Source organism: Chenopodium quinoa, unplaced genomic scaffold, assembly GCF_001683475.1.
Source record: "Chenopodium quinoa cultivar QQ74 unplaced genomic scaffold, ASM168347v1, whole genome shotgun sequence".
Lineage (NCBI taxonomy): Eukaryota > Viridiplantae > Streptophyta > Magnoliopsida > Caryophyllales > Amaranthaceae > Chenopodium > Chenopodium quinoa.
Genome location: NW_018745650.1, coordinates 2,494,091 through 2,566,179, shown reverse-complemented (window position 1 = coordinate 2,566,179; position 72,089 = coordinate 2,494,091). Strand labels below are relative to the sequence as shown.

At 34.5% G+C, this 72,089-nt stretch overlaps 4 protein-coding genes across 4 annotated transcripts in view; 3 read left to right on the top strand and 1 right to left on the bottom strand.

Annotated features, from left to right (window-relative positions):
- LOC110716823 (protein trichome birefringence-like 5) overlaps positions 1-10,978 on the top strand; it is a 14,839-nt gene extending 3,861 nt beyond the window's left edge. Inside the window, exons 2-5 of the mRNA XM_021895464.1 lie at positions 8,519-8,711; positions 9,329-9,522; positions 9,852-10,010; positions 10,211-10,978. Coding sequence (XP_021751156.1) covers positions 8,519-8,711; positions 9,329-9,522; positions 9,852-10,010; positions 10,211-10,553 — 889 coding nt within the window. The 3' untranslated portion in view covers positions 10,554-10,978. The remainder of the gene's footprint in view (positions 1-8,518; positions 8,712-9,328; positions 9,523-9,851; positions 10,011-10,210) is intronic.
- Positions 10,979-19,054: 8,076 nt separating this feature from the next.
- Positions 19,055-20,242, top strand: LOC110716907. The gene has a single exon (XM_021895560.1). The coding sequence runs from the start codon at positions 19,055-19,057 to the stop codon at positions 20,240-20,242; it is 1,188 nt and encodes a 395-aa protein (XP_021751252.1).
- A 26,146-nt stretch (positions 20,243-46,388) lies between these two features.
- LOC110716868 lies at positions 46,389-47,978 on the bottom strand. The gene is made up of 6 exons (XM_021895520.1): positions 47,645-47,978; positions 47,387-47,565; positions 47,191-47,295; positions 47,027-47,096; positions 46,840-46,938; positions 46,389-46,734 (listed from the first exon to the last, which is right to left on the bottom strand). Exons 3-6 carry the CDS (start codon positions 47,265-47,267, stop codon positions 46,642-46,644), a joined length of 339 nt encoding a protein of 112 aa, XP_021751212.1. The 5' UTR covers positions 47,268-47,295; positions 47,387-47,565; positions 47,645-47,978; the 3' UTR covers positions 46,389-46,641.
- An 11,641-nt stretch (positions 47,979-59,619) lies between these two features.
- Positions 59,620-67,733, top strand: LOC110716849 (cell number regulator 5-like). The gene is made up of 4 exons (XM_021895495.1): positions 59,620-59,847; positions 60,289-60,536; positions 61,518-61,738; positions 67,325-67,733. Exons 2-4 carry the CDS (start codon positions 60,362-60,364, stop codon positions 67,493-67,495), a joined length of 567 nt encoding a protein of 188 aa, XP_021751187.1. The 5' UTR covers positions 59,620-59,847; positions 60,289-60,361; the 3' UTR covers positions 67,496-67,733.
- Positions 67,734-72,089: the final 4,356 nt, after the last annotated feature.

The window sequence follows — 72,089 nt, the reverse complement described above, 5'->3', positions numbered from 1 at the left end:
TAAGGAATCAAAGCCAGCGTAGTTCTTATATTGTACTTCTTTTGAAATTTGGGGGGGGGGGCTTGGACCTATCTTTAGAAAACTAAAATTTAATTTTGCAATTAAATTGTAATTTTCGAAAAATAAGTTGCCTACGTATCCCGAAAGAATCAAAGCCCACGTAGTTCTTAGCGTACCTGATTTAGACTTTTCTAGCCACCCATGTTTGTTGCATCATCATCCCCGGAAGCTGCATCATCCGTTGACGACTCCAATATCATCACAGGATCATCTTCATCGTCTTCGTCTTCCTTTAAACCTTGAGTTCTTCTTTCAGCTTGATCCCAATCTTTCTTACAAACACAAATTTGAATGCTTTCCGGAGTTAAGCGAGATCTTTTTTCATCTAACACTCTTCTACCTGCACTAAAAGCAGACTCGGAAGCAACAGATGAAGCGGGAACTGCAAGTATATCTTTTGCAATTCTCGCCAATATAGGAAAACTTTTTTTATGTTCTTGCCACCATTTTATAATTTGAAAGTTGTTGTTGGTCTCATGTTGATATGACAAATAATCATTAATAGCAAGTGTTGAAGAAGATGATGATGAGAATGATGTAGATGCTTTGTGTTTTTTTTTTCATAACTTTATCAAGAAAACCAAATCTAGAATCGGAAGTGCTAGTAGTAGTTGGTGTTGCCAAATCAAAACCATAAATAGATGCATAATGATCATAAAGGTCTCCCAAAACAGATTTGCATTTGTTAATATATTCACTAACATCATAATCGATACTTAAACTTGTATAATAAAATTCTAAAAGATTTTCCAAACCTTCAGCTTTGACACCGGGGTCAAGAATAGCAGCAATTCCATAAATGATTGGAAATTCACTAAAATAAGTATGCCACTTACGTTTCATGCTATCAAGAACGGGACGAAGTCCATCAATCTTCATATGCTCTTCGATGGTGTGAACAACTTTAACACACTCAATTATGACTAAATGAACGTTAGGCTCATAAATATAAGAGAAAATATGAGTTGCACTATCAAAAGCATTTAAAACATCACGAACAAAAGAAGCATTAGTCCAATGACTTTCGGTTATTAACTCAGTAGGATCAACACGAGTCTCATTGTAAAGTTGGGTCAAAATATCACGATACTTTATAGCATCACTCAACAACTTGAAAGTAGAATTCCAACGGGTAGGGGTATCAATAGACCATTGTCTTTTCTTAAGACCTCTCTCTTTACACATAGCTATGTACTTTCTTCTAACTGACTGAGTAATCCTAATCCATTTTATAACTGTTCTAATTGGGTTTAGCAATGGTTGCAACTCAGCGAGACCCTCTTGAACAGACAAATTCAAAATATGAGCACAACATCTAACATGCAAGAGACTACCACCCAACAACAAATTCAACTCGGAGTCATTTTTCAAATAGTCAATACACTTTGTGTTTGCAGTTGCATTATCAAGAGACAAAGAAAAAACTTTATTATTCAAGTGAAATTCTTTTAAACAATCCAAAATACGAACTTTGATGTTAAAACCGGTATGCCTTTCTTCCATAGCTTGAAAACATAGTATACGTTTTTGAATAAACCAATCATCATCCACCCAATGAGCAGTAATGCAAAGAAAAGGTTCGCCAAAACTAGAAGTCCATGTATCACTTGTAAAACTAACACGACCATCAAAAGTACGAAATAATTCAATCAAACCACTCCTATACTTATAATAAGAAGTTTGTGTATAACGTCTTAGGGTATTTCGGGGGACACGAGTAAATGCAGGTTGTAATGCAACTTTATTAAAATGCTCAACGTTTGCATTTTCACCGTAACTAAAAGGGTATTCATTAGCAATAACTAAAGTACTCATTTCATCAATCATTCTATCTTTATTATAAATGAAAGGTGTACCTCCGCCGGGTTGGTTCATGTATCCACCCAATTGTGTTTGGACGCCACCCCCCGAAGGACGGGGGCCATTTTCGAACAAGTCGTGTTTATTTTGCAAATGCCGACTCAAGGTTCCGGTTCCATCTCCCGTTTTCCAATTATATGACTTGACATTTGCACCTAGCGCCTTGCAAACTAGGCATGTACACGTGAACCTCTTTGGTTGACCAGGTTGCCATCCCGGGGGTGTGACCTCAACTCGTTCAAAATGTTTCCACACCCAAGAAAAATGTGCTCGACCTCTACTTTCACCGCCACCACCTTTCATAAATCAAATTATTAAAATTAATTTTTAAATGCTATTCATGAAAATAAGCTTTTAAATTTTAAATATTTTAATTATACTTATTTAAACGCATTTTTCATGGTAATTAACTAATTGTAAATCATAGAAAATTGGAAACTAAACTAACTTTATAATCATTAATAATAGTTTTTTTTAAATATTCATAACAATAAAAATTTAATTAGAAATTACCTTGAGATGAAGGTTGAGATGTTGGTTGCGATGGAGGTGGCATAGTTGAACTTGATGATTGGTGGGACTCGTGGGAGAAATGTTGTGGTGGAGACGTTTGAATATTTTGCCTATCTCCTAAACCATAATCTCCATATTCATTGACAAATTGGTTTAAATTTTCCGTATTAATTTCATACGAAAAATTTGCACCACCACTCCTTTGGCTACCACTTCGACCACCACTTTGACTCCTTCCCATTCCTCCTCTTGAGCTCATTTTTTTTTTGTATGATTACTAATTATAATATGGAGAAGAACTTTTTTTTTTTAGAATCTTAAGAATACTAATAATAATATTAAGGAGATTTTTTTTAACAAAAATATAACTCTATATAACACTTGAGAATTTGAGAACAATAAGAATTTTTAAGTAAGAGAGAAAGAAAGCTTGAATTTGTGTGGAAATTTGAGTGAAATGGAATTGGTATTTATAGGAAAAATAGAATGGATGATCATACACTTAAAAAACTAGCCGTTAGATACAAAAAACTAGCCGTTAGATACAAAAAACTAGCCGTTTTTTTTTTTAAAATGGATGTTAGGCCGTGCGGGCCGTGCGGGTCGTGCGAATTGTGCGGGCTGTGCGGGCCGTGCGGGTTGTGCGGGCCGTGCGGGTTGTGCCGGCCGTGCGGGTTGGGTGGGTCATGCGTGCGGGTTGGGTGGGTCATGCGTGCGGGTTAGGTGGGTTGGCTCGTGCGGGTTGGGTGGGTCATTCGTGCGGGTGGGCCGTGCGGGCTGGGTTGTGCCAGGTGGGTCGGGTTAGGTGGGTTCACGGGCTAGGTGTGTCGAATTAAATGAGTCAAAACGGGTTGTGCGATTTGGGTCGAATCAAACGGGTTAAACTGAGTTGGGTTGAAATGGGTTGTGTCGAAAATTTTGGACCCACGACACAACCCGGATTAAATCCGAGCTGTGCCGGGCTGTGCCGGATTGAAACCGGGTCGGACCCACGTGACCCACCAGCCGTGCGAGTTAGGGTGGGCTGGGTCCAACCCGGCCCACTGGCCACCTCTAGGTGTAATAATAAAATAAAATAAAATAAAATAAAAACCTTAAATTTATATATGATATCTTGTTCATTTAAAAAGAAAAGTGATGTAAATCATATATAATGATTTGGAAGGTTAAGGAATATCGAGAAATTAAACAATTAATAAAACTTAAAAGGGTTAATGACATCCTTCGAAGAAAAAAAAAAAAAAAAAAAAAACAAAGGATTAATGCAATTTTAAAAAACAAAAAATTTAGAATATGACATGTGAAGCATAAATTTATCGGTCATGGTTATCAACAATGTAAAATAAAATTTTTGAAACAATGTAAAATGATGAATTTTAGTTTGTTAAAATTGAGATGTGAAACTAATAAACTTAAAATAAAAAGTCTTGATGGTTTTAATATAAAAGGAAATGGCTTAATTTTCCTATAGAAATGATTGTAAGGGGAAGGTAAAGATCATTAAGGGAATGAAATGACATGAAGCCATGAAGGTAAGAATCAAATTAATTATTTTTTTCAAAGCCAAAAAAAAAAAATAAAGGAATATTTATATGATGACACGTGGCAGTTTGTATGACTTGCTAATTTTCTTGTTATTAAATATTAGTATAGATTTGATTTGGGTTTGGTTAATAATGTTGATATTTTAAGCTTAAAGTTAAAATTTGGTGGTAGTTGGATTAGTTGGATGATTATTTTATGAATTAAATAATTTGTATGTATGATGTAGTGATGGCAAAGGCTACCCATACAACTATTGTATGTAAGTCCTACATACAATTTGACATGACACTCTCACGTTGGGCAAAAAAATTAGGCCCCAATTCTCACTCTTATTCACATTTCATTTGAATTTCAAATGAATTTTCAAACACTAAAATTTGAATTTCAAATAGAGTTGTCATTTTCAATGTAAATTTAACGTATCATAATATTTTTTCTAATTTGTAAATTATTTGTCTTTTCTTTCATCTTGTCTTCCATTAATTGTTTGTTGTCTCCATTAAAATTTAATTTGAGTGTGGATTTTTTTTCCGCAGAGTGTTCAAAGATAAAATCTTAATAATTAAATAATCGGATTCATAGGACATAAATAAGACAATAATGGTTGACATTATTATTTATCTTAATAATTACTCCCTCCGTCCCATAATATTTGACTTAGTTCTCATTTTTGTGTCCGTCCCACAATACTTGACACATTATTAAATATGGAATGGGACCATTAATAAAAAAAAAAAAAGTTTTCTCACATATTCACTCTCCTCACTTACCCCAATCCCACCCCACTTGTTTTATTGTACTATAAAAATAGAAAAGAGAATCTTTAATACAATAAACAAATGTTTTAAATAGACCCACTAGTAGTTTTCTTGAACTACGTGTCCACCCCAACGTCTCAAGTATTATGGGATGGAGGGAGTAATGTTAAATTTCGTGACAATATGAAATTGGTTTGGGCAACCCGAACAAGGAGGAGGAGAGCTTGGTCCACAAACAAGACTTAGGAGATTTCATACTAAAACCAATTAACAATAGTAGGAGTAACTCATTTACCTTATAAAGTGGAACCATCTTTTTTCTTTCTCCAATGTGGGACACGCACAAATGGGCTACAATGGGTTGGACACTACCCCTCACTTGTGAGTGTCCTTAGAAATTCGGAGCTAACTGGAAAGGCCATATCAATAATCATCTTAAGGGCTTGACATCCTGTCGAGGTAAATCCTTATCTAGTAGAGATTATTTTTACCCAGTTTAGAAGAGACCCGCAACCCGGGCTCTGATGCCATGTTAAATTTCGTGACAATATGAAATGGGCCTATCAAAAGGAGGAGGAGAGTTTGGTCCACAAACAAGGCTTAGGAGCTTCCATAATCCGTCGGAATAGACCTTTTCGACGGAATATCGCGAAATTCCTACAACGTGTAATGCGATGGTGCTTTCCGACGGAAAATTCCGTCGGAAATGGGCATTTTCGACGGATTTTTTCCGTCGTTGATTGACTGTTTTCTAGTAGTTATATAAAAACCAATTAGAAATAGTAGGAGTAACTCCTCTACCTTATAAAATAGGATCATCTCTTCTCTTTCTCCAATGTGGGACACTCACAAAAGGGCTACAATAGGTTTCAACAATCAAATATAGAAGAAACACTAGAATGTCAAAAATGGCTAAAATAATAGAACATCGAAAGTGGAAGAAAACCTCGAGCGCTCTAATTTCTTAATTGGTAACAAAAACAAATTTTTTAGTAAGTAAAAGATCAATAAACGACGTTGCATTGAACAATAAATAATTATTTTCACAATATGTTAACATGGTGAATATTTTGTAATCTTGGTTACTTGAGTATTGATAAATTACTAATTTGCCAATTTGGTACCGTGTTCAAACTCATTCCCTTCATGCCATATATATTTTTTTTCATTCTCCTTAATATGAAATCTATAATCGTCCACAAAAAATAGTAACCAAAGATGAAAATATAGTAACCGAAATTATATCTCTTTTGTAAAAATTACATTTTTTGGAAACATTTTATGAATCAAGAAAGAAGTCGAAAACATATAGTGATTTGATTGTGTGTAACCCATAGTGATTTTATTATGTATTATTGTTTGAATTAAACCCTCAAATGTATATATTAAACCTTATAACACTTGATTATAACTTAGTAAAGTAATTTTGATTGTTAGTACTTATAGCGATCTTGATTTTGTATTATTGCTTGAAATAATTTGTGGCGAGAGAAATATTGAAGCAATTGTGTTCTAAATGTATACATTGAAAGTCCATCGCTTGTACTATGTAATGTAATCATACAATGACTGACAATTATTACAAAAGTACTCAAAATTATGTTAAAGTAAATTCAATCAAGTAATTAGCAATATAGAGTGTCACAAGAACTTTGTAAATTATTTTGCTTTTTTGGTATGTTTAAAATTTTTTCTTAATATGAAATTTCAAAATATCAAAATATACACATAAATTGGTAATAGAAATTACAAAAACAATCTTATGAAATAATCCATCCTATATTACAACCAAATACATATTCATGAAATTGTACTTTTCTAGTAACAAGATACATATAGGGGGTTAAAGAATAACTAACACTGATGTTAAATACTCTATCTTGTCCTAGAGTATTAAGGGGCTGCCCCTCAAATTACCAGTTTTAGAGATTGATAACCTTGCTAACGTAACAACACAAACAATAAGGAAGGTTTCCCAAACAGTAAGGAAGCATTTCAAACAAACAATAACACTTGATAATTTTATGATTGTATCTAACACCTATTTATTTTTATACGATTACTTTATATGTAATAAAATTATAATCTGTACATTTTTGGTATGTTTGAAATTTTTGTAGTAACCATAACGACTTCATAATAAAAACTAAAGTATGGTAAAAATTGTCCAATTCCAAAAAAATTTCAAAAATATATCGATATGGATGTCTATAGAAAGATCTTTAAAAAATAATTTCATTGGTTTTTTATAATAATTTTTTGATTTGTAGTTTGTAAAATATCGTCTAATGAAGTATTATTTGATTCTTATAGTAAACATCTCTCTTCATTAATGATGCTGACTAGGACGCTAGTATCTCTAGTAACAAATTTGTATTTTTTTGTAACGTAAAACATTTTGTTAGTCACAAGATTGTTATTAGGCGCCAATGAAATTCTTCCCGCCTATTTAGCTAAATGGCGCTTAAAACCAATTTTTTTTTCCCACTCATTTTTCCCTCTCATTTTTTTAACTAATGATGAGTTGTCAATTTTCTATTGGTATTGTATGTGGACCACACATACAACAGTTGTATGTGTATCACCTCCCATGTATTGATGTGTATGTCAAGTAGCTTTAGAATGGTACGTATACCCAAGACATGAGATCAAATCATTGTTAATTCGCCTACATGGCTATCTATAAAGGAAAATAAATTTGAATTTAATGCTACATAGAGCGGAAGAAAAAGTGAACTAAGACATAAGCAAAGTGCTTGAATAGAATCATGGTATTATATTGTTGCAACTAAGATTCAGCTTTTCCTTATTTTTTTAGTTGTTTGAATGATTATGCTAATAAGAACTAAAATACTGTATTTTTGTAACTTTAGTTGGTAATGATTCTAAAATTTTAAGAATGGGAGTGGACAAACCAGGTCAACCATTTTCTAATTGAAGTGATAATTTTTACAGTAATGCTTTGTCTATGACTTAGGAAGAGAATTAGTAGAGAATTGGAGGGCATATGCATTTCTATACTAGATACTCGTACAAGTGATGGTGTGTTAGCTGTGAGACTTCGTTTAGTCAAAAACAAATCACTCGTTTTTAGCAGCATATAAGTAGCAGGCTGAAATGTTGAATGAAGCTAGTTTATTGTTTATACTCGTACAAGTGATTGTGTGTTAGCTGTGAGATTTCGTAATAAAAATGAATCACTCGTTTTTAGCAGCATATACATAGCAGGCTGAAATACTGAATAAAGCTAGTTTATTACATATATGGTTAGGCTTTGTTGTAATTGTAAATTTGTTAAATCGGCCACAAGGGTAGTGATATGGTTGCAGCAATTAGTCTGAGGATTCCTATGATACTAAGATTGAAGCTGGATTTTTTGAATTCATTCAATAATTCTGGTTGGTATAGACATCATCCTTACTGCTCCTCAGACAATAAAAGAAACAGCGAAAGCTGATTGATGATAAATTTTCATCCCTTGGTGTCTTGGGTCGTGTTCTATAAAAATTATACCAATTAATAAAATCACTCTCGTCTTGATGATGGTCAGTATACATCTTCACATGTCCTTGTCTAATCAGTCTGGCACTTTCTACTTTTATCCTGTTTTGGTTTTGTTTGTCATTCAACATTCTGGAGGATGCTAATGGCTGTAATCCAATGATTGCTTGATGCAAAAGAGACTTGGCCTTCTTCTTTTCTGATGTGTTAACACTATTAAAATCTTTATCATAATCTGGACACCGAACCAATTATGCCATTTCCTTTGGTTGAATTTATAGGTTCAATGCAACTGACTTTTTGGTCAGAATTAAGGATAAAAGATTGCTGCTTGTTGGAGATTCTATGAACCGGAACCAGTTTGAATCACTGTTATGTCTGCTTTGTGAGGGACTTCCTGATAAGAGCAAAATGTATGAAGTCCATGGCTATAAAATCACTAAAGGAAGAGGTTTCTACATCTTCAAGTTTATGGTAATTGCAACTTTCTGATATCTCTTTTATACATTCGGGATTTGGATTTGCATGTCAATCATTTTGATTGTTTGGCTTGTAGTGCTATTCTTGTCCATTGGCAATGTAGTTGGACGTTACTACACCTTGGCTTTTAGATTCTTAGAACTAAATTGAAGTGGCTGCAAATTATCTGCTGTTCATATTTATTGTAAAATAGCAGTCGCTCATTGCATATAAGATCAAGGGTCAATTGGAAATAGCTTTTGTGTTTTCACAGGGTTGAGGTTGCATACATTTGACATCCCTTCCAGGCTTTCTCCCACTCCATTTCCCCTCATGGTACAGACAGCAAGACATCTTCATATGCATTGGGGTAATTTGATGTTGTTGGTGCTTGCAATGCTCTATTGCTCTTCTCCCCTTTGATGGTTATCTAACAATTTCTCCATTAGGTTTAAGTTGATTATGTTTGTAGTTTGATGTAAATGGCTAGTTGTAGAGAGATTTAACTCTACGTTCAGTCTAAAACCTATCTGCATCATAAATATCTTAAAATATTGCTGCATGTGATGCATATGCATATCTTCAAAAATTGAGTTCTTCCTGATTCTTTCTAATGTAATTTCTTTATACAGGACTTTAATTGTACTATAGAATATGTGAGGTCTCATTTCCTTGTTAGAGAAGGAACCCGCATCAATGGACAAGGAAACTCAAATCCGACATTATCGATCGATAAAATTGATAAGACAGCTAAACGCTGGAAGCAGGCTGACATTCTTGTTTTCAATACTGGCCACTGGTGGACTCATGGGAAAACTTCGAGAGGGTAGGTATGCAACCATCTTTCTTCAAGATATTTAGTGTGAAATATGGTTATATAGTAATATAGATGGAGTAGGAGAAACTATTTTGTTACATATGACAATCAGTGGAATTGGGAAGCAACTGTATTGTTCTGGAAAACTTTGCACATTGTTTTTAACTAGTTTATTCCTTATGTGTTATTGGTTTCTTGGGACTATCTTCCACCTGATCGTTAATCTCCTGTAAAAGTCTGCTTTTTAATTGATGGATTAGTGGATTCACCATGGCTAAACAATCATTTGTTTTTAGTTCCCTTTCTATCGTCCCTAATCTAGAGCTCTTTTGATGCAGGAAAAATTACTACAAAAAAGGTGACTATGTCTATCCCAAATTTGATGCAGTTGAGGCTTATCGGAAGGCCCTGAAGACATGGGGAGAATGGATAGATAAGAATTTGGACCCTGAAAGGCAATTGGTATTTTATCGTGCATACTCTTCTGCGCATTTCAGGTATTTATCACCTTCTGAAATAAATTCCTCCATATATATATAGTCAGAGAATCCCATTGGCCATTGACGATATATGTTGAGAAGATGTTGGGTTTTTTTCTGATTCTAGTGCTGGAGGGTCTTGCTTGTCATTAAAACATGTTGAACAATTTCAAAGACCTGAGTTATCTAAGTTCGTAATTGTTATGGTACTGAAACAGGGGAGGAGATTGGGACTCAGGAGGCTCATGCAATGGTGAAACAGAGCCCATCTTAAGTGGCACTTTCCTAGATAACTACCCAATAAAAATGAAAATTGTCGAAGAAGTTATCCAACACATGAAGGTTCCTGTGATATTATTAAATGTTACAAGGTTGACGAATTTTCGTAAAGATGGCCACCCATCAGTCTATGGTAAGATGAGAATAAAGGGGATGAAAGTGTCTACTAGAAAACAAGATTGCAGCCACTGGTGTCTACCTGGTGTTCCTGATGCTTGGAATGAGTTGATTTATGCAACTTTAGTTTATCAACAGTCAGCTGCTATGAACCAAGTACACTAGACACACATAATTTTCCTATTTAATTCAATTTTGAGAAGTATAAGACACGTTGATTGTCGATAAAGCATGAGTAAATGTGTCTTTATTCAGTTATAGCTAAAGGAAACCCAAGTTAGTTATAGGCTTTAGCATTGGCAAAGGCACACCGGCAACTCAGCAAGCTAAGTCTGAAGTAAATTGAAATTGTACTGTGTGCGATAATGAGTTCGGTACCTTGGTTGACCATAGGAGAGTTTAAGGGACTGTATTCTTCATGTATACTTCACAAGGTAGAAAAAGTCACTAGTAAAAGTATGACTTAAAGCTTGACATATATACACACTTTAATGTAAATTATGACGACATTGGGTTTGACTTCGAACCTCTGTATTATTTATATATTTGTTTCTTAAATCTAAGAATTAAAAACTTTAGGAAACCTTCCTTTTGGGAAATGTTCCAAATGCATCTGAGTATTATATATATACTAGTTTAGGTTCCGTGACATGCACGGTAATTTTCAATAATTATTTTTTTAATTTACATTATATTTAATAATAAAAATTAAATCTGACTAAGTTAATAATTTGTAAAATGAGTTTATTATGAAAGTTTATTATTAGCAAAATATATATATATATATGTCATAAATTAGGTTAAGGAGTTTATGGTATTAATATATATTTGGAAGGATATATTAAATCTTTTCTAATCTTTTTTTTTTGAATGAAAATCTTTTGCAATATTTTATTTATGTATAATATTTGTTTCCTATATAGATATTAAAAAAAATAAAAATTAAAGGACACACCAGAAAATGACATGTGTCATTGCTGGTGTGTCTTTTAGTGTATATATATATATATATATATATATATATATATATATATATATATATATATATATATATATATATATATATATATATATATATATATACTTGGGATCTGGTGAGAAGTAGATACATAAAAAAATGTGTTGTAGATACATTATTTATATATAATAGATACATTAAAAATACATTATAAATATATCAAAAATACTTCATAGATACTTTGAAAATACAGTATTAATACATTAAAGATACTTAAAAATGTATTATAGATACATTCAAAATTTATTTTATTACCTCCGTTTCATAGTTTTTGTAACTTTAAAATATTTTTATGTCACAAATAATACAGCAAAGTTGCAAAAAATATGAAACGGAGGTAGTAAATACATTGAAAAATCAATGTAAGTTAAATCTAATCATATTTATCTTCTAGTGGTGATGATTACAGGTCATACGAAACAACAATATTCTGAAAGCCTTTGCTCCAATCAATATGCCCAACTTCTCCACTTCACCACTTCAAGATTTCCCTATTCTGGTAAACTAAGTACCCAGTGTCTCAAAATCATAATTAATCAAGCTAACAAAACAGTGCAGTATCTAATGTATCAAGCTATGAATCCTGATCTTTTCATCCTTATTGCAATTGTAAATCATAAATTCATAAGCATCACAATAAATCATACTTACGTTTAAGGGTTGAGATTGCTTCTCACCCTTCTCACCTTAAAGAAGCTTCTTACGTGAACTTAAGTATACGGGGGATTTGGTAAGAACACTAGTTTATAAGTATAAGAATCAATGTAATCCGCAAGATTAGATTGAAATAAACGGTCAATATTAGAACATGAATATTAATGGCATTCCTGTAAATATCAAAACCTTCCACGTTCATATATAATCACAAATCTTTAATTTTTCTCTCTCCTCAAGCACACCAAAACTTCTCACCACTTTCTCTCTCTAAAACCACCATATTCACTCTCCTCAAAACACTAAACTGCTTTAAATCGAACCTACAAATTCAGCACTTTTCTTTAATTTTCGCATAGATTCAAGAATTTTTTCATAAACATGCATTAAACAAGTTCAATTGAACAATTTAACTGCAAAATTTGGCCAAAAAAAAAAAAATCTAGATTTTGAACAACAATTGATTCAAAGTGAAATCTGATTGGAAATTGATGCAACTGCTAACACGAATCAAGCCTAACCTTGTGCACAGGATGGAGACTTGGTCGATTATACCTTAAAACTAGCCAAAACAGAGATAGCAGGGCAGTTTTGGGAGTATAAGATATTAAGGAAAAGACAGACTTTTGAGAGAAAGAGAGTATAAGATTGGAAGGTTTTCATTCATCATTCATGCCTAGTTGAACATTACAGAATGGCTTATATAGCCTTGATTACACCAGCACTACTGATTCATACATAAGACAAATTAAACGGACTAATTAAGAAAAAGCCAAATAAACGGCTACTCTAAAATAGTTATCCTGTACTAATATTCCCTGGAACATCCTCTTGGTTATTCTTCCCTGCACCTTCCTCTGCACCTTCCTTTGACCCTTCTTGTACCAGCTCATCATTCTCCCTTTTTCCAGAATTCTCTGCTAACCCTTCTGCTAACTCACCATTCTTTGCCACCTCAGCCTGCTTACTACTCAATGCAACAATGTGTGCATCAATACTCCCCCCATTAGGAGATATTTGACCCCAAGGATCAAAATATGGAAACTTTTCCAAGTTGCTTCTTCCACTGGCAGCTGATCCCAGTGAATGAGCCACTGAACTACAGCATGATTTCTCTGCTTCACACTTCTTTTATCAAGTACAGCTAGAGGTTTCTAGGGGAGAGAGTGAGGATCAGGAATGATTGGTAATGGTGGGACAGGGTCTTGAATTGGTGGGGTGCCATGGTGCTTCTTAAGATGTGAAACATGGAAGGTTGGGTGAATTTTTGCATTGGGTGGAAGTTGTAAAGTATAAGCCACCTTCCCCACTTTCTTGATGATCAGATAAGGACCATAGGACTTCTAAGACAGCTTCTCATTGTTTCTGCGTGATACATTAGATTGCCTGTAAGGTTGTAATTTGAGATAAACCCAATCACCTTCTTCAAAATTGCTTTCTGTCTTGTGCTTGTCTGCCATTTGTTTCTCATGTTACGAACTTTGAGCAGATTTTCTTTCAGCATTTTCATAGTTGCCTCTCTTTGTTGCAAGCTCCTGTCAACTGCATCAACTGCATATACCTGGTAAGTATGGTCTATGCAATGGTGGTGATTGGTTATACAGCAGTTCATAGGGTGTTTTCTTGCTAGCAGTATGAAAATTGGTGTTGTACCAGAATTCTGCTAGTGACAGCCAATTTACCCACTCTTAGGGTCTTTCAAAGCACATGCACCTCAAGTATGACTCTACACACCTGTTCAAAACCTCTGACTGTCCATTAGTTTGAGGGTGATAGGATGTAGAGAGTTTATGGTTGATCCCTTGCAACTTAACAAATTCTGACCAAAATTGGCTGATAAACACCTTGTCTTTGTCTGATATGATTGACTTAGGAAACCTATGTAGCTTATAGACATTATCTAGGTAGGCTTGAGCTACCTTAAGAGCAGTGTATGGGTGTGGCAGAGGGATAAAATGAGCATATTTGTTCAATTTATCAACCACCGCCATAATGACTTCCTTCCCACCAAAGTGAGGCAACCCCTCGATAAAGTCCATAGTAACCTCTTCCCACATAGATTCAGGCACGGAAATAGGTTGCAGAAGTCCTGGGTAAGGAGCGGGATCGTATTTTCATTTTTGACAAACTGAACATTGCTTGATGTAATCTTTGTTTTCCTTCTTCATTCTCTTCCAGTAAAAGAGTGCCTTGATTCTCTGGTAAGTGGCTTCAACCCCAGAATGGCCCCCTTGAGAAGAATCATGTAGCCAGATTAGCACCCTTTTCTTCAAACTGAGATCATTTCCAAGCACCACCTTCCCCTTTCTTTTTAAGCATATGACATCCCATACATAGAGAGGGTGAGAATTAGGATCTTGTTGTAATTCATTGATCAATTGTTGAGTGTCATTATCATTCTTCCATGCTTCTTTTCACTGCTCAAATAGCTCTGATTGTATGCTTGAGGTTGCCATAGTATTCAAGGATAGTTCTGGTGATCTGGACAAGGCATTAGCTACCTTGTTTTCAATACCTGACTTATATTCTACCACATAGTCCAGACTAGCTAGCTTAGTTAGCATTTTTGCTAAAATGGAGTGGCCAGCTTATGATTTAGTAAATATTTCAAACATTGTTGATCAATTTTGATCACAAAAGGTTGAGATATTAGGTAATGATGCCATTTCTTGACTGCCAGTACTACAACCAATACTTCTCTTTCATATGCAGACAACAACATAATTTTCTCACTCAAAGCTTGCTCAAAAAACTTATTGGATGCTTATCCTGCATCAGAACAACTCTGATACCCTTACCCGAGGCATCAGTTTCTATGGTAAAAGGTTTGCTGAAATCAAGCATAGCCAAAACTGGAGGAGAAGTTATGGCTATCTTGAGTTGAGAGAAAGCTTGATCTGCTTCATCATTCCACCCAAATCTGTCTTTTTGTAGTAAATTGGTAAGTGGTTTTTTTTTTATTTTCCTATAATCCCTGATAAACCTTCTGTAATACCCGGTTAAACCCAGAAACCCTCCAAGTTGCTTGAGAGACTGAGGTCTAGGCCAGTGTAGCATAGCCTGTAGCTTGTCAGGATCAGTAGCAACCCCCTGTTGGGATATAATGTGACCCATGTAATGAATTTTTGTCAGCCCAAAAGAACACTTTTTGAGATTAGCATGAAGCTGATTTTTTTGCATTATCTTAAGTGTGCATCTTAGATCATTTAAATGCTCTTCCCAGCTAGCATTGTAAACTAAGATGTCATAAAAAAAAAAAGATCAACACACATCTTCTACGAAGGGGTTTAAAAAGGTGGTTCATCAAAGACTGAAATGTTGAGGGATCGTTTGTTAACCCAAATGGCATTACTAAGTATTCAAAATGACCAAGATGAGTCTTGAAAGCAGCCTTATGCAAATCTTGAGAATGCATCCTAATTTGGTGTTAACTAGATTTGAGATCAATCTTAGAAAAATACTGAGTACCTTGCAGTTCATCTAACAACTCTTCAATGAGTGATATAGGGAATCTATCTTTAATGGCAGCCTTATTAAGCCCCCTATAATCCACACACATCCTCCATTCTCCATCCTTTTTCTTCACTAATACAATAGGTGAAGCAAAAAGGCTATTGCTTTCCAAAACTAGCTGTAACAGCCTTCACATATTCATCCCAACTAGGCAAGATGTGATTTTGTCTCTACATATAGGTCTGATGCCATAGTAAGGCTTTCTCTTCTAGGAGAATAGCAGCTAACTTCACCTTATCAAGGTCTTTCACATTATCAAGATAAAAAACTGATTACATTTAAAGATCCAAGATTTAAGATCTGTACCATTAAACTTAGGGAATTTTACCTTTGTCAATTTAGCTGAATAGTGGGTGTGTTTAGGGGGTGGTTCAGACTCCTTATCATTGCTAACAAGTTCAAGTTGAAATTTATTAACATTATCTGCTACCAGCTTAGTGATTTGCATTGACAAACCAAGCAACAAATCATTAAGCTCAGAAATAGACTTACATTTCTTGTCTATATTCAGACTGTTGTGTCTATTAGCAACCTCCAACTTCTTGGCTTGCTCCTGCAACAACGTTCTTGTGGTTTGCTCCAGTTTTGGGCATCTGTGATTCCTAGCTCAGCAGAATTAGATGAAGATCTGGTGATAGGCATATTGATGGTCCGAGAAAGGAACAGCTCTGATACCAGTGATGCAACTGCTAACACGAATTAAGCCTGACCTTGTGCACAGGATGGAGACTTGGTCGATTATACCTAAAAATTAGCAAAAACAGATATAGCAGGGCAGTTGTGGGGGTAAAAAAGATTAAGGATAAGGCAGACTTTTGAGAGAAAGAGAGTATAAGATTAGAAGGTTTTTAATTCATCATTCATGCCTAGCTGAACATTTAAAAATGGCTTATATAGCCTTGATTACACAAGTCCTGCTGATTCATACATAAGACATATTAAAAGGACTGATGTATGAGTTTTACACCATGATTTATCTCGGTTTTACAACGTATATTTGCATGGTTTTAGGCTCTTTGGAGCCATTTCTCGCTAACAATCTCTTCTCTAGTGTGTTCGATGTATTTTTGTGAGTTTCATAGGAATGTGGAGTTTCTTGGATGATTCGAACACGTGTTGGATGTTTTTAAAAGAAGTTAGTGCATGAAGAAGAAGGTTTCCCCCATACCCTGTTGACCCTAGCTTGCCCATTCAAACAGGGAAAAGAAGAATGAGTAGAACACGAAGTATTTGCATAAAACCCCATGTGCTCGATCGGGCATGGTCCGCCCGGTGGGACCGGGCACAGAGGAGTAGAAGTCTAGTGTTGAAATAGGAAGGCAACAATCAATTTGGAGAAGCATAGTTGCGCGCCCGATTGGGCAGGGTCCGCCCGGTGGGACCGGGCACGTGGTGGAAGAAGTGCTACGAAGAGGAAGAAGTGCCGTATCCAAGCCACCCGATCGGGCATAGCTCGCCCGGTTGGACCGGGCACGGTTTCGCGGAATCCATTTTACTTAATTTTGAATTTCTATCTTTTTGAGGGTATAAATACCCTTTGTAATCACAATTAGAAAACACTTTTTATGTCCATTAGCATTATTTCTCTCTAAGAACCCTAGTTTACTCTCTTTCATGCAATTTAATTCTTCCATTAGATTTGATTATTGTTCATCAACAAATTGAGTTATTATAATTGAAGCATCATTGGTATTCATATCTTTCTCTTCTCTTTCAATTATTATTGCTTTTTGATTATGTTTTCTCCATTGAATTTCATTATTGATTGTGTTAGCATGTGTGAGTAGATTCATAATCCGGGATCTTGCAAAGCCCAGATATGATTAATGCTTGGATTTAATCTTTAAATTCTCCAATAATATTCCCAATTGACATGCTTAATTGATTGTGTTTATGCCAATGCTAGATTAGGAATAATTAGTATTGTTATCATCCCTTTGTTCTTATTGCAACAGAAGTTGAATATTAACGGGATTTGGGTAATTCAATTAAGGGTTTGAAGGTCATCACGGAAGTAGATGATTGAATGATTAGGAAGTTAAGTATTGTGTTTAATGTCCCTTATTTGCTTGATTCCATGGAAATAGGGTTGATAGTTTATTTGGGAAGCCATTGATAACTCAGAAGAGACCTTTGGTATTTTATAGGGAATACTTTTCCTCTTGTCGATTGAATTGTTATTAGGGGTAGAATTATTTATGCATTGATTATATTCGTGGTAATGCTTGATCTTGGATGCTTTAGTTTATTGATTTATCACATTTCTTAGATTTATTGAGTTCTTTATATATTAGTTCTTAGAATTATTCACCATTGATTGTTACTTGCTTAGTGATAATTTGAGTCTATTTAATTAGGTGAACCTTAGTCTCTTGGGATTCGATCCTTACTTGCCCGTCTACATAGTAGTGGTCTCGTTAGGTTATTTTTGTTAGGTACGCGACACGCCTACCAAATTTTGGCACTGTTGCAGGGGACTAACGGTTTCTTTCTGATTATTTGTGATTCGTTTTTACTAAGCTTTCGATTTTCTGCTTCGGCTATTGCCCCTTGTATTTTTGATCCTCTCTTTTTAGTTCTTTTTTGCATGCAAACTCGATGTTCATGTTTAGATAGCTTAACACCTTTTGACTCTGAAATCGAAGCTACAACAAGGAGACGAAGAGGTAGAAGAAGGAGATATCAAAATACAAGTAAAATGACCGAAAGAATCAAATCTTTACTGGAGTATGGCATTCCTGATACTGCAACCGAGCTCCTATCCAGCATTGTCAGACCACATATTACCACTCAGAGCTTTGAATTAAAACCTCAATTTATACAGTTCATCTCCAATGACTCATTTGCAAGCACACCTCATGAATGCCCTATTAGTCACATAAACGGTTTCTTGGAGAAGTGTGACACCATAAAGCTCAACGGTGTTACTGATAATGCTATCAAACTTCGTTTGTTCCCTTTCTCACTACGGGATAGAGCAAAGGAATGGTTACGAGACGAAGGTATAGTTCCTTTGATACATGGGATAAGCTTGCCAAAGCTTTCTTAGTAAGATTTTTAGGGCAAGAGAAGACTACAAGGTTAAGGAACGATCTACTACCTTTCATCAATCTGATGATGAGTCTTTATATGAGGCATGGAGAAGATTCAAGCGCTTACAGAGACAATGCCCTCATCACGGTATCCCAGAGTGGATGTTGATCCAAACATTCTACAATGGTCTGACCCATGAGTTCCGCATATACATTGATGCTGCATCCAGGGGTTCTCTCATGACTAAGAACCCAACTGAAGCCAAAGAGCTAATTGAGAAGATGGCAGCCAATGATAATTATCATCCAGGAGGTCGACATAGTGTGAAGAAGGGAGGTAATTAGATGATGATGCTCTAACTCTTTTGACTAGCTCTGTGCAGGCATTGACAAGCAAGTTTGACAGACTCCAAGCCGGAACATTTACTAGCTCATCGGAGACCTGTCAGATGTGTAATGTGCAAGGTCACATTGCATCTAATTGCCCCAAAAATTCCAGTGAAATGTCAATTGAGGAGGCCAATGCATTCTACACCTCTAATCCTAAAAGGTCGTATGATCCTCATTCAAACACATACAATGAAGGGTGGAGAAATCATCCGGACTTCTCTTATATGAACACTCAAGCTCAATTGAATTCTCCACCACCACCACCTAGTTTTCAAGCAAGGGCATCTTTTAATCACCAACCCATGAATCAACAACTACCACCGCAAACTTCAAAATACAATCTTGATTCCATTATGGAGACTTTCACTACTTCCCAACTTCGACAGCAAGAGCTTATGACAAAGCAATTTGAGCTACAAGCAAAGCAAAATGAACAATTTGAAAGCTCGATTCAAATGCTTATTGCTCAAAATAAGAGGATAGAAACTCACCTTTCTCAACTTTCACAACAAGTGAGTCATTTATCAACTCTTCATAATCAAGCAAAAGTCCAAAAGGAACAATGCAATGCAGTTTTCTTGAGAAGAGATGAACTATTTTCGAGGAAAATAGATGAGAAAGTGTGCAATGTGGAGTCAAGGAAAGATGAAAAGTGTGAGGATGTAAATAGTCCCAAATATGTTGCTCCACCGGCCTATGAGGAACTGATGCCCTTCCCACAAAGGTTGTCAAAAGCTGTGCTCGATAAACATTTTGGGAAATATTGCGAGACTCTTAAAAAGGTACATGCTTCCATTCCTTTTTTTGATCTTTTAATTCAAATGCCTCAATTTGCAAAATTTGTGAAGGAAATTAAAGATCAACATGATGATAAGGAAGTAGTAAATGAGAAATGCTCTACTCTTTTAAGTGATTGCCTACCACCTAAGCTGCATGATCCTGGTAGTTTTACCATTCCCTGTATGATAAACGAAATATTTTTTGATAGGGTCTTGTGTGATTTAGGTGCTAGCGTAAATTTAATGTCTTATTCATTATATGAAAAATTAGGTTTGCAAAAACTTAAACCTTCCCCTATTTTTCTTCAAATGGCTGATAGGACTGCTAGACTCCCTAAAGGTGTGGTTGAGGATGTATTAGTTAAGGTTGGTGAACTTGTTTTTCCTGTTGATTTTGTTGTTATGGATATGAAAGAAGACCATAAGATCCCGATTATATTTGGTCGCCCATTCCTTGCCACAAGTTAAGCTCTAATAGATGTTCCTAAAAGACAAGTGACCATTAGGGCCCAGGACAAACAAGTAGTGTTTAAGCTCTTTAATGAACATAATTTTATATTTGATGGTGGTACTTGTTTAAAAATTGATGCTACTAACCCTTTGGTTGATAAGTGTGTATGTGATAGAAATCTTGTGAGAAACGAGGACAATATTCCACCAAATGATGTGTTTAGCTACATGAAAGTAAGTTCGGATACAAAGCATGTCAAATATAAAATGAAGGAGTCATTTGGAGGCGGATATTTTTATGGGCAACATCGCTGAGTTTCTTCTTTGTGTGGTGACCTAGGCTGAGCTAATAAAGAAGGTCAAGCTTAAGACCTTAAACAAGCGCTAAATGGGAGGCAACCCATTCCTTTTTATTTTATTTTATTTTTTTAATTTTTTCTTTCCTTTTACATTTTTATTTTCCTGTTTTGTTAGTGTCTAGAAAACAAACAAACAAAAAGGTCATCACCGCCCCGAGGTAATTTTCCAACTCCCACACGTTGCAATGAGGTCATTGCCAAGTGTAGCTTGGGGGAGACTTGTGTATATCTATCTCGGTATGTTCTCTTATTTTCTTTTGCTTTGTTGGTTTGGTTTTTATTGCTTTGGTAGTACAGAAAAAAAATGAAAAATACGAGAATCATGATAATGAACGGTCAATGAACTACTTCCCCGTGCCCCTATCCTTAATGCCAAAAAGGTTTTTGATTTAATCTCGATTGAAAGACTTGCATTGTGGATTAAAAGATCATGATTTGATCTCGAATTGTTTAATCCCTACTAGGAGTCAATGTTGTTAACCATGTATGAGTTTGGAGCTTGACTGTGTTAATCGTGAGGCTTGAGCCTTATTTATTCATTCATGTGTGTTTAGTTCCTGGTGTGATGTTGATCTTAGTTTTGACTCTAGACTTTTAGTAATGTGTCATAATGCATTGCACGTGCACGATGAGAATGACGAAGGCCATGTTCATTAGGTGACCTCCAGACGAATTTAGAAACGTATGTTCCCTTCTTGCTCACCCATGTTGTAGCCTTGACCATATTTTTCATAAAAGTCACAAAATTAACCCCTTTTCCTTAATTTGGCTACTTTTCCCAAGTCTAGCTTGGGGGAGCTTATATCATGGTGTTTGTTTTATTTTGTGATGAAATTTCTAAAAAAAAAAGAGAGAGAGAAAAGAAGGAATCATAAGCATGGAGGTTTTATTCTTGAAAAGTGAAAAAAAGGAACAAAGAAAAAAAATTGATACAAAAGAAAAGGAATTTTGTTCTTGAAAAGAAAAGAAAGAAAAATTGATAGAAAAAAAGAGAAGAAAAAAAAAAGAAAGGAATTGGAAATTTGAAGAATATAAAGGTAGTAATGGATGTTCTTGATGTAATTGGGTTATGTGCTCTTGTTAATGAGAACGATGGATCGAGGATGTTTATTGATTGCATTTGATAGCTCCCCGGTTAGACTATGATCGCCTACATTCCCAAAATTTATTTTCTACCCACTTCTACCCGGCCTACATTACAAGCTTGAAAAAGTCCTTCCGATCTTTGTGCATGGTATTGTGTTCATGTGAAACGAGTCTTTTGTCAAAATGCTGGAGTATATCTCACATTTCGAGTCGACATTTGACTAGGTTGAGCGATAATATAACCCCTTAAACACGCGAGTGTTGTGAGATGGGGGGTTTGCATTATTGGTGGGGATGGTGAGAGATCGAGCTCACTTTTAGCTTGCCACATAAATAGTGTGTTGAGTGACCACCAAGGTGAGATATTCTAGTCATCGATTTTTGAGTTGTCCGTGGTTGATTTCGCTTGACGACTATTTAGGTTGATCGATGGTTTGAGTGATTTGATTGGTTGGCTAAGATGCATGCTTGTTTGATTTCGATTTTGAGTCCTTTGTTTAAAATTGCATTACGGGGTGAAGTACGTTTACTTGGTTGTTTGTTATTTTTGATTGCCTTGCTTGAGGACAAGCAAGAGGTTAGCTTGGGGGAATTTGATGTATGAGTTTCACACCATGATTTATCTCGGTTTTACAACGTATATTTGCACGGTTTTAGGCTCTTTGGAGCCATTTCTCACTAACAATCTCTTCACTAGTGTGTTCGATGTATTTTTGTCAGTTTCATAGGAATGTGGAGTTTCTTGGATGAATCGAACACGTGTTGGATATTTTTAGAAGAAGTTAGTGCATGAAGAAGAAGGTTTCCCCCATACCCTGTTGACCCTAGCTTGCGCGGTCAAACAGGGAAAAGAAGGATGAGTAGAACACGAAGTATTTGCATAAAACCCCATGTGCCCGATCAGGCATGGTCCGCCCGGCGGGACCGGGCACAGAGGAGTAGAAGTCTAGCGTTGAAACAGGAAAGTAGCAATCTATTTAGAGAAGCATAGTTGCGCGCCTGATCGGGCAGAGTCCGCCCGGTGGGACCGGGCACATGGTGGAAGAAGTGCTACGAAGAGGAAGAAGTGTCGTATATCCAAGCAGCCCGATCGGGCATAGTTCGCCTGATTGGACCGGGCACTGTTTCGCGTAATCCGTTTTACTTAATTTCGAATTTCTATCTTTTTGAGGGTATAAATACCCTTTGTAATCACAATTAGAAAACACTTTTTATGTCCATTAGCATTATTTCTCTCTAAGAACCCTAGTTTACTCTCTTTCATGCAATTTAATTCTTCCATTAGATTTGATTATTGTTCATCAACAAATTGAGTTATTTCAATTGAAGCATCATTGGTATTCATCTCCTTCTCTTCTCTTTCAATTATTATTGCTTTTTTTATTATGTTTTCTCCATTGAATTTCATTATTGATTGTGTTAGCATGTGTGAGTAGATTCATAATTCGGGATCTTGCAAAGCCTGGATATGATTAATGCTTGGATTTAATCTTTAAATTCTCCAATAATATTCACAATTGACATGCTTAATTGATTGTGTTTATGCCAATGCTAGATTAGGAATAAATAGTATTGTTATCATCCCTTTTTTCTTATTGCAACGGAAGTTGAATATTAACGGGATTTGGGTATTTCAATTAAGGGTTTGAAGTCATCATGGAAGTAGATGATTGAATGATTAGGAAGTTAAGTATTGTGTTAATGTCCATTATTTGCTTGATTCCATGGAAATAAGCTTGATAGTTGATTGGGAAGCCATTGATAACTCGGAAGAGACCTTTGGTATTTTATAGGGAATACTTTTCCTCTTATCGATTGAATTGTTATTGGGGGTAGAATTATTTATGCATTGATTATATTCGTGGTAATGCTTGATCTTGGATGCTTTAGTTGATTGATTTATCACATTTCTTAGATTTATTGAGTTCTTTATATATTAGTTCTTAGAATTATTCACCATTGATCGTTACTTGCTTAGTGATAATTTGAGCCTATTTAATTAGGTGAACCTTAGTCTCTTGGGATTCGATCCTTACTTGCCCGTCTACATAGTAGTGGTCTCGTTAGGTTATTTTTGTTAGGTACGCGACATGCCTACCAAGGACTAATTAAGAAAAAGCCAAATAAATTGGCTACTCTAAAATAGTTGTCTTGTACTAATATTTCCTGGAACATTCTCTTAATTATTTTTCCCTGCACCTTCCTTTGACCCTTCTTGTACCAACTCATCATTCTCCCTTTTTCAGAATTCTCTACTGACCCTTGCGCTGACTCACCATTCTTTGCCACCTCAGCCTGCTTACTACTCAATGCATCAGTGTGTACATTAGAAATTGGCGAAAAATAGCATATCGAAACGCAAAGGTAAGTAATATTCAGTTCATTTTTGAAAAAATTCAGTTATTAATTTGCCTTTTTCGGTTGAATATTGCTATTTTTTTGGTAATTTGAAACTGCAATAACATGCAAGGTCGAATGGAAGAAAATCCGGAAGTTACTCTAACCAATCTGACTACTACTATAATTTCAGAAGGTATATTGTACTACAATTGTATCTATGGCTTAGAAATTTATAATTAATGCTTAATGTGCTCTAAAATTTAAATATAAAGTTGAATAACATGTTTAGATATGATACTATATGCTTCTAGTGATTTAAGTTTTGTGAGAGAAGGACGATTATGTTGTTAAAGTAAGTGTACTATTTTTATGTTCTAAAAGTAGGTGTAGTATGTTATTAATTATTATACCTTTTTTTAGGGATATTAATTATTATTATACCTAGTATGGTTGTTATGTGCTAAAACTATAATCTAAAATTACAAATCATAATTTTGATTAAATTTCTAGTCACCTACAATTATGTTCTAAACAATACGGAGTATCATTTTATGTTCTAAAGTCTTTCTACGATGTTCTAAAATTATAAATATTATGTTTTTATGTTCTAAATTATATAATCTCTATATGTTTGAAATTTAGAACATATGTAGAAAATTTTAGAACATATGCAACAAATATTTAGATTTTAGAACATAGGAAAATTTAGAAGTTAAAGCATAGGAAAGAAGTTAGAACATAGGAAAATTTAGAACATAAGGAAAAATTTAGAACCTATCATTAGAACAAGCAAAAAAATATAAAACATACGTTGAAAATATTTTGAAACATAGGCAAAACTTTAGAACATAGGGAAAAAAATTAGAATATAGGGAAAAAGATTTAGAACTTAGGGAAAAAAGATTTAGAACATAGGATAAAAATTTAGAACATAGACTAAAAAATTTAGAACTAAGGGAAAAAATTTAGAACATAAGAAAAAAATTTAGAACATAGGGAAAAACTTTAGAACATAGAAAAAAGTTTAGAACATGGAAGAAAGTTAATTAGAACATAGGATAAGAATTTAGAACATAAACAGAAAAAATTTAGAACATAGAGAAAAAAAATTTAGAACAATTTTCTTTTTATAACATAGAGTAAAAAGTACAGGATATAAGAAAAAAAAAGTTAGAACATAGGTTTACAACTTATGAAAAAAAAAAAGTTAGGACATAGTTTTAGAACATATGAAAAAAAAAAAAAGTTAAAACATAAGAAATTTTTTTTTACTTAGAACTCATGTTTAAAACATAGAAAAAAAAAATAGATAATACGTTTAGAACATAGGAAAAAAATTTAGAACATATGTGTAGATTATAGGGAAAAAAAATTAGAAAATGGTCGTAAAATTTTAAAATATAGGCAGAAAAAGTTTATAACATACGAAAAAAATAGATTATACACAGAAAGTTATTGTAATGGTTAACTTTCCAGTTTATTTACACTATTTAAGTGCTTAGTATGCCAAAACCTATTAGCTCAAGTGGTTGAGCATTATGCAAAAGCATAGAGGATGTAGGTTTGATTCCTGCATATGTTACCTCAAAAAATAACTAAATAAAGTAAATTGAATTAGTGCTAATTAAGTTTTACAAACAAAAAATTGGCTTGAGATGATTTATGATTTTGTAATCTTTGTTTCAATTAAACTCTACAAATTCTCGTCTCAACACTACACAAATTATTTTGTGGAGGCTGGGGAAGCATTGGGTCTAAGACACGCTATATGCATCTCAATTGAAGTAAGCCTTCGTAAATGTGTTAGAAATCGATAACATGATGCTTTACAAAATTAAAACCATTTGAGCAAGCATATCCTTTCTCTGACTGATATTGGAACATCTTTAGGGATAGTCATGGTTTAGCTAAGTTCTGCAGTTGTATTTCTTTTGCTTTTGTTAAGAGAAGTGAAACCAGGTTGCTCTCAAGTTAGCAAACTTGAGTATGAATTCTAGTGAGCTGCCTTAGAGTTTGGTTAGATCAGAGGATTTTCTGGATGAACTGCATGATTGTCTTCTTGCGGCTGATGTAATGCTTTAAGCATTTAAATAATGTTTCAGGTGTGTTTTGTGTTAATATATATATATATATATATATGAAAAAAAAAATCATTTACTGAAAAATTTAAAGGTATGCAATTGATTTTATCCTTTGCATTTTGCATCTTTGTGTTTCTTGCAAAAATGCCAATAATTTTGATTGATAATGGCTTTGATTGATTGATTGATTGACAAATTCAGTGATTCATAGTTTCCAAAAATATTTAAACTTTGAAAAGATATTGCGTGAGACCAAACTCAAAGTGAGTATATGATATTAAAACTTTAACATCTGATACCTTATATTAATATTTGATATCAACAAATTAATATCTACTACTCCCTCTGTCCCTATATTTTTACCCCATTTGACTGTGCAAGGTCTCCAAGACATATATTAAAACGTCTATATCTTTATTTCCATACACGTAAAAATTATAAAAACATGAAATTAATAAAATATATATATAATGAGACGAATCTAACAAGACCACTCATGACTAAATTATCTTTTATAAATAGTGGTAATTTATGGTCAATGTTTTCAAAGTTTGACCCCTGACAATGGGGGCAAAAATAAAGGGACGGAGGGAGTATAAAATTTCAATATTGGATATCAAAAGTTGTATTTTATTTGATATAAAAAAATAAGTTGATATAAAATTTTAATATCTCATATAAAATTTTAATATCTAATATAAAGGAGCGATTTCCACAAATAATGCTATATTGTAAACTAATTCCGCATATACGTTGGTTTAAAAAATATTTCCCCCCGTACCGTCCACGTAAGCTCAGTTACTAGATTCGTTTTTTTTAATCCTAGCTATTATTAAACCGCTAATATAGATTGCGGTTCTATTTTAAATAGTTACGCTCGTTAATGGTATTAGATGTTCTTCAAATAGAACCTCTAATGGTATTAGCGGTTCTATGTGAAGAACCTCTAATACCATTAGCGGTTCTATGTGAAGAACCTCTAATACATTAGCGGTTCTATATGAAGAACCTCTAAAGGTATTAGCGGTTCCATTAGATAGAACCAAAGGTACTTTTTTTTAAGTTTTGCCTGCACCGAAATGTTTAAACTTAACCCATACTTTTTAACCTGTTCTCCTTGTACCTGCTGTAGCTTTTAATTTTACATCATAATTAAGAAAATACATTGTAATGTTCGATAAAATTCATCAAAACTAATACCAAACCACCATTTGCTTAAAATATAGTCAAAAAGCCTAAGTACATATAATTATGTTCATAAGTCAAAACTATGAATATTTACAAATGCAAAATAAGCTCGTATTCAACTATAATCCACGCTTCATTTTCTGATGTGCTGAAGATTGCACCCCAGATTCATCTACCTCCGTAATAGTGTCTAACAAGGGAAAATCAGAAGATGTCGTGGTGGATTTGCGTCTGCAATAAATACGAGGTAGCGGGGAGATAATAATGATGAAGTAAGATTGAAAGAGGAAGGTGACATGGGTGAAGAAACTGATGACATAGGTGAAGAAAGTGATGACATAGGAAAATGATGAGGTGGAAGAGGTGGTGGAGGAGTAAGCAAACTAGGAGATATGGGTTGTGTGAGGAACAAGATGATCTGAAATACCTTGTCTTTGGGTAACAAACTGTCTTATGCATGCCATAAATGTAGGGATCGAAAGAGGTCACTACGACACTCACAGAATCACCAACTCAAGACAACCAACCAAATATCCAAACCAATCAACCCAAAATATCAAACAACAAGAATATGAAATATGGACAGAAATATTTCACTCACAAAGAATCAATAATAAGCGGAATAAAATACAAGCAGCACACACGAATTATACGTGGAAAACCCCTTCGATGTGAAGGATAAAAACCACGGGACCTCTTGAGGAGTCCACCCTATATATTCTATTATTGATCATAAAATTGAAGGTAAAATGAACCCAATATACTTCACAACAATTCACAACCCAGCAACAACAATAAACAATAAGAGATCGAAAGTTAGAGAGCAAAAGAGTAGAATTCACCCAAAAACAGCAGTTCTGTCCAGAGACGACTGAGACCAAACCAGATCTCAAAACAACGATCTAACCGTCCAAAATAAAGATCTTGATGTTAGAAACAAGCTCCTAAAATTTGAGCACGATCCAACGGTGAAAACTCCGGCAACAGCCAGTTTTGTAAGGTTGCCTAGAAAAACTCTGAAGTTGAAAGCTCTTGTAAAGAACTCTAACTCTCTCTCTATTTTTGTGTGTGTATACTCAGCTACTAGCTGCCTCACCTGGTCACTTGTTTACCACAAGATTTTCCATCTAAAGCTTCCAAGAGAAGCCACAAAAGGCATCTCAAAAACTTCTAGAAGAAGCCACAACTTAAGTCCCTAAATTGGACTTAATTCAAGCTAGTAAAATGTAATAAAAATGGACCAAGTAAATAGACCAAAACAAGATAAATTTTACTTCAATTGGGCTGGACCCATAACAATCTCCCCCTCCAGCCCAAAACAGGGAAGACGAACACACTTCAACTATCACTTGAAGCTCATTCCCGCAAGCTTACTACAAACTTCAAGCTTGCTTCCGGGAACCATCTTAGTCAACATATCTAAACCATTCTTGTCGGTGTGGACTTTCTTTAGTTTCATTTTTTGATCTTCGATCACATCCCACAACCAATGATATCTAACATCAATATGCTTGGTGCGGGCATGGTACATAGCATTCTTGCTCAAATCCATAGCACTTTGACTATCACAAAGTACTACATACTCACCTTACTTCAAACCCAACTCTTGAAGAAACCTTTTCAACCAAAGCATTTCCTTACTTACTTCCACAGCTGCTATATATTCTGCCTCAGTAGTCGACAAAGCCACACACTTTTGTAACTTGGATTGACATGATCTGGCTCCCCCTGAAAATGTGAACACATAACTTGAGGTAGACTTTCTACTATCGAGATCACCAGCCATGTCTGCATCTGTATACCCCTCAAGAACAGGTTTTCCACCTACATAACACAAACAAAGTTTAGAGGTGCCACGCAAGAACCCGTTCAATATACTTTTCCTGTGATAACCACAACTTTCTAGACTTCCTATTACGAGCAATCTTCATGCCTAAGATTTGCTTTGTTGGACCCAAGTCTTTCATGTCAAATAAACTGGACAGATTTTTCTTCAAATTGCTAATCATATTTGAATCTTGCCCAACTATCAGCATATCATCTACACACAAAAGAAGGATAATGAATTTGTCACCAGGGAACCTCTTAAAGTACACACAAGGATCTGCAGAAGTCCTCTTATAACCATTACTTGTCATAAACGAATGAAATTTTCAGTACCATTGCCTTAGTGCCTGTTTAAGCCCATAAAGACTCTTCTTCAACTTGCAAACAAGATTTTCTTTCCCCTTTTCTTCAAAACCCTAAGGTTGCTCCATGTAGATTTCTTCATGCAAGTCACCATGTAAAAAAGCAGTTTTAACATCAAGCTGCTCCAACTCAAGATCAAGACTTGCAGCTAATCCTAGCACAGTTTTGATAGAAGTCATTTTGACAACAAGAGAGAAGATCTCATCAAAGTCAATGCCCTTTTTCTGGTTGTATCCCTTTACCACCAATCTGGCTTTGCGCTTCACTATCTTCTCACCATCTTTCTTGTTCTTGAAAACCCACCTGTTTTTTAAGACTTTCTTACCCTTGGGAGGCTTCACTAACTCATAAGTTTCATTCTTCTGTAAAGACTCCATTTCTTCCTTCATTGCATTGAGCCACATATCATTCTCTTCAAGAGACAACACTTCTTGATAATTTTCTGGCTCTCCATCCTCGGTGAGTAGAATGAACTCTGAGCTTGGATACTTAGTTGAAGGCCTACGTTCTCTAGTTGACCTTCTAACCTGTGTATCCTCAACATGAAGAGTAGGTTGCTCCCCCTGCTCATGTACTTCTTCCTCATCTAATGAAGACTCATCACGATCAACACCATCATCCTCATGAACGTCATCATCATCATGAACTAGTACATCACCATTAGGTTGTACCTCACCAACATCTTCATGATTCTCCTCAACATTCTCATTTGCTTGCTGATTTACATGTGCAGGAAAAGAAACATCATCAGTAGTATCAAAAGACAATTCTGAAGTAGAAGTATTCCTTGTACTCAGATGATCTGCACCCTTCTCATGCTCAAAGAATACTACATCTCTGCTTCTCACAACCTTCTTTTTTTCAGGATCATATAGTCTGAAACCATACTCTTCATCACCATAGCCAACAAAAACACATGGGTTAGTCTTGGAATCAAGCTTTAATCTCTGATCTTTCGGCACATGCATGAATGCCTTGCATCCAAAGACTGTCAAGTGTGAATATGAAGGATCACACCCCTTCCATGCTCTATCAGGAATGTCAAGACCAAGAGGAACTGATGGAGAACGGTTAATCAAATACACAGCACAATGAACTGCTTCAACCCAGAATGTCTTAGGAAGATCAGACATTCTAAGCATACATCTCACTTTCTCCACAATGGTTCTATTCATCCTTTCTGCAACTCCATTGTGTTATGGTGTACCGGCTCTGTCTTCTCATGTCTTATGCCATGATGTGAGCAATAATACTTGAACTCTTTTGAAGTATACTCACCACCATTATCAGTTCGAAGACGCTTCACCTTTCTTTCTGTCTCCTTTTCTACCATGGAATGAAATTTCTGGAAGACCTCGAACACTTGGCTTTTTGTCTTCAACATATACACCCAAGTTCTTCGAGTAGCATCATCGATGAAAGTGACAAAATATCTATTGCCACCAAGAGATTCAACTTCAATGGGACCACAAACATCGGAGTGTACTAACTCCAACTTGGCTTGCTTTCTAGTAGACTTCCTAGAGAAGGAAGCTCTATGCTGCTTTCCTGCCATACAATGATCACTAGGGTCAAGAGAAACAGTTTTATCAACAGGAATCAATGTTTTACTTGCTAAAAGTTTTAATCCCTTGTCACTCATATGTCCCAATATTCGATGCCACAAATTAGGAGAGTTCTTCTTTTCCACTGCATTAAGCTCACCAAAACATACACTCAAATATGTCTTGTACAAAGAGCAATACAACTCCCCCCGTACAACTGTCATAGACACTTTGGACAATTTCCACTTACCATCTCCAAAGGTGTGTTGAGAGCCTTCTTGATCAAGGACATTAGAAGACAACAAATTAAGGCGTAGATCAGGAATATGGCGCACACCCTTCAATGTAAGCGTGCATCCAACACTTGTCTTCACATGAATATCACCTAACCCAACAATGCTTGCCGAGCTCTGGTTACCCATCTTAACACTACCAAAATCACCATCTTGGTAGTTCATGAAGTACTCCCTTCGAGGAACGCAATGGTATGAAGCCCCTGTATCTACTAACCACTTTGTGTCTGAACCATCAACATGATAACACTCACTAGTTGCACATATCAAAGTGACCTTATCATCACTTTTAGAAGCGATTGCTGCAGTATTTTTATCATCTCCCTTCTTTTGTGAATTGTCATTCTTTTGTCTTTGTTCCCTTTTGATGCGGAAACAATACTTCTTGATATGACCAGGTTTCTTGCAATAGTTGCATGTAGTCACATTTCTCCCATCACTGGATTTGGACCTATTCCTTGAGTTATTATGACCTTTAGGACCCTTACTCTTGCTTCTTCCTCTGTTCTCAACAACAAGAGCATGTGAATTATCAACTCCCATCTCCTTTCTTCTGATTTCTTCATTAAACATGCTATCTTTGATCACATCCAAAGATAACACACCATCCGAAGCAGAGTTACTAATAGTCACAACCAAGGTCTCCCAACTATCTGACAAAGAACTCAACAAGAACAAAGCTTGCAACTCATCATCAAGAACAACTTTCATAGTGGTCAACTTGTTAATAATATCCTAAAAGTAATTAAGATTCTTAGAAACAGACTTTCCACTTTTCAATTTCAAATTAACAAGTCTTTTAATCAATGAAGCTTTATTATGAGCGGTCTTCCTTTCATAAAGACCTTTCAACTTCTTCCACAATTCATAAGGGTCGGACTCTTGTGACACATGGTTGAATATGCTAATATCAACCCATTGCCTAATAGTCCCCAAAGTCTTCCTTTTCAACTTTTCCCAATCTTTAACTTTCATTTTATCCGGTTTAGACGGTTTGGAAACACTACCATCTGGATTAGTGACAGATTCAATTGGGTCAAACAAGTCCTTGCAATATAACAAGTCTTCCATCATAGGTCTCCAAATTTAATAATTAGTTGATGTCAATTTAACCATCGAGCTACTACTACTCGACTCCATAATGTGATTATATTAACCACGGCTCTGATACCAAGTTGTAGGGATCGAAAGAGGTGACTACGACACTCACAGAATCACCAACTCAAGACAACCAACCAAATATCCAAACCAATCAACCCAAAATATCACACAACAAGAATATGAAATATGGACAGAAATATTTCACTCACAAAGCATCAATAATAAGCGGAATAAAATACAAGCAGCACACACGAATTATACGTAAAAACCACGAGACCTCTTGAGGAGTCCACCCTTAATGTTCTCTTATTGATCATAAAATTAAGGTTAAAATGAACCAAATATAGTTCATAACAATTCACAACCCACCAACAACAATAAACAATAAGAGATTGAAAATTTGAGAGCAAAAGAGTAGAATCCACCCAAAAACAGCAGTTCTGTCCAGAGACAACTGAGACCAAACCGTCCAAAATGAAGCCCTTGATGTCAGGAACAAACTTCTAAAATTTGAGCATGATCCAACGGTGAAAACTCCAGAAACAGCCAGTTTTGTAAGGTTGTCTAGAAAAACTCCGAAATTGAAAGCTCTTGTAAAGAACTCTAACTCTCTCTCTATTTTTGTGTGTGTATACTCAGCTACTAGCTACCTCACCTGGTCACTTGTTTAGCACAAGATTTTTCATCTAAAGCTTCCAAGAGAAGCCACAAAAGGCATCCCAAAAACTTCTAGAAGAAGCCACAACTTAAGTCTCTAAATTGGACTTAATTCAAGCTCGTAAAATGTAATAAAAATGGACCAAGTAAATGGACCAAAACAAGATACATTTTACTTCAATTGGGCTGGACCCATAACAATAAACCACTCCCATAAGCCTCACTAGTATCTCCTTCAACAACAACAATAAATTTGCATCTGTAGCCATAGCAATGAGAAGTGTTTATAAGAAATACTTAAGAAATTTAATGCGGAAATAAACCTTAAGCCTAAAATCAATTGATACATTACATACCATTAGATGAGCTTGAAGCCATGATTGTACCTTTGGTTGGATGAGCCTTGATGGTGAAGAAGAACAATACCAAACCCTTCTCCTCTCTTGCTAATTTCAATACTGGATGTTTTTATTTTGTGTCCTTAGTGATGGAATGAAATTAGTCTCATAAAAGAAGACATAACCCTTTTATATATATATATATAATCTTTATTTTATATGTAGTCCAGTTGTCCTTAATAGAGGAGAGCAGAGAGCCTGGTTTTAGTCAGATAAAACTAACTATCTTTTGTATCAATAACTGTTATCTTTTATTATTTATTTATAAATAAATAATTAATCGGCTAAGTAATCCAATCCATCAAAGGACACTTATCTTTTATACAGTATTGATTTGATATGAGCATTTCTGTAATTGGATATTTGTATTAACTTAAATAGTGGGATTTAATTAATTAAAACAATAGATTAGCGGGTCACCCACTTGACACGTAATGTGGAAATTACATTCTCCCACTTGGCCCGCTAAATCGATTATCAAAAAACTTACATTATATATAAATATAAAATATATGTAATATATAAAGACATATTTCAAAAATATCTTTAACACGTGATCACGATTACAATAATACATATCCAATATGCTAAAAAATAATATAATTACCATAATATTGAAGTTAGCACAAACGATTAGCACAAGTCATGGCGGTTACACAGTAACAAAAAACGCCACGCTTCCTTCCATGTACTACATACTAATAATCCATACTAATTCAACCTTTAATACTATAATGGCCCCTGTAATTTGTCTTGTCAGGACAATTCTTGTTTTTACAGAACATAATGTATACATTAACAAGAATAAGCAAAAACAAACTTCAATTGCGCAAAATGTCAATTAGTACCACTATCTATATACATTTATGGATTTCCCAAAAGGTCCATCCTTATAACATGCTCTAAGTATGCCTTTGGTGATAATCCTTTAGTGAGTGGATCGGCTATCATAAATGTGGTACTTATATTTTCAATTGACACTTGTTGTTTTTGGACTCTTTCTCTAACAACCAAGTACTTTAAATCCATGGCCTTCGACCCACTCGAAAATTTACCATTCTTCGAGAAGAATACAGCTGCGATGTTATCACAAAATATTTTCAGCGGCTTGGAAATAGAGTCGACAACACCAAGCCCTGAAATAAAATTCCGCAACCATAATGCATGATTTGAGGCTTCAAAACAAGCAATAAATTCGCATTGCATCGTGGAAGAAGCAATAATGGACTGCTTCTTACTTTGCCATGAGATTGCCCCATTTGCTAGCATAAAAACAAACCCAAATGTTGATTTCATGCTATCGGAACAACCACAATAATCGGAATCCGAATAACCAACAACCTTTAATGCTTGTGACCTTTTATATGTGAGCATGTAATCCTTAGTTCCTTGAAGATACCTCATAACTTTCTTTGCAACTTTCCAGTGTTCAAATCCTGGATCACTTTGGTATCTTCCTAACATCCCAACAGCAAAACTAATGTCAGGTCTAGTGCATGTTTGAGCAAACATCAAACTCCCAACTGCCGATGCGTAAGGAATTTTTCTCATTTGTTCCCTTTCCATTTCATTCTTCGGGCACATCAATTTACTTAATTTGTCACCTTTAACAATAGGTGCAATACCTTTTGAACAATACTGCATGTCATATCTTTCTAAAACTCGGTCAATATATCCTTTCTGAGACAAACCTAGCAATCCTCGAGATCAATCCCTAAATATCTCGATACCAATAACATACTAGCTAGCAAAATATCATCCACATATAGTATCAAAAATATAAACTTGCTCCCATTAATCTTAAGGTATATACATTGGTCAACAATGTTTTCCTTAAATCCAAAATATGTAATGGTATCGTTAAACTTAATATACCATTGTCGGGAGGCTTGTTTAAGACCATAAACGGATTTCTTTAATTTGTAAACTAGATGTGCACTGTCCTTACTTGTGAACCCTTCAGGTTGTATCATATAGATATCCTCATCCAAATTCCCATTTAAAAAAGCAGTTTTCACATCCATTTGATGTAGCTCCAAATCAAAATGAGCTACAAGTGCCATGATGATTCTAAGTGAATCCTTCTTGGAAACAGGGGAAAAAGTATCGTTGTAATTGATACCTTCCTTTTGAGTGAAACCTTTGGCCACAAGTCTAGCCTTAAATCGTTCGATATTGCCTTTAGCGTCACGTTTGGTCTTTGAAGACCCACTTACAACCGACGAGTTTACATTTACAAGGCAATTCAACGAGATCCCAAACATCATTATGGGCCATAGATTTCAAATCATCTTTCATAGCTTCCAACCATTTATCAGAATCAGTATTTTCCATGGCTTGTGAAAACGAAACCGGATCCTTTCTTATCCCAATATCAAAGTCAGATTCTTGTAGATACACCACATAATCATCTGAAATGGCAGATTTTCTTTCCGTTTGAGATCTCCTCAAAGCTGCCGGTTGTGGTGGTTCTACATCATTTTCAATGGCAATATTTTCTGGTGGTAATGAACTATCTCCATCATGTTGCTCATGATCCTCAAAGAAAACATAAGGTTGAGGAGCAACAATTTCCATAGGTAGAAAGGGTGGTGGGATATCCACTCCTATCTCCTCAATTTCAACTTTTCTTAGTTCATTACTCCCACTATTCTCGCCATTGTCTAAGAATCTAGCATTTTCGGTTTCAATAATTGTCGTACTATGGTTAGGACAATAAAATCTGTAACCTTTCGATTTATCTGGATAACCAATGAAATATGTAGATACCGTTCTCGAATCAAGTTTCTTTTCATGAGGGTTATATATTCTAGCCTCCGCTGGACAACCCCATATATGCATATGTCTTAAACTTGGTTTCCTACCAGTTCATAACTCAAAAGGAGTCTTTGGAACAGCTTTACTAGGAACTCGATTTAAGATATACATTGCGGTCTTTAAGGCTTCACCCCATAAAGAAACAAGTACAATAGAGTAACTCATCATACTCCTAACCATTTCCATTAATGTACGATTACGCCTTTCAGCAACACCATTCTGCTGAGGCGTTCCTAGCATTGTATACTGTGCACAAATGCCATGCTTTTCAAGGAATTTGGCAAAAGGCCCAGGATTTTGTCCCGATTCATCATATCTACCATAGTATTCACCACCTCGATCTGATTTCACAATTTTAATCTTTTTATCTAATTGTCTTTCGACCTCCGTAATGAACATCTCAAAGATGTCAATGGCCTGAGACTTTTCATGTATTAGATAAACATAATCATAACGAGATAGATCATCTATAAAGATGATAAAATACTTTTCTCCTGTAAAACATGATACAGAGAGCGGTCCACAAATATCAATGTGGATTATCTCAAGAAGCTCAGTACTTCTTGTGGCACCCTTCTTTGTATGTTTAGTTTGCTTTCCTATAATGCAATCTACACATACAAGAAAGTCACTAAAATTGAGATTTTGTAAAATTCCATCCTTTACTAATCTCTCAATTCTTTCCCTAGAGATATGCCCTAGTCTTTTATGCCACAAAAAAGAAGAATTTTCATCAATCATACTACGCTTAGAACCAACAACACAATGCAGGGAATTTAAAGCTTGTGCAAATTCTTGGTACAAAGTCATTTTATACAAACCATCATATAATATTGCAGAACCAACCATTACAGAATTTAACAACAAGTCCATACGTCCAGAACCGATTACAATATTATAACCAACATAATCTAATCGAGACAATGAAACTAAATTCCTGGAAATCGAAGGTACATAAAAATTGTTTAAAAGATCCATCACATGACCAGTCTCTAGCAATAAACGATAAGTTCCAACAGCATGCACTTCAACTTTAAGACGGTTTGCCATAAGGAGGAACTTTTCACTTTCCTTCGGTTTCCGAGTGGAAAGGAATCCCTACATCAAGTTAGTTACATGAGTAGTAGCTCCAGAATCAATCCACCAAGTATTTGAAGGAACATCAGCAAGATTTGATTCATGACATACAAAAGAAAGATTTATACCTTTCTTTTCGAACCAAGCCTTACGCTTGCTACATTCCTTCTTCACATGTCCCTTCTTGCCACAAAAGTAGCATTTGACAGTGAATTTTCTCTCATGACTCTGGTTACTTTCCCCGGGTCTATTTTTCTTTGGTGAGATTTTCTTATCATTCCGAAACTTTCTTTTCCTTTTCATGCTTACTTAAGATACATTAAGAGCAAGGCATTTTCCTTCTTGTCTTAACCTCACTTCCTCCTGAACACATTTACTTGACAACTCATTCAAATTCCACTTTTCACTGTTAGCATTATAGTGAATTTTGAATGGTTCAAATTGCGATGGAAGTGAGTTAAGAATAAAATGTACTAAGAAGGACTCATCAATGCCTATGCCCAATGCTTTAAATTTTGCAGCATTTTCAGACATGTTCAAAATATGTTGCTGAACACTTTTATGACCATCATATTTCATGGTGGTCAACTCAGCCATTAATGTGCCCGCAAGGGACTTATCAGCGCTTTTAAAACGCTCCTCGATATTCTTCAGAAATTTTGAGGCAGACTCAGTAGCCGAAAGAGAGATCTTAATATTGCTGGCAATAGTCATTCTCATAAACATCATACTGAGTCTATTAGACCTTGTCCATGCTTTATAATTTTCAACCTGTGCTGGAGTACTTTCATTCCCGCAGGTTTTTCTGCAATTAAAGCCATGTCAAGATCTAATACTCCCAGTGAGAATTGAAGCCTTTCTTGCCATTCCGCAAAATTAGACCCGTCAAACACAATCATTCCAGATGCCATGTTATGCAATGAAGTGGGAACTGTTCAAATAAAACATAATGCTCACAATTAAACCTCATATCAAAATATTAGGATGAACCATTGATATCACAAAAAAATTTCCTTTGGGCAAATTTAAGCATATATATTGTTCACTCCATGGAAGCTTAAATATTCAATTACTTGTGCTATTTACATGTAACCTTTGGGTTTCCATTATACCTACATAAATAACACAAATAATTAGCTTTCATATTGTGGTTAGGAAATCAATACTCTCCTTTGGGCTAGTATCAATCCCTAATCACAAACACACTTTATCCTTAATAAGTCTTCCTTAATCTTTTAGTTAAATTAATAAGTGCATACTTCACTTCTTTAGGCCACTTTGGTGACAATCTAAATTAGTGATTCATACACCCATTAATTTTACGTACGACATACTCTTAGAAGAGTTAGTTCTTGATTTACCATAATATAAATTTTTAAGCTTAAATTCAAATTAGTGGACAATCCAACATTTAAGCATTCCATAATGTCTAAATAAAATTTTCATAAATCCAAAATAATTATTTAATACATAAATATGATAAAATCCCCAATTTTATTTCATTTTATTAAGGTTATTTATTTAATTCACCATTACCGAAAATAAGAACTAAATTAGCCCAGAAAATCTACTTCAAGAAAAAATGATTTGAAGTTACATGTAGATATATAATCATGTAACAATCAAAAGCCCCAAAAAAATTTGTAAAAATCACACACAAATTTCACCCAATGTGAGAGATCTTCAACCGAAAAAAATAGGGTTCTTCGTTCTTCATGCAAAATCAATTCATAATTCATCAAGGAAGCATGTTAAAATGCAAATAAAATTATTTATATTAACTATAATATGAGTCTATCATTTCCCCTCAATCAATTTTGCAATATATCATCAATTTCATGTCCGAAAAAATCCAACTTGGGCTACATACGAAAATGCTATTTTCGAACCCTAAATTGCGAAAAACTCTTTGTGCATGCAACCAAAAAGCAATTAAATTTCACCATATATCAATAACAACATGACAAACATAATCCATGCATCAATTTGGCCAAAAAAAAAAAACCGATTTCAAGAATGACCCAATTCATTATTTTGGGCGAAAAAATGAGAAAAAGAAGCATGCAAAAAATACATATCATGTAGATGATGAAAAATCAATTAATTCATACCATACAATTACATCAACATGGTGAACAAAAGCGTTAAGTTAATTAAGCATAATATTAACTTTAAGGAATCTGAAATAAAGGCATGGATGAACGATTTTCGGCAAGCTCATGAACAAGCTCAAATCAACAAATTCGTTAATGCATGTATCAAAACAGGCTCTGATACCATATTAAGAAATACTTAAGAAATTTAATGCGGAAATAAACTTAAGCCTAGAATCAATTGATACATTACATACCATTAGATGAGCTTGAAGCCATGATTGTACCTTTGGTTGGATGAACATTGATGGGGAAGAAGAACAATACCAAACCCTTCTCCTCTCTCTCTAACTTTGATACTGGATGTTTTTATTTTGTGTCCTTAGTGATGGAATGAAAATTAGTCTCATAAAAGAAGACATAACCCTTTTATATATATATATATATATAGATATAGATATATATAATATGAGCATTTCTGTAATTGGATATTTGTACTAACATAAATAGTGGGATTTAATTAATTAAAACAATAGATTAGCGGGTCAACCACTTGACACGTAATGTGGAAATTACAATGTTCCTTTATACTTTCCATAAAGAAAGAGTGTCATCAATGGTGATAAGAGGTCGGCAATGATGAAAGCCGTCAATGGACGGCTTAAACGCCCAAAATACTCTCTTAAACACGTGAACTGAAGGATCTAATGCATGTTTGTATCGTGCATCAATGAACAATGGTTCCTTTGTTTGCCTCTTGAAGTGCTTGCATATACTTCGGCAACTCTTCATATGATTGCTCCCAATCGCCAAAAATGCTAGCAATTGCTACCCTAACCAAGCCCTCTTATATGTTATGGAATAGTAAAAGCGATCCTTGATGACTTGCACTATAGCATGTACTTTAAAAGAGGGATAGGCTCGTATGAGACTACATATAAAATCAAAAGTGATAAGAGGGTGGTCAACTTTGTTGATGTCAGATACACAATTAGATGCATGAGGTCCCCCATGTTTGACAACTGTAAAGGTAGGAAGGGCTTGTTTTTTTATTGCTTGATGCCTCCAAGGACAATTGCATTCCTTCTTTCTTTTGCACTCAACAACATATTTGTCTGACTCCACCACCTTCACTTTGTATGTCTAATTTTTTTAATTATGGAGTAGAATTTCAATGCATCTTTCAGTTGTTGTAAAGAATCAAACTCCTGGCCAACAACAAACTCGCCATTAACAGCATATGTGTTGTTCCCTGACCAAGTTCTCCAAGCATCAATTAACATTTGGTCTAACTCGGGAACATTGTTGAATTCCTGTGAAGGTGCACTTGCTTTGATAGCAACTTCGTTAGCCTCTCTTACATCGTCATCTTCACCATCGTCAGTATCTACCCCAACATCATCAATGCCTTGCACATCAATCTCGGATTGTGTCGAGTCATAATCACCCAAAAAAGTAGTTTCAATGTATTGTGAGGGATGTGGAGATCCAAAATCTGACAAGTGCTCACCAATATTGACCGTCTGTGAGGAGTCTTGTGAATGATCCCACAACTGCACTTGAATTTGTCAAGTTCATGGTCATGGTCATATCTGAACATGAATCCGTGGTAGGAAAAGAACTCAAGTTAGTCACCATACTTGGTATTCTGGGAACCTGTTCCAAATACAACTGCATATTGGACATTGTATTCTGTCTCACAGTATCCCGCATAGATGCTAATGAATTATCATCGTTTAACTGAAAAACTACATGAGACCTATGAATCGGATACCTCATCCTAATTTTCAACTCCACATGCCTTGGATCACAACCCTCAACTTCATATATTTTATCTAAAACTTCCACAAATTTCAAAGCAGAACTTATAAATGCAAACTTAGTCTCTCCTCCTACGTATGAAATATCCACCTCCTTTTTCAACAAGGTCCCCACCCATATAACATAGAAGAGGGAAATTTGAGAACTCCATAATCTAAAAAACACGACTTCAATATAAGTGGGTAGTAAGTCATATGAATAATACTTCGTATATGATATATGAAATACATTCAACATGATAAAATAAAATTTACCAAAACACTACCTATTAGTACAAACTTTAGTGCATTAGAAACTATTTTATATCTGCAAACTAAGTGCACTGATCGTGATCAAAGTAGACAAAATATCAAATCACTGAAATCAACAATAGCTTAGTTATTCAATGTTCTGGAGACAATCTAAACAACCTTACCCGTAGTCATTATACTTCATCCACACTCCTAACCCAACAACACATACTAGCTCTAGTCATATCAAATTGCCCATTTATTTAAAACCAAAAAAAGTCTTATAAGCTACCCATTTAGCAGAATACTAGTGTGATTTCATAGGATTTAATATTATAAGTAAATAATTAGAATTGTATACTCGAAATTATTGTAAATATAAATAAATCAAAATTAGGGCTAACCTTTCAATCAAGAGAAAGAGTGGTGAATTGAATTCCCGCACATGGAGGCTCGGTCGACGGTAGGAGTGTAAATAATCCGAGCAGAACCGAGTGCTACCTTGTTCATGTTCAAATTCATTTAACTTAAGTGAATTCGAGCACAATCCCTAGCTTTCAAGCGAGCTCAAAAATATGTTCAAACTCGGATCATTTAGTACATTATATGTTCAAAATGAGTTGATAAACGACCGTTTCATGAACGAGCTTTATAATAAACGAGCTTCTCTAATAAACGAGCTATGTATTTTTGACATTTGAAAATCTCAAAATTAGCATAATAATTAAAATTATAAACTTAAGAATTAAAATTAACAATAATTGGGAATAAATTAATAATTCATGAACATAAATAAACGAGTAGCTCGTGAAAATAATTAAACGAGTTGTTCGTGAACTTATCTGAACGAGCATATCTATATTTGTGTTTAAGCTCATTTATTAAACGAGCTTCAAAATTTGTTCAACCTCAGCTCATTTATTAAATAAACGAACATAAACAACTTCAACTGAGCTCGAACCCGAGTTGTTTATTGATCGGCTCAGTTCATTTACACCCCTAGTCGACGGCGGCGACAATAGTAGGTGGTAGGTAGCCGGTGATTAATCCTCCAGCGGCAATTTGGAGTAGTAGGTAGAGCTTTTTTTATCACTAGTAGGTGGTATGGGGTTGTAATTTTATCACTGAAGAAATATAGGAGTGTCGTGCTTTTTTTTGCTTTGGAGGAAGATGAAGACTTCATATAATACAATTCTCCAAGTTGTTAGTGTATATTTTAATTGAAAACCGCTACTAACCTATTTTAATAAATAAACTGCTAATTTCAGTAGCAGTTCTTTTATTAAAAATCCGCTATTATTATCAGCGGCTTTTAGCTTCGGATAACTGGAAAAAAAATACAAATCTCCACTAATCCTACATGTGCGATATTACGGGAAATAGTTTTAAAATTGACATATATACGGAATTAATTTTCAATTTAGCATTATCTATAGAAATCGCTCAATATAAAGTTTTCAATATCTGATATCAAAAGTTTATTACTCCGTGCTTGTATATGATATTAGAGGTTTATTATCTGATAGTAACTTTTTTAAAATTGATGTTAAAGCCCACATTACCTAACATCATACTACGTCATCATCCTAAAGACCAAATATTCTCTAGTAAGATCAAACCCATTATTTTCCTTCAAAATCAGTCTGCCAAACCCAGACTCTTAGATGCTTCTTCAAAATCATACTACATTTGGGTAATAAATCGGAGAATAGCATTAACGTCAAACTAGGTTATGAATTTACATTGGCACCGCCTCTTCTTCAAGGGTCATTTCGAAATCCTCGTTGTCCTTGTTTAATTCATCTCCATCGATCGTTTTCGCTGTCGCGGTTCATGTGGACGGACTCACGGTGAGTAAGTTCTACTCAATACTTTATCTAAAATTTTATGGAAAAATGATAATTTAATAATCCAACATTTGCTCCATCTTCCATAAACAATCCTACCTTTTGAAATTCCAGGAACAATCCCACCTTTTACCCTAATCTTCCTTTAACAATCCCTTTTACCTATAACTAGTTAAACCGGTCAAATATTTTTATTTTTTATTTTTTTTTATTGAATTCATCTCCTCCCACCTCCTTCCATGTCACCACAGTACCACTGAAGTGTCACCCCACCAAATCAAGACAAGTGGTAAAGTCCATAATCAAACACAATTTATTAATGGACACAATAAACAAAAATTAGCAAAAGTGTAGAAACTATGTCATGGCAAGTCACCTAGCAATTAACCACATATAAACAATTTTAATCTCAATACAGTCACCAAGATGAGTTGAACTACCCTATTAGTTAGTTTCAAATTCTAAATCAAACTCCAAATTGCAAGACAAAACATATATAATAATAAACCTTGCATAAAAGGGCATATACATACGCAACATATTATGTAAAGTTATAATTTAACGATAACAAAATAATTGAGATGGAACTTCCCCAACATCGAGGACATGTCCGATCGCCCTTTGTCATATTTATAGTGGATCTCCTTGAATATCGAACAATTAATGGTCACGATAATTTTGATTTCAAATACTTTCTCGGCTTCAATCAAACTAGCGTACGCCACACAGATTCTTGATGTAAATATTGAGTTAATTAGTTTACCTAATTTGATTGTTACTTCACACAGCACGAACGCACGATTCTTTAATCATATAATAATTATAAAGCTATGGTGCTAATAATGTGTTATAAAATAGAGAGAATTGAGAGAATATAATCGATCAATTATTCCATAGAGTAGGGTATACATATATTTAAGGTTTGATGATACAAGGATTATAATGGGCATCAACACAATATTTCATGACTGGAAAGAAGTAAAAGAAGAAAAAGAGAAGAAAAATGAAAAGAAAAGAAAGAAATACTTACAATAAACCTGATATTTGGTCTTGTGTGGCAAATTTTTGGGATGTAGAGAGGTATTTATAGAATAGAGAATGAAGAGTAAGGTTGAGCTTAATAAATAAGTGGGCTTAAGTTATGAAATATTTGACCCACAAGGGTTCAAATTATGAAATTGGGCCTATTTAAATGAAATAGGGTAAGTCCAATATGAGTATGTAGGAATAGTTTACATACAATTAATTAACAAATCAAAATAAATTATAAACGTTTAATCCAAAATAAAATTTACTTTTATAAAACTTTATAATTAAAACACTTTAACCCTTTAAAATATTTAATTAAAATACTTGAGCCTTTAAAAATTTGTTTAATAGATAACTAAATAATTTATAAAATACATGAATATACGGGTATTATATTTTATGTACTATACTATGTTTTTTGAATCAATCTATGTACTATAGTAAGATTACAGTCTATTACGGAGTAATATTAATATAGATTTTGTTTATATAGCACCCGTTTATAGCACCTATATAATATTTCTATGATATATTTTAGTAAACAATCATACTAATTTTATATGATTATAGGAATCTTTGGATTAACGTTAAAAACATTTATTGCATTTCTTTTTTTCGTTTTTTTTTTTTGTAAGGAATTTAATATTTGTGATTTTTTTTTATGTACAATTTAATTGACATTACAATGTTGAATTTTATTACTATTTACAAGTAAATATGACACATGCCCTTTTTGAAAAAAATAAAAAAATAAAAAAATTACACTATATGAAATTATATTGTCAAACCACATTATTTTTTATAAACCGAGATCTTAGGCAGGATATAAATCATCACCAATAATATAATTTGCATATCTTGACTGTATTTTCCATAATAGTATGGATTGAAATTTACAGTCATATCGGTAAATATCCACTAACGTATTAATTCAATATGATTTTTTTAGGATTGCATTAATTTTATTATTGCGGAAGATCAGATTGATTTTATGTATTATGATTTTTTTATACCAGCAAGCTAAAATACTTTTTTGTTATATTAAGTGTATAATTGATGTAAACATTAATTGTTAGATAATTCCTATTTTTTGTATACGTATAGTGGTAACTGGTAAGTCTACACACGTGCTTTTACATCCATTGTTTAAGTATGTATTTGATGTAAATGTTTGTTGTCAAATATATAGGAAATTGTATTAAACAATAATCGATCACAAAATCAATAGATGTATTAATTACTATATTAAAAATAAAAGTGCATAGTTATATCGTAGTAATGTTTTGTATTACACTTTAATAATTATTATTTTATTTAAATTTTTCTGTTGTTTAGAGAGTCGCAATGATATGTGATGAAAATCGATCTTATAATCCTCTGGAAATAGGAAGGTAACTTTAACTAACTGAGCTATTTTTTTAATGGTACTAATAACTATCATTTTTGTGTTAATGTGATTTTTTTTTTTTTTGGTATAAAAAATTGAAAGGTTTCGAAAAATATATTAAGTTCAATTTAAAAGTTATGATTAAGATACATGTTTGATCAAATAAGGAGGTGATGAGGCATGTATTATAAGTGGATGTAAATACCATGAAAATAAAGTGAAGGCACTAGTAGAGAAATGCTCATTTGCGTCGCACTTTTAGAGTGTATTTGCGTCGGTTCTAGTGCGAAGCAAGTGTTCGCGTCATTGGTGCGACGCAAATAACTCTTATTTGCATCGAACTTTTATAAAAGTGCGAAGCAAATGATAATTATTTGTGTTGCTTATTTACAAAAAACGAGTGTTATTTGCGTCTTTTTTTAATAAAAACGCGACGCAAATAGTGTTAAATGGTGAAGCGAATTCTAGTTATTTGCATCGCTTTTTTACAATATTGTGACGCAAATGAATCTTGTTTGACAAATTCAAAAGCGAATTATTTGCGTTGCTTGCTTGTTTAATGATCAGCGATGCAAATGATATATAAATATATTATATGATACAAAATAAAAAGTAAGAAGCAATAATAAAGAATTCAAATATAAATTTTGGCAGAGTTTCCTTTGTAATTTGGCCTACCCATAAAATTGGGAATGACGGCAGCATATCAAAAACCTGTCCAATAAATTTACAACTCAATTCCATTGACATTATAGTCATCATTCAACACAACCACCAAAACCAACCCAAATTGTTGGTAAACAAAATATATACATTCATGTCAATCCTAACAAATAGAACAAGAGTCTAACAAGTAAATGGAGTTTTGTAAGTGTAGATCTAAAGTTCAACATTGCATACAAAATAGTCTGCCCAAATATCTCGAACCTCGTTTATCTCCTCATTTGTGTACGGTGTAGATCTTGAAAAATCCTATTAGCAGAACACAAACAAAAGATCAGTGCAAAAGTTTAATCCAAGTGTAAGTACTTCAAATTGTATTTATTAAGTAAAAATGAAATATTTGACACCTCATACCGTAATAAGGTCCTCACTATTATGATGATATTGCATTATTTCGAACATATAACGCGTGACGTAATAGCCACATTCACGTCCACCTAATTGTTGAGGACACTACATACATTATAACAATTAGTTCAATTTAATTGCTATACATAACATTATTAAGAAAGTATATTTTGGGTAAGGAATTAAGTTAAACCTGTCCCAAATGCCATGTCAATTTACTTCCCTTAGATTGTCCACCTAGTGTCTTGTAATTTCGAAAAGCACTACACATTTGAAATAAATAACATATTTGTGCAAATTATATAAAAGCATTAACCTTAAATTAATTCACATGACTCTATAAACAAACAAACTTACTTTGTCATTGGAAACTTAATTGCCAAATTTCGCTTTTGCCTCATAGAATCAAAGATGTAGACTTCACGCTTAGTCATGCATAATACCAGAAGAACCCAATGATTCCTACATAAATTAGACATAAATTTGTAAATAATTAAGTATTACCAACATTTTTTTGCAATGTTTAAATAGAAAAAAAGTTCTAATTTTATACTTTTCATAGTATGGGCATAAGATGAAGTGCTTTTTTTTTTTTGTTTTTCCATTGCATTTCTCATGTATAGTAGGACACGATCAGCATCACAACGCAAATAGGTGTCTGAAATCATCTCTGGACACATGAATCCAGTGGGAAACACATCGGCCGTATCGAGAGAATAATCACTCAAAGCCCTACATATATATCATGTAATAATATTAGAAATGGTAATAAACTAAAGTTTTTAGGAGGGTTGAAATTTGAATATCTTACATCATAAAAACTTGCAAAATTGAAATATTAAGCCACGCTCCCGTGAGAAGTTGATCGACATCTTCTCGTTTGATAATGATGTCCCTTTCAATTTCATAACTAAAGGTTCTTACATCACCGATCATCTTCATCACATTTTCATCTTCGGGTAATGAATATAAGAAATCATTCAAACACCTACACTTTTGAGTCAAGTTTTCCAACACAAAATCCACAAGAAAGGTTTTTTTGGATTGGTGTTGGATTCTTTTATTTCGTGACCACTATCAACCTCTTTTCTTTTGACTTGCACATTTTCTTTGGTCATTTCTCTATTCCCATCACTCTTGTTTGGGATGATTTCCTAATTAACAGTTAAGCAAGGGTGGTCTTCAGGAAGATGTCTATGATTATCAATGTATACGTGCTTGCCACAATTGTCTAGGCGCAATGCCTCCAAATCATCTTCACAAATGGGGCAAGGTTTTGTTCCCTTCACGGTGTACCCTAACAAATTCCCATAAGCTGGGAAATCATTTATTGTACAAAAAATCATGGCACGTAAAGTGAAATTGGTTTTACTATATGCATCATACATCGAGACACCTTCATTCCACAACAATTTCAAATCTTCAATGAGAGGCGCTAGATACACATCAATGTCATTCCCAGGTTGTTTAGGCCCAGATATTAAAAGGGACAACATAATGTATCTAGACTTCATGCATAACCAAGGAGGCAAATTGTAGATAGTTAGAAGAACCGGCCAAGTGCTATATTGGGTACTAAGTGTCCCAAATGGGTTCATTCCATCTGTACAAAGCCCAAGCCTCAGATTTTGATCTTCTTGACCAAAGACCTTGAACTTTCGATCAATGTTCCTCCATTGTGGAGAATCAGCTGGATGTCTCATTAACCCATCTTTCTTCCTCCCATCAGCATGCCATCTCAATAATTTTGCATTTTTTTCATCTGAGAAAAGTCGCCTAAATCTCGATATAATTGGAAGATACCACAATGCCTTAGCCGGAGTTCGTTTCTTACACAACTCACCATTATCATTCATCTTATAACAAGAAACTCCACACCTTGGACACTCATGCAAATCAACATGCTCATTTCGATACAACACACAATCATTAGGACATGCATGTATTTTTCACGTACCCCATACCAAGAGGGCACATAAGTTTCTTAGCCTGATATGTGGAGTTTGGAAGTTCATTCCCTTCTGGTAACATTTCTACTAAGGCTTCTAAAATCTGAGTTTGGAAGTTCATTCCCTTCTGGTAACTTTTCATGTTTTAGTTGTCCTAGCCTCAAATAAGTTTTAGTTGTTCTCTCTTCACTTTCTTGGATGTTAGTACAGAAGGCCAGAAGTGAATCAACATTCACCTTCAATACTTAAAAATCTAAATTGAGCATTCTCTTTTAAGTGCTAAATTTGCTCACGTGAGCAACTTTTCATAATAAGTCTACTGAAGATTGGTGACCTTTTGTCCTTTTAATGGCCAGGGCACAACATATAAAAGCAGCACCTTGTGTTATCCCATGCGAAGATAAAATCAGCAAGACACAAGAATATAATGTTCTAAACAAATATGTGGCATGCGAGAGAATTTTGGACATGGTATGCTTGCTTAATTGTTTGTTTGTATATGCTCAACTGGTTTGCTCTACCTTGAGGGGATAAAAATCATGTTTGCTCAGGAATATTTGTTTCTTCCTGTTATAGCTGAAAGACGGAATGGGCATTGAGGAATTGGAGATGCTAAGAGAGCTGCTAATCTTAGAGGGAATTATGTACCGCCCGAGTTCAATGGAAGACTTGATATCAGAATGTGAAACTGTTGGGTCAACTCTTATGTATAGAAGACCCTCCCTTTGTCAAACACTATTTGCCCACTCCATAATCTCTGACAGGAAAACATTGTTCAACAAAGACAAAACAATACCCAATTTCAATTCTCCCCAGTTCCAGGCTAATTAAATTTGGCCCCAAAAAAACCTAAATTCTGAAGCAAAGATTGAACAAAACAAAAATAATAATCAATTAAAAACGGAAAATTTGCTCGAATTCAATCAAAAAAACGGAAAATAACAATAAAAAAAAACCTAAATTCACGAAGCAAAGATTGAACAAAACAAAAATAACAATCAATTAAAAACGGAAAATTTGCTCGAATTCAATCAAAAAAACGGAAAATTACAATAAAAAAAAAAGCCTAAATTCACGAATTCGGTGCACAAGTTTAGGGATCGTTACCTGTGCGTTTATGCTCGAAAATTTGCTCGAAATTGTTGCTCGAAAATTCTTCTTATGCTGCTGCTGGGAACGAATGAAGGAGGTAGCTTAATTACCTTCGAATTTTTGCTCTAATTCGTGCCTTATGCTGCTGCTGGGAACGAAGGAAGGAGGTACTTAGAAAAGTTTTGGGAAAACGAAGAAAGTTAGAAAGGTTTTTTATTTTTGTTTTCAGTTTTGGAATTACACTATAGAAACGAAAATTATTCACAAAATCATTTGCGTCACTTGTTCCTAAAAGAGAGACGCAAATGACATTATTATTTGCGTCGCTCTTTTAGTAATAAGTGACGCAAATAACCTATATCAGTGTTCTGCGTTGCACTTTTAATAAATAAGCGACGCAAATAACTTAAACTGAACTTAAATTATATCATTTGCTTCGTTTGTTTCTACAAGCGACGCAAATGAGGCGACGCAAATGAGCATTTCTCTACTAGTGAGGCCAGGGTAAGGATTGTATAAGTGATGGGCGGGAGATCGAGTATTAACTAGGTGTGGATATCTTGGTGAATGAGGACTAAAAATATTATACCGGATTTTGTATTCGTTTGTATGGGAAATAGAATGAAATTATTTGTACTTTTCTATTGTAAATTAATTATTCTTCTAATGGGCACAACTTAGAAATTTGAAAAATCATGGGTACACCTTAGAAACTCGACTATCTTAGGGGCATAGCTTAGAAAAACCCTAAAATCAAATAATGCTTATAATAATTGACATCATGCAAACAATTAAGTTAGAGATAATGAGTCTAACAATCCTTCTAAAGCAACATTCCACTTTTCTATTTGGAAAATAAATTTAGGTATGTAGCCATAATGTAGGATAGGTTATCGGATGAGTAATTATAAGGTACGGTGGGTCTTGAAGCGGGTATTAGGTGATATTAAACAAAGTGGTGAGACAAGAGTTTAGATCTTAGCTTGTATCCTTTATAAGTGATAGACAAATATGAGAATTATGCATCATACGTTTATAATATTATGACATTGAATGAGTTTGATGACTTATTCATTCTATTTAGAAGATATGATGAAGAACCCTCATAGTGTAAAATAAATTATTTTTTTTAATGGATGGGATGCAAAATAAAGATGTTAAGTTTAAGTTGTTGTATGTAATTTGGATCATTTAAAAATAAGAGTAAAAAATTGTTTTAATAAGTACTTCGGCTATACATCATTTAATTATATCCTTTCAAGAGGTTCGTATCTAGAATATTTTAAGATTAACATTGAAAAGAATTTATGATGATTAATGTACTAATTTAAGGAAATTAAGTATTATTCTTATATTCAATTAATTTAAGATTTTACACGAAATAAAAATGAAGATTATTAGTAAACCGTGCATCGCACGGGTGCTATACTATTTCCTACTATTTCCGACAACTATTCAACTAACTTCAACACTTCTTCTTCACCGCCCAATGCTTTCGTGATTGCATTACGTCTTCGCATTGATTAGAATCAAAAAATAAAAGGTGGTGGTGGTGGTGGCCGGGGTCTTACTCTTGGTGGTAGTTTAGGTGATGTCGTGTGGTGGTCTGAATTTGTGGCTTAAAGGTGAGCATGGATGGGGAAGTAATAACAATTAAAATTAAGGGTAAGATGATCATTTACAATGTCAACCTAAGTAATATTTTGTCGTTAAATAGAAATTCAAATAAAACATTTGAAAAAGTAAAAAAGAGAAATATAAATAGGGGACCATTAGGTATAATGTGAGAGGGAGAAATATTATAAAATGTTAGTGGGGTTAAAAGAAAGAAAGAGAAATAATATACAACGTGAGTGGGGTTTCCAAATTTGGAAATTGGGCACTTAAATAAAAATGGTCGTTTTTGAAAAATGGGGCACTTCAGAAAACGGAGGGAATACTAATTCCAACGACTCCAAACCAAATACGGAGTAATATTTAACGAGAATTGAGTAACCTTATACGAAGTATACTACACTTTAAGATGCGGGCGTCGTTTAACTTTTCCTTTATAATCTCTCCGTATTTTTTCACTAGCTCCATTTATCCTAGGCACGTTTGCCGATGCCAACCTTTGATCAGAAATATTTTTTCTTATGTATAGATCATAAACATTTGTCAAAATAGGTCAAATCATAGTAGTTAATAGTAATAAAATCCGGAGGGAGTATCAGTATAATAGAGATACTCCCTCCGTACTTTATTACTTGCTCCATTTGTCTACGTGCGGAGTTTTTACGAGGAATAGTGAAAGTAATAAAATACTACTATGTAAAAATGGGGTTGGTTAAAGAATAAAAAATCTAAAAAGCAAAAGTCAGTGTAAGTGAAGAATAGAGAGAATATGAAGAATATTAAAATATGATGTGTGCAGATCACTAGTGGGAAGAAAATAGTAATATATTATTAAAAATTTCCAAATAAAGAAATGGAGCAAATAATAAACTACGGCCGTAAAAAGAAAGTGGAGTAAGTAATAAAATACTCGCGTATAGGGGTGTTAATCAAGCAAGTCGATCACGAGCAGAAGGTTACTCAACTCGTGCTTGTTAAGTTTCGAGTCAATCACGAGCTGCTCGATTAGAGGTGAAGGTCTCTTGAATTTCAAAAATTTGTTGATTATATTTTCTTTTTAGAAAAATTGTCAGAAAAAACCTTTTAAAGCAACTTTTTTTTGTTAGGAAAAACTTTATAAATTTTTTTTTGCAGCTTAAAACCTAATTGTAAATTATTTTTTTTGTTGAAAACAACCTAAAACCTCTAATCCATTCAATTAACCTCTAATTTTCCATTATTTATTCTAATTAACCATAACTTCTCACTTAACCATTTTATAACTAAATTAATTTATAAATTAAAAAATAAAACAGTAACCACCACCCCCACCACCAGCAAGCCACCCTCTCCCTGTCCCCTCCCGTGGCAGCAGCCCCCCCTCCCAGCCGCCGCCTAGATTCCCCCACCCCCGGCGACCCACCTCCACCGCCGATTAAATCCTCCTACCTTTCCCCTTTACCCTCGCCGCAACCATCCTCTTAAACCCTAACTCGAAAAACCCAGTACCCAATAGCACGGCTGTGAGGTTGTGGCTGCGACGGGAGTTGGTGCGGCAAGACTTGGGCGATGGCCAACGCTGATTGGTGAGTCGAATTTGTGACAGTTTGAAGGTGGGCTAGGCGGTTTTGTGATTTAAATTGTGATTGCTAATATTTGGCGAAGGATAGTTGTTGCGGCGAGACTTGGGTTGTGTGTTGTGTTGTTGAGGAGGGATGGTCAAAGCAGGGGAGCTCGGGTAGCAGCCAAGGCCACGAACGCGGCGGTGGAAGTTGGTCTCTGAGAGTGGGGGGGTTCTAGGCGGCAGCTCGGATGGAGGAGGGGGAAGGGGAGGGGGTGGCTGGTTGTTGGTGGATGGGGTGGTGGTGGTTTTTGTTTGTTTTTTCTTAAAAAAAATTTGTAAATTAATTTAATTATTCAATAGTTAAGTGAGAGTTAGAGGGTAATTAGGAAAAAAAAAAGAGAAATTAGAGATTAATTAAGTGAATTAGGGGTCTTGGTTGTCTTAAACAAAATAAATTTACAATTGTTATGAAATAAAGGGGATAGGAGAAATTAGGGGAGAGAATAGATGGATATTCTTCTTAATCAATGATGTAGGAGTACATATATATATATATACATGTGATACAATTAGGGTTTCCTTGTACAATAATAAATATAGTATATCTAGAATTTCCTAGAATTATCATAAGGGTATAATGGACATCCACTAAATACATATATTATATAGCACTCCCCCTTAGATGATCCTTATCAAATAGTGTGCCTCATTAAAACCTTACTAGGAAAAACCCGATGGGATAAAAACCTAGCGAAGGAAAAAGAGTGCAACACTTTCATAATATGCCTTGACATGCTGCCTCGTTAAAAACCTTACTAGGAAAACCCAATGTGGGAAAAAACCATGGTTAAGGGAAAAAGAGTGCAGCGCGTATTCCCCCCCCCCCCCTGATGAATGCATAACTTGAGATCTTCCGATGTAATGATCCAATGCCTTAGTAACTTCACACTTGTAGCTAACTATCATTACTTGATAGTTGATCTTCCCTGATCAAACTTGAATCTTCACTGTAAAGCATCTTCGTTTATCCATACTTGTGAGAACAATACCTATGTTGCGTTTAACCACTATCTTATATGACATTTTTGTTTCAAGTTGTCTTACCATCAAAATTATGTCTACTTCTAGAGGTCGTAAAAGTAGCTATTGATAATCAAATATTGATAATAATTTATGGCAACCCGTGATACCTTGATATCATTATCTAAGTTTATATGAATTAGTTTTATATAAAATAAGTAATTATTATATACTTTACTCATGGTTCTTCTGGACCATAAGAAGATGATTCTTACTATAATATATCTCATTACTATTCTTCTTTAGACATTTTGGATTTTATACGAGAGTTCTCCAATGTGTACAAAATCGATTAACTCTCACATGGTTAAACTTCAGGTTGATATCTCAATAACTTAGTCGCCAATACTCTCCATGAGTTTGATAACAATATCAACATTGTCATTTTTAGAATATAGAATTTGAAGGGCTAGATATTTGAATATGTTGTATGTAAGTTCTTCGGAAACTTTTCATGCATGCATGATACATAACATGTAATTGGATCGTCATCATATAAACTTTCATCACAATTATAAGCCCATCAGAGTATAAGTTTCTTCTTGTAAGTCTTCATCATAATTATAAACTCGTCATACCAAAAACATTCACATATAACACAATTGTTGTTGTATACAACTATTACTAATGCATGTAATATGAGATGTAGAATTCATGATAACACATTAAACAAAATATATATGTAATGAGTAATGCATCAAACTACATCCTATTCATACAATGAGTGATGCATAAATCTAAAACTCAAACATGCACATAAATTAAAGACTCAAAATGCAAACATTGTACAGTGTGGATTTCAGAAATCCATTTTCTAATTGGACTACTAGTCCATGATAAAGTTTTGATCATTAGCATTCATATTTCATTGGACTTCTTGTCCATGATAAGCTTTTGATTTATTATCTTAGTTTCATGTCGAAATCAAAATGGACATATGTTTCTATCCCTTATGCACAAGTCCATTCCTTCTGCATATGCATATTATATATCGGTTCCATCATATTCCGGTATCATATAATTCCTCAAGGTACAATTTTAATTTGCATGCTATTTTACCAATGATATCTGAATACGTTTCTCATTGGTACCATCATAACTTTTCTTACATAATAGACCATCTATTGTAATAATTCAAATATTTATACCACTTTTGGGGTATTTCATACTCTATGGTATTTATATACTATTACAATATTAAAAGAGTTAACTGCACTATCGTGCCACATATCATATCTTTATTTTGGAACCGATCATACAACTCACACTTCATGTGTAGTGATTCAAGTATAATTGGCAAGATTTTATCTCAATGTATACACATAATATGACCAAAATGTATCTTCAACGCTATGCAACATAAGTCATAACTGAATACAAATCAAATCATAAATGTGTAACATATCTTGATAATATATAGACAAAAATTGGCATATAACTTTTCAAACTACCATTATAGGGATCATCAAATTCTTTTCGATTTCCAACTTTTTCCGATTCTTTTCCCCCTAAGTTGGTAAAGTATCTCATTTATAGGGGCGTCTAATTCTATACCAACTTAGTATATAAATTTGCATTAAAATTCATTTCATTGCGAGGATCACAATCAAAATTTATCTCTTAGAAGATTTGTATTAAACAACATTTATCTCTTCTGGAGAAGAATTTCAATGAAGAATCATTTCTTCATTAACTTTACATTGCATGTGTATTTATTATTACAATTTCCATAATATGTTCTCTTCTGGAGATCAATGTCAATGGGGAGACATGTGTTGTGCAGTTGTACATTTTCCTTCTTCTCCTCTTTCTAATGTGCTGACATATAATAGCCCCAATAAAAAGAATTGGTATACAAGCGTAAATCACTTGCTTGTAATTCTACTAGGTGGTGATCTTCTAGATCTTTGAAGACTTAAATAGTGTATTTGGTGAGCTTCTGGTCACCTAATACTTGAAAATAATACATAAGTTATTTTGGTAAACTCCTGGTCACCTACTACTCTTTCGTATATATAAAAATCAAAACCTATTAACTCTTGAAATTTTCATCAACACAAAATTATTATAGCTCAATCTCAATGTTATGTCTTGCCATTTAATTCATTTCATATATCTAACACTGAGAGAGTGTCAGCACATTATCAAATGAAATTTTAGGTTTTCATAACGGGTATTTATTGAACCCGGATGGCCTAATTTAATCATCACATCCAATCGTTTATCTAAATTTAAATTCTGGTCATTTTTCCAACACTAGTGATCACTTAAATTTACTTTATGCATGGCCATGACTATGATGTGATATTAGAACACCAACATGTGTTTCTTTATATAATTGGCAAGACAAGCAACTAATATAATACTTGATCCAATATGAACTTATACTCTGTTAGAGCTTTGACTATAATCTTGATACATGCTAAGCTTGTTGGACATTCTATACTCTTCTGGAGTATTCTATATAATCATGGTATATATCCATTTTACTAAACATAATCTCTTCAAGAGATCTATCAGAATGCATCACTTCCTCAAATTTGCGATTGTCAATAATTGCTCTTTTCTGTTTAAAGATTCTTATCTCTGGAACCTATTGAGCTTGGCTACCACGCTTCAAGCGTGCTTTAGGTTCATCAGCAACTAATATTGTCCTTTTGGGACATCAAATTTAATTGGGGCATTTACAGTTGGTATATAACCAATATCATCTATTCATATCCATCTTCGATCTAGATGGTGTCGTTCTAAATATTAAATAATGTTGTGGTCACCCCTATTAAATAAAACATTGATACTTAAGCTAATATATGTACCAAACTGACCATCAATGTATCTTATTATTATTCATGTGCAAGGATTACATAAAATAATGAAATAATTACTATCTCCCCCTAATCCTTGTATATGGGTTTATGGACTTAATCCAACAACCTTTAAAATCCCTTGCACCGTTTAAGTCATAAATTCTTTTGGCAATAACATGTATCAAGAAAAGTAAAATTATTCTTATATAAAACTCTTACTTGTTCCTCAGCTCTAGCCAAATTATATTAATCTTTATCACAAATTCTTAAAACTATGAACATAAATAATACATTACTCAAGTAAGTTACTCACAATGTCATGTTTATTATCTTGAACTCATAACACTTATTCTTGCTCATATAGATATTCTTATGAACTCTTCCATATATAATATATAATTAAGGAAATATCACGTAAGCATATATGTTATTCTTCAACTACACAAATTCTTATTCATTCAATTCTCACCATGAGTTCTATATCTAGATAGAATACTATTCAAAACTTTTGTATATTCTCTCATGACATGGTATGAGTAGTATTAGAAATCTCATCATTCATAAGGTTAATTAAAACAATGTTATATATCATCAAATGACCAAACAATACTCATGAAATTTAGTTTTTGATAATGACGTAAAATATCTTTAAATAAATATTCATATGGTCAATAAAAATATGGCGCCATTCAAGTGTAAGTAATATCACTCATAAAAGTAAAAATAATATTACAATCATCGTTAAAGACTCCAATGCATCACCATAACAAAAAATCGACTATAAAATTTAATCTACACTCAACACAATCACTTAATTCAATCAAAGTTAGGCTCCTCATGAAGCTAGATATATATAACCCAATATGTGTACTACATACATAACAAATTAAATCAAAATTAGTTTGACTTTCGTTAGCAATGCACTTAGCCACATAATAATTTAATATACAAAACCAATGCCACCTAAAATACAGAGCATAAGATATAAACATATATACCATGAGCAATAAATATTATATATACATTATCATGATTAACTGATAATCTTAGATTATTAATAGTAAACTTAACACATACACATAGCAAAATAATGTGATAAAACTAATCAAGTGTGATAGTCTCAAAATTTAGCAGGCGAAATCATGAAATTATAATGGCATAACTCGTTCACTACACCAAATAAAGAGTAAACACTAAAAACAACAAAACATATCCAATATAAAACTAGGATTTTTCTCAAAGTCAATCAAAACCAAGGAAACAATTTATCCAACTAGATGCAGTGAGTTAAGGAAATAATTTCCAAGCAAATAATGCTTGGTTAGGCGATGAATAACGTATGTATAAACAAAACTTTCAAGCAAGTTTAGGGGTTTTTGGTTCTTGAATATAATATTTTAGGTTTACAAATTATGTAAAAGTAGTCATGAATTTACCAATACTCTTAACAATCTATGCGTACAATTAGAATATTCAAGCAAATAGGGGTTTTTGGGGCTACCCCAATACAATACTTGAATAGTTCAAATGAAATCGGCATAGTTATCGTAAAGATTATCATTTAAGGAAAAGAGAGAAGATGAGCAAATCATCATGTCGACATAATATTAGGTGAATAAATTAAACAAGCCCCCAAAACAAAAATTAATTAAACCCACTATAATCAGTATTAAACATGAAAACAAAAATTTCCAGGCTTGGATATCCAAGAAATCCCATAACAAACAATCTGCTTATCTAAATAAGATTAATACAAAGTAATAGTAATTTAATTCTTCCAACACAATAGTTAATAAAATGATTAACGTAGGAAAAATTAAGATCAAAAGGGAAAGACTCTTGGTATAAGGATACGTAGTTTTGACAAATTTAATAATTTGCGGAAACTCCAAACATCATTGTCGAATCACACACATATTTTAATTCTGGATTTTAATAATTACAAGTGTAAACTTACCTCTTGATGCGTGCTTGAATACTTATTCAATCAAGAACGATGTTAGATTTCAATAGTAATTCCTCCGTAGACTAATCTTTTGAGGTATGGTTTCAATCAATCGTAAATAGCTTTTGCATCATATTCTAACAGAAAATTCATACAAATTGATGGGATATGGTCTTGCTCAGTCGGCTAGAGGTGGTGCTGATAACGTGTTACGAAATAAAGGGGATAGGAGAAAGTAGGGGAGAGAATAGATGGATTTTCTTCTTAATCAATGATGTAGGAGAGTATATATATATATATATATATATATATATATATATATATATATATATATATATATATATATATATATATATATATATATATATATATATATATATATATATATGATACAATTAGAGTTTCCTTGTAAAATAATAAATATAGTATATCTAGAATATCCTAAAATAATCATAAGGGTATAATGGACATCCACTAAATACATATATTATATAACAACAATTAGGTTTTAAGTTACCAAAAATATTTTATTATGTTTTTCTTGACAAAACAGTTGCTTTAAAGGTTTTTCTGACAAAATTTCGTAAATTTTTCCTACTCAACTATATTAATTTAAATTTATTAATTTTCAAGATAAATTTTTGTTTTTAAATATAAAAGAGCATAAAAATATTGAATTTCTTGTACACTTATTGATTTTTGAGCTGATTCAAACGAACTCAAGCGAACTTGAGTCGAGTTTTTGACCGAGTTGAGTTTGAGGCTTCGAGCTATTCACGAGCGGCTGTGCTCAATTAGCACCCCTACTCAGTTACCCGCACTATCCAATTTCCCTCAAACCCAAAAATAAAATTTGTAAAAGAAAATCCCCAAATTTGAGGAACAAATAAGAAGACCGACAGGAAATACAAAATTTATCCGACCAGATTGGAATCTCGACATTTTTCTGAATACGTATTGGAGAAGATTCGCAAACTCTCGTAGGTAAAAATGTTTTTCTTTTTTTCAATAATTTCTTAGGTAACTTACAATCCAAAAAAATAAATCAGATTTGAAGGTTCAATTGTTCATAAAACCCTTCAAACCAGTTCTTGGGTTTTGCTGTTTTTCATTTTTGTATTCAACAGGAAAATTCTGGGTTGTTATTCTATTGATTTGTTGATTAGTTTTGGATTTCTTGAATTTGATATTGTCCTTTTTGAATAATTTATGGGTGTTATTTCAGTCAAATTTTTGGTTTGTGATGTTTTTCATTTTTGTAATGCACGGCAAAATTCTGGGTTTTTATTTTATTTTATACTTCACACGGAGTATTATTTAACTTTACTGTTGTTTCAATTTTCTTGGATAATTGAATTTTATATTTTGTTTTTGAATAATTCCTGGGTTTTGCAATTGATTTATTTTTTGGGAAATCTTTATCAGAAAAAAGTTTGCAGCTGATTGAAGAGAGGATTTGGGCAGTGTTGTTATTTTTTTTCAGTTCTGAATAACGAATATGAAAGGAAATGGGAGCTATGTGCCACCTCCTTATATACCCCTGGGGCAGTCTGAGGAAGATTATGAAGCTTTAACTGCAGGGAACAATGAAGCTTCTGCTTCGATTTCGATTAGTGATGGCACTGTGCAATGGTCCTCTGGAATCTGTGCTTGTTGCGACGATACACCGAGCTGTATGCTACTATCTGACTTGTGACACTTGATTAAAACACAAGGATGGGTTTGTCAAAGGTGCAATTTGAGCATATTAAAAAAAAATACTGAAATATGTAGTTGTAGGTGATATCTATCTTGATTTTTTCATTATAAAGAATTAATGACTTAGTTAGATTTCTCGCATTGTGCCTTTGAAGTGAATATAAACTATAAAGAATTATACACATGATGGATTTCGAAGAGATTGGTTAGGTGTTTCTTTTTTTACACTGGTTTATAGACACATTATTATGGTGCATGTTAATTTTGTTTAGGTGAATTGAAGGGAATGTTCTTACGAGTGCCTAAAGTACAAAGTTGGGATCATCATGTAATACCACATGTGGTCAATATACTTCATATATTTTTATTGATATAATTGTTACTCGAAATCCTTCACAAAACTCTTACTTCGTATTTGATACTGCCTCTGATTCGATTTAAGCTCAGCTAATGGTTTTATGCATGTAGGTTTACACTTTGGATTATACATTTACCACCAGATTAGTTTTTGAGTTTTCCATCAAAATAATTGGTCCTACCACATGGTCTTCGACAATATTTGATGTTCTAAGAATTGCATTATGTCATCGAGTCTCTTCTTATGTGTCTTGATCTTGCTTATCTTGGAGTAATAATCCTATCAATAAATTTTCATTTTGGTGCCTAGTCCCAGTGTACACCATTGTTTTACTCTCTCTCTCTCTCTCTCTTTTCTTTCTTTAAAAAAAAAAAATAAACTCTGAACAATGTCAGTATTTTAGTTGAGAGTTGTACATGCTACTTAGGTTGGATCATTGAATTGGGAATACTGCAAATCAGAGATAACTGAGAGGGATTTTTATATCTTGGATACCCAAACAGAAAATTTTCATTAATATTACCCATAGTATTATGTTACTTGTGCATTTAATACATCGTATCTGGATACCTTACTTTGTCCTATTCACTCAATGCAGGTTGTATAGGTACCTTTTGCCCTTGCTATCTCTTTGCTAAGAATGCCGAGTTTTTGGGTTCTGGAACTCTGGCAGGACCTTGTGTGGTTCATTGTATGCTTTGGACCCTAGCCAGCAGTGGTTGTTTCTTGTATTGTATACTTTTGGGGTTGCCTGGATGCCTTCTTTCGTCTTATTCTTGCAACTATCGAAGGACTCTTCGAACCAAGTACAATCTGCCGGTATGTCATCTATGTTATATTTATTTTCTTGGCTTTATATTTCCCATACATAGGAGATGTAATTCCATATACCTGAAGCATGCTTCTGAATTTCATCCTCACTTCTTGTAGTTGTGTAGTGTAAGATTATTGGAGGTTTATGAATTGCTGTTTATTGCTGTTTGCTTTTTAGACGGTCACTAAATTATTCTTTTTATGATTAGTTTCTTATATAGAAGACATAACTTTAGGGATCGTTTGCTTTAGAGAGGATTTAGGAAAAGATATGAGGAAAAGGAGAGATAAGGAAAGGTATTAAAAACCCCAAATTTCCTTGTGTGTTTGGGTTGACAAGTAAATTGGGAATCAAAGCCTACTGCAACCACCTCTCTCCGTTCCGTTATATTTTCTTCCACCATCATGCCCACTCTCAATCCTCATAGATCATCTTCCACCACCGACCCACTCTCTCTCCTCACTCTATCTTCTTAATTTTTCCACAATCTTCTAGATCTTCACCAACACCATACTCCACCACATATGGTACTTAAATACGGTTTTGGTCATAATTGCAATAATGTTCAGTGTTATGTGAACAGAAATGATGCGTTGATCCTGGGCTGTTTTGTGGTTATCGCGTGATTCAAATATGATTATAAAGTCTCTTAGGACTATATATTAATTGTGTGCTATTAGAGTAGTTAAAGTAGATTATTAGAGGCTAAGAGCTAATATATGGGAGACATGGGGGATTTTTTTACAGTCTTTGAATAGCAAGTAACTTTTGAGTGAAACACAGGATGTAATGTTCAATTGAGGAATGGAACAAGTGGTTCAGTTGAGAATATGAGATCACTGGTTTGTGAAATGCCTCTTACTCAACTGGACAAATCCTTTACAATATGGCCAAATGGAAATGTTACAACTGTATTTTTGTACTGTGCCACCACTGTTGCTCACTTGCCAGATGCTGCCATCTCCACTACCGCATTGCACAATTGAGAGTTTTAGGTTAAAATCTGACCTTAATCTTCCAAAAGTTGAGCATTTATGGTCAAATTCGAGCATCAATTTTATTTATTTATTACTATTATTTTTATTGTGGTCAGTCTTTCTAAATCTCTCCCTTTCTCTTATTTGCCTTTTCTCTTTGTTTGTGGTTGTGGTTGACCTTTTTTTTTATTGTTTTTTTTTTTTTGACAAGTAAAGTTTTTATTGCCAAAAGGGAAAGTTACAAACAAACCAAAAGTCTACAACCACCAAAACACAAACCAACACTTAACTTCTATCTTCTATGAAGGGTGGAAGCAGAGCATCACTAAAAGCCTACACAATAAGTCAGCATCTATCTCTATCAGTCTTCATTAAGCCTACAAGCAACATTAAAAGTTATCTCCGTAAAAACCTGATCAGCAGACTTCATGTTCTTGCCAAAAATTTTGCCATTCCTTTGCCTCTAAATACAATACACATCCTCAGCATATAAGATTCAATACAACCTGCTACCTATATGTTTCTTCTTTGCCATTATGATAGCACTGGCCACCTCCTCTGCCATATATCCGGCATTTCTGTTACAGTGTAGGGTGTAGAACTCTATCCTATGTTGAAAAAGAGTATCTGCAAGTAAAAAACAAGTTTTGAACTATTTCCCCTTGTTGTCGATGTAAAACACACTCCTGGTTAACTTGAATCCTCCTAGAAAGAAGCACGTCTTTTGTACTTAGCCTATTTTGAATAGCTAACCTAAAACAAACAAACTTCTCGGACTAGCTTTATTGCAATGAATTACTCTTCTCCAATCCATTTGTTTCAAAATCACCCATTAAATGCTAGTAAAGGTTTTTTATCGAAAAAGTCATTAGCCAGAAATTACGCCATTCACCAGTTGTACCAGCATACCTCCTACACTCAAAGATCTTTCTCACCAATCAAAGATGCAGCTTTAGGACTCTCCATGGGTAAGATGTTCCTGGATTTAATGTAATAGGCATGAATCCACTTCAACCTGAGTTTGTCGTTTTAGAGCCATAGCAACTTGGATAAAGCAACATTAGGCTTACAAGCAGTAGGAGTCTTTTCAGAGCCTGAAATATCACCACTCTAAAGATAAGCTCTACAGAGAAGTTCAGTAGCACTAATGCCTTTCTTAGAGAGTAAGAAAGTCTGGCTTCAATAAGGTGCAGATGGATGTCAATTGGAGTCTTCCAGCATTAGAAAGCTTCTTAACCACACAAGATTTCACCCTACTAATATATTTATCAGCTGGTGGTTTTCACTTTTATAGAGAGCGTACTACTTGATAAAGGAATACCCAGATATTTAAAGGGTGAACTTTCTTTAACCATTCCAAGTTCAGAGATAAATGATTTAAACCTCTGAATGAATGCCACAGAAAAAATTTCGCTTTGTCACCTCTAGAGAATAAGGGCCTTTTGATTTGAACTTATTTTTTCTGATCTAATTTGATATTATTTGATTTGATTTGATTTGATTGTGTAATTTGACTAAACTTTGACCTAATATATACGCTAATCTATAAGAAAAGAAAATATCAAGTGTGGGTGTTGTTAGATTCATAATAATGTGTATTTTATTAATATGTAATTTTCATTATTGTTTTTTATTACGAATTTAAAGATATTTAGCGATAAAAAATCACGCATAAAACAATAAAATATGTTAATACTTTATTGTTATTCTGATTTGAATTTATTTTTTTCGGATTAGTCCTAAATAAGTAAAAATAAGGTGAAAAATAACATGGCCTAAAAGTAAATCATCGCAAGCAACAAATGAGTGATTTAAGCTTTTCACACCTAGGATGACTATTGAAATCAAGATTATCATTGAGAGAAGCAAAACATCTACCAAATACTTCTTGTGGGATGAGGTTGCTCTTGAGTTAGGGGTGCTAATCGAGTTGAGCAAGGTCATCGCCTGTCAAAACTCGACTCGACTCGTAACTTTAACGAGCACGAGTAGATCAAGATATAACTCGGCTCGATAAGCTTGTGAGCAGTTTGATAATTTTTTTAATAATTATGTAAATAAAAAATTTGGTATCTTTTTAGAGAGAAGTTAGTACTTATGTCTATGTCACCCCATTTTAAGTTTAAAGGGGACTTAATTAAATTATAATTAAGGACTATTGTACAAGTAGGCAATATTGATAAAGATTGAACAAATGAAACAATGTAATGGGAAGAGGACAGAGAAAGAAAGAAGTGGGTAGTGGGTGAGAAAGAGCTAGCATAAAGTAGTCTTGTTGAGCAAAGAGATTATAAAAATAAAAACTTAAATCATGATTTGTTAAGGCCTCGTTTGGTTGATGTAGGAAATAAATTCCCATAGGAAATTCTAATTCATGGGAAATCACTTCCTTTATAAAAATTCCTAGGAATTAAACAAATGTGTTTGGTTCATATTGGAATTTGTGAATTCTAGGGATTGTGAATGACCAAGAGTGGGGTGGGTAAATTAATTCCCATATTTTGTGGGAAGTAGAAATTCCCATGAATTATGGCTTCCTCTATTTTTATTTTATAATGTCAACCAAACAATATGGCCAAAAGAATATTCATGGAAAATGTGAGTGCCTATGGAAATTAAAGGCAACCAAATAACACCTAAGTATCACATAAAAAAAAAAATAAAGAGTATCAACAAAGAGAGGTTATAAAAAGAAGAGCTTTAAGTCCCTTTTGTAAAAATAAGAATAACTTAGGTTCTTGTTGAGCCTTGGGTTATTTAAATGTTGGTTCTACCTTTGGGCCCAAGTTTGTTTCGGGCTTGAACTCAACTTTAGCTGGACTATTTGACTTGAGCTTGGACTCTTGGAATAGTAAACATTTTGAGTTCCGAGCTCAATCGAGTTTTTGGAAGAAATTTTAACAAGCACAAGTCGAGCAAATGAGTGCTGATTTTAGCGAGTTTCAAGCACGAATCGAGCACAAATGAAAAGTTTTCGGGTTGAGTCGAGCACCTCTCGTCGATTAGCACCCCTGCTCTTGTGGATTATCATTGAGCAAGACATCTACTCTAATACTTACAGTCCAGTATTTATCATTGAGGATCATCATTGTAAATGACTTTCTCTGGAGTGAAAATGTTGGTTGTGCGGTGGGGTTAGGTTATTGGAAAAGATGGATGGGTTTCCCTGGGGGTTAATTGATTTTGTGGTGTTTGGGCAGGTTTCCTGGTGGTTGGGTAGTGGGTTTGAAGTTTGGTAATGGCTGGTGAGGCCAGGTGGTGATGTGGTGGTCAACGTGGGTCAAGGTTGTGCAAGGAATTAATATTTGGGGGAAAGGTATGTTAGTCATAGTCTATTAGTAATAACTTGGGGAATAAGTTACAGGTTTGTTAGGAGGGATTTTCTATAAATAGGCCTCATTAGGAAGAATAAGCATATGTTGAATATTGTGAGGATTGTTATTGGGAGAGAGTGAGCCTCTCGAAAGCTCATACTTGGAGAGAATCCACCTCTCGAAAGTGGAATTATCATCCAAACTAGTGTAATTCTCATCTTATCAATATAATCACCATTTTTCTTCTGTTTTCTGCCATTTTTATTGCTGTAAACCATGCTATTTCCTAGCAGGTTGTTGGGTATAGACGAGTTTTGGTGTTAGGATGATTTCATTGGGAATGGGGGGTGTTGGCTGTTGGGGATTTATGGTAGAGGAAAGTTGGAGAAACATAGGGTTAAAAATAATAATTAAAATGACCTAAAAAATGACCAAAAAAAAAAAAAAAAAAAAAAGGAAAGTGGGAGAATGTTGTCATGTAGCAATCTTGACAAAATGAAGCTTTTAAAGAAAATAATGAAGTAGGTGTTACAAAAGCTTTCATCATACTTTGAGGTTTGAAATTAGGATGAGTGCATGTTTTATTGCTTGTTTTAAAAGAGGGAAATGAGCTTTACGGGGACATTGCAGCAACAAATTTTAGAAGGGTTGAAGGAAGTGTCTCTTCTTTCCATCCATTACTTCCTCTCCCCCACCCCAACTCAGAAGGCATGGGACCTGTTTAGGGTTCAGAGATGGGTTGCCATCCACCACCAGTCCACCAGTGCCAACGGCTTGCTCTTCATCTTCTCATGATGATTATTGGCTTACAGTCGGATAGGGATTAGAATAAATTATTGAATTTACTGCTAAGATTAAGGCAATTGCACTTGCAGAGGAGGAATAATGGATTGTATATTGTATTTTTATTAGTGCCATTGTGGACAACGATGAAGATTAATTGATTAAATTCATCAGTGTGCTCCACAATTTTACTCTTTATGATAGGATATTAAAACTATGCCTATTGGATATGTTATTTTATCATTAGATTTGTAGTTCAACCTTGTCCTGCGAAAACATAGCCATCTGGAGGTCATAAAGCTCATATTATGTAAACTGTGATTACGTTCATCTTGTTCCAGTTATCTTCTATTTAGCATTTGTATTGTCTACGTGTCTTTTGCGAAGATTTCTTTTAGTTGCAGAGTTCTTATACAATTCTGTTGTTCCAATTTCTTTTTGATCTACAGGATGGATTTAGTTTTTTCCTCAAACCTTTAGCTTCATTGTTTTAATCTCTGGTATTATTGTGACACAGGAGGCACCCTGTGGAGATTTTGCAACTCATTTTTTCTGTCATCTATGTGCCTTGTGTCAAGAATACAGGGAGATATGTGAAAGAACTGGTGATCCCAATTACAGTGACCCTAAACGACCTGTAATTACCGCTCCACCTGTCCAGAAAATGGAACCGCATCCAGGAGAGTGATGCTTCCCTGTATTATCCTGGCTTGTCGACCATGCTGTGATTTCAAGTTACCATCATAGAATCCTAGGCTGTCAATGTGCTGCTTTGTGAATTGTCAAGTCTCATGTCATGAATATCAATATCTCTCTGAGAGACCTGGAGGGATTATGTAATCATCTTTCTCAGACATTTTGATCTTTTATATACTTGTAATCATAGTGGAAAATGGAGCTAAAAAGTAGAAAGAGGGCTTCGAATCTGTTGGACGTGTACTGATGCAAAAACCGAGTTTTTTTTTGTAACAATGGTAGACCAAGTCTATCATTTTCTCCTCTCGTATAGGATAAGTGTAATAGTTTTATTTTCATGATCACTAGTGTATAACTTTGATAAATTATTATCTTTGATTATGAATTTCTTTGTAGTAAACATTATGAAAATTTTTATGATAAAATTTTATACTTTGATTGAACACAATAAATCTAACGAGTAATATGCACCAAAGAGTACTAAACTTTGGCATTTGTATCAGGGAAGGTATTGAACTTCAAATTGTATCAGGTAGAGTACTTCCGGTAGAGTACTAAACCTTCTTCTACAGCAACCGATTAACACATAATAAAAAAAAAAAGGAAAATTAAAATTCTGACATAATTAATGGCAAGGTACTGAACTTTCAAAACATGGCTGTTGCAACTAGCTGTTACATTTCAAAAAAAAAAAAAAAAAAAAAAAAAAAAAAAAGAATCAACAGGCTATATATATCTGGCTCCATATTTCATCTTGAACAGCAACAGAATCACATTATCTGCAATAAAAAATTTGGGATAAATAATTTAGTGGTGTAAAAAAAAAAATTGCAATTTGTTTTAACAGAATAAGGGATGTCTAGGACCAGTTCTGGGGTGAGTGCAGGTTCAAAGAGATGTAACTGTGGGCTGTTAGTGTCCAAAAGTAGGGCATGGACAAAGGATAATCTGGGTAGGAGGTTCCTTGCTTGCCTAGATTATGGTGCAGACACAGGAAGAAGGGGCTGCAAGTACTTCAAATGGGTTGACCCAGGAGGATTCAACTAATTGGCAGATATAGATAATTTTAGGCTTAATGCAAGACAAACAAGAACTGAATAATGAAGTCATGAGTATGAGGAAGGAACAGAGGCAATCTAAGCAGCATGTATGGAAAATAGAGAGTGATTACCTGCTGCTAAAGATGAGAAGGGCTGCTGCACTGAAACCTTGGGGTTAGCTGTGATTTGTGGAAGTTGATTGTTCTTGTGTGTGTAGGTCTTTGTTGGTATGTGTTTAGGTTATAATGTAATGAAAAAAATCAGTGTAATGAAGATCAGGTTTACCTTAGTGCTTGCCTATTCTCTTAGATTGCAAGGTCCTATAATAACATTATGTAATGAATGGATTGATTAATGAATGAATGAAGTTTATATGTTTATGCCTATCAGGAATACCTGCAGTGCTTAACTAGAAATAACATATAATTGACTTTGTTGGCTTGACAATAGATACTCTTGACTGAAAGAGTACACTGTTTGATCTCCCTCACAGTTAGTGTAAAATGCTCTCTGAACTGGCTGTCTTGGTGGAGGCTGGGCTTGAATATTTGCAGGCTAAAAAAACAAGTATTAATCACATAATACCAATATAGTGAAGACTTTACAAAATTTTAGGCTAGTTAACTTATAGTAGCAACTCTTTGATATCCATTGGGGTAAGTGTACACCCCAACACCTCTCATGTGCATTAGAACTGTAGGTGTTGTTGTTGGTTCTGTTGTGGATCATTGTGGGGGGTGGGGGGGGGGGGGGGGTGGGGTTGTGAGTGGATCCCTGCTGCCTCTCCTGACCTGAATTTTTGCAAGATCTTTTGTTATGCCCTGTGACACCACACAGGCTGCATCTCATAGCTACACCAGTTTTTCTCAACCTACCAGCAACTGTTACATCTCCTACCTGATACCTCCTTTTTTCTTTGGCCTTCCCTGAATTTTCTTCAACTTTAGTGCTATAACAACACCATCAGCTTCAGGCCACTGTTGAGCGCCATTCAATGGCTCGAGAAGGAAGTCATAAGCCTTGAGATAAGTCTCTTTGGTGAAATATATATTCATTCACATAATGCCCAGGCTAATCAACTTTGTTCTACACTGCCAAGGAATTCCACTTATTTGCCAAGCATTGCAACTACAAGTTCTATATTCCAAGTTAACTACAAATTTCTCTTGTGTAGCTCCTTGCCTCACCCCATAACAGAAACCTCCATCCCAAAAAGCATTCCACCCTCTATCCCATAACTTATTTCTCTCAATAATCTGTTGATTCCTAGGGCATAAAAGTACTTCTCTCTTGCCTATTTCATCTTTTTTTTTTTGTGCAACTTCTCCATTAACCCCTCTCTAATATCTTCCAATATAGTAATAATGGGCTTATGCCTTGAGGTGAGAATGTAGGCATTGAACACTTCACTCATGTTGTTGTCCACACTATGACAACAAGACATAGGGGTGTAGAATTCCCTACACCACTTCTTGTAATTTCTGTTAAGTAAATCCTCTACTGCATCTTCTGATATTGCCCTTATCTGAGCAATGTTAGCTATAAAGTCATTCTTTGTGTTACTCTTAGTAATTATCCAGAATTACTTCCTATATTCAAGCCCTCCTCCAAAGACACTTCTGAAATTGTATTATACATGCCTGGCACAGGCCCTTGTCTCAACCGTTGGAAACACTACATCAACAGATGTTAGTAACCCCTTTTGTTGGTTTAACATGAAAGTGTAACTAGCCCCTTGTTGTGTTCCCAAATCCTCTGCAAGTAGGGACATAAACCAAGTCCAAGTGTCTGTTTTTTCAACCTCAGCTACAGCCTAGGCAATGGGGAACATTTGATTGTTCCCATCCCTTCCTACTGTAACAAGTAACTGACCCCTAAAAGGCCCTTTTAGGAAGCACCCATCAAGAGAAATGAAGTGCCTAGAACCTGAAATGAATGGTGTCCTTCGAACAAGTGTATTATTTCGATAGAGGATTTGGTATTATTAGAAAGCTAATTATTCAGTGAGGTCAAGTGATCAGAATGCCAAGCTGGAGGCCGCTTCCGATTAGTAATATTAATGCGTAATTAATATTACAGCTTAATCTTAACTGAACCCTTCGGGTCACACCCAATCGAGTAACCGAACCGAAACGACGAATTATTCTGAAGGATTAAATGAGTCATTAGAGTATTAAGAACATAAACGTCGGATTCCGAGCTTAGAGCGTCGAAAACCGAGTGTCATAAGTCGAGTCGAATTTAGGAATCGTCAAGATGAGAAATCAAGCAAACAACAAGTCATCGCACGAGAAAATCCTAGCCTCGAAATGGCCTAGCCAATCGAGGGCTAGGATGGCTAGCATAGCTAGTCAGAGCCATTGCCGCAAGGCAAGGCTCGGCCGCAAGCTCAGCATGCCGACCGAGTCAGCCATGCGTGCAAGGCAAGTCCTGTAAAGGGCCAGCCGCACATGCCAGGTATGGCAGCAGCCAGCCCGCACCATTGCAAGCAAGGCCAGCAGCACATGCTAGCTGAGCCTTGCGCATGAGGTAGTAGCTTGCTGGGCTGCGCCTAGCACGAGCATCGCATCAGCAGCAGCAGCACGCTATGCGTGCGTGTGCTGCGGGCTGTGCATGCTTACGTGCTAAGCTGCGCCTAGCGCTAGCATCGAAGCAGCAGCTAGCTAGGGAATGCTAGCAGCAGCTCGCAAACTGTGCTTGCAGTATGTGCACCCAGCATGCCTGGCAGCAGCCCGCATGCATGCATGGCATGCTTGCTAGGCTGTTCGCACACGCATCCATGCTGGCAGCACAACCAAGCACCAGGCCACCAGCTGGGTGTGCCTTGGTGCGCATGGCCTTGCGCTAGCTGGCGTGCGGTGGTTGGCTTGTGTGTGTGAGGGGCGGTTTGTGTGGGTTGCTTGGGGAGCTAGGGGAGGGTTGTCCCCCCTTGTGGTCCTCACCTAACCCCTTGCTCTCCACTTGACACTTGTTGTTTGTTGATTCATTTGCATTTTAATTTTATTTTTGAATTAAATTAAATTGAATAAATGCATTTTTACCAACTCTCCTACATTGATGGGAGATTGAAATTCAAGGGCTCCTTTCCCTATAAATACCAATCACTTGGCATTGGGAAAGGACACTTGAGTTATTAACTTGAAAGGATCTCCACAAGCGAGAACACTTTGTTCTAATACTCTAAGTACTTTAGGGTGAGAGCCGTTGGAGGCTTTCGCATTTGCGAAGCTCTACGCTTTCAAGTACGAGCTCTTAGAAAGAGCGAAGCACGCATCAAGGGTATGATCATCTTTTCTTCTTTCTCTCTCTTTGTTAATTAATTAATATGCATGTTTAGTTACTTTAATTTGTGTGCGAATTTTGGGAGGGTTTCATTCTGCGTAGTGTCGGACACTACGAAACCCAACAACGGTATCGGAGCCGCACTCATTTAATTGTTGTAACTAATAATTAATTAAGGTGATTAAAATGGATTTAAATTTCTTGTTTTGCTTTCTAATTGGATTAGAAGCTTGTTTTAATTAGTTTTAATCTCGTTTTAATGAT

What these genes read in the sequence shown, in the direction of transcription:
- LOC110716907 (XM_021895560.1), top strand. Translation starts at nt 19,055, where the DNA reads ATGTGTAATGTGCAAGGTCACATTGCATCTAATTGCCCCAAAAATTCC.
- LOC110716868 (XM_021895520.1), bottom strand. Translation starts at nt 47,267, where the DNA reads ATGACTAAGCGTGAAGTCTACATCTTTGATTCTATGAGGCAAAAGCGA. An exon ending in ATTAAGTTTCCAATGACAAA is followed by an intron (nt 47,097 to 47,190) that starts GTAAGTTTGTTT and finishes TCAAATGTGTAG; the next exon opens with TGCTTTTCGAAATTACAAGA. An exon ending in TGACATGGCATTTGGGACAG is followed by an intron (nt 46,939 to 47,026) that starts GTTTAACTTAAT and finishes TAATGTATGTAG; the next exon opens with TGTCCTCAACAATTAGGTGG.
- LOC110716849 (XM_021895495.1), top strand. Translation starts at nt 60,362, where the DNA reads ATGAAAGGAAATGGGAGCTATGTGCCACCTCCTTATATACCCCTGGGG. An exon ending in TTGCGACGATACACCGAGCT is followed by an intron (nt 60,537 to 61,517) that starts GTATGCTACTAT and finishes CACTCAATGCAG; the next exon opens with GTTGTATAGGTACCTTTTGC. An exon ending in GAACCAAGTACAATCTGCCG is followed by an intron (nt 61,739 to 67,324) that starts GTATGTCATCTA and finishes ATTGTGACACAG; the next exon opens with GAGGCACCCTGTGGAGATTT.